Genomic DNA, 72,089 nt, shown 5'->3' with positions numbered 1-72,089 from the left:
GATGTGATTATTTAAATCAGTTTGAATGACAAACCCGTTATACACTTATAATTAAATCATTAGAGGTATATAATTAGTTATTTATAATAATATTCACCAACCCAGTATATAATAAAACAATTTTGTGAAATAAATATATGATAGAAAATAAATAAATAAATTGTATGATGCAATTTTCCATATTAGAACTATCTTTACCAACCACCAACCTATAATTGTATAGTAGGCCCAAAATTATTTTATAAAATATTTTTGAAGAGTTTAGGTTAGGCACCCTTTCTAACACGCTGTGACATTTTCAAAAGAAACTCAGCTTGTTTGATTTCTTATTTTATTTTTAAATTCTATTATTATATCACTCTATTATAATCATTAAATCAATTAATTCTTTAATTAAAATATAAAATGTTTTACTTTATTTTTATTAAATTTATATTTTAAATAAAAAAATTATTTAATAATTTATTTTACAAAATTCTCAAATAATTTTTTTAAGTTAAAATAAAATAAAACAAAAATATATAATCTTACAAAAACCAAGATCAAAGAACTCAATGATTTCTTCACAATTTAATTGATTTATATTATATGATTTGTTTTTGAACACTTTATAATGTTTTTGTTAATTTTATTAAACACATCATTGTTATATTTATATGTATATTTTATTAGAATATATATTTAATAAACACCCTCACCTTAATTAATATCGAGGGGTTACACTAAGTAAAAAGGGAAATAATGTCGTTATTAATTACTTTATCGTTGCTAAAGGATAATATAACATTATTCTACATTATAGCTAATATTGAAGAATCTTGATTATAGCTTACTACCATATTCTAATTATGAATTATCAAATTAGTATGCAACCTCATACAAAATGTATATAATGTTCATATTTTTTGATAGCTTTGGTGGATACTTATAAATTATAATAATATAAGTGAAACGTAATATAAGTTTATGAGCTTCAAATTATTGTATCAATTAGATTTACATGTTTGTTAAGTGTAATAGAATATATGATATGATTTGATTGGCTTTGATTTATACATTAAGAAGGAATCATACAAATTACCATTTTTATTTTTGTAGGCTCATTTTTTGTCATATCTTGATATACTATGTGATATATTATCAAACTAAATTTGATACATTTTTAATGATAATAATTATATGTTAAGGTGTTTGTGAAGTATAATTGTTTAAGTTTATTTCAGTAATTTTTAAAATATTCAGTCATATGTCTCGCAATTCAAAATTTCAAAAATAAACTTTGAAGTAATACTAATATTGTAACATTTTAAATATAGAGAAATGAACAGTTCTCATTGTTTTTATTTTCATTTTTTATGTATATATACTCAACTTTGTTTAAAGATAACATTAATTTGAATTAAAATTTTGAAAGATCATTTGTTATTGTTACGCGAAATTTGTCGCAAGACGTGATAAATTATGCACTAGCAAAAAAAGGACTTTTACCGACGGTTTTTCCCGAAGGTTTTATAAAACTCTCCTAAATACTCCCAAGAGGAACAAATCCTTCGGTATTAAAAATAGATTCCGAGGGGGGTGTATAACCTTCGGGTTTAATAATTATTACCGAAAGTTCTTTGTAGAACTTTCGGTTTTAACCTTCCCAAAAAAATAAAAAAAAAATCTAAGTGTTGGATGTGGGTTAATTGCGAAGGTTTTTACAAAAACCTTCGGTTTTGAAATCCCGTGGATTTTTAATTGCGAAGGTTATGCAAAGAACCTTCGGTTTTACCTTTTTTGAAATTCTCATTTCCGAAAGTTTTACAAAGAACCTTCGGTTTTTGCTCAATTAAAAAAAATTCTAAATTTGGTAATGGTTATTTCCGAAGGTTTTTTAATAAACCTTCGGTTTTGACTAATATCAAAACCGAAAGTTATATTAAAACCTTCGGCATCTACCTCTATAAATACAAACTCTAACCCTTCTCTTTTTCATTCCGCCATCTCTCTTTTCTCTCTCTCCCGCGCCGCAGCCGCCTAGCCTCCTCCACGCCGGTTCCTCTCTTCTCTCGTTCAGGTTTGTTTCATTTGTTTTTTTTTATTATGAGATTTAGAATTCTTAAGTTTATATATATATTATCTAGATTTATGCCAGTTTATGTTATTTTGTTTGATTAATATATATATATACATATATCTGAAATGCATTTAGGATATGGGTGATTCATCATGAAAGAGACTTCGGCGTACACCGGAGAAACTGCATCCGTGTTACCAGAATCTGATAGCACAATCAGAAATTGCGGCACGTGAGGAGGAGGTAAGACAGATGACGCTGGAAATGGAATAAATCCGATTAAGGGATGCAGAAAGAGACCGTTTGCTCAGTGAAATTAAAGCGGACAGGGCCGAAATGGCCCAGAGATTAGAGAATCTCGAACAGGAACTTGTAGTGTTGAGGAGTCGACTGAATCAACCACCCCCTCCTCCCACCCCATCTAATAATTTCTAGATTTATTATGTGTTTATTAGTTTTTCCGTACGAACTATGACAATATATTTATGTGTTTTGTTTAATATTCATGAATTATTATTATGTTTGGTTTGGTTTTAATAGGTTGTTAATGAATTATTTTACTATTGTTTACTTTTCATCGTATTTTAAAAAAAAAACAGCATGGCCAAAACCGAAGGTTCATTTGAAAACCTTGGGTTTTGACCCTCGTTTAAAAAAATCTAAAAATTTCTAATTGTAAAAACCGAAGGTTTTCAAATGAACCTTCGGTTTTGGCCCTACTTTAATAAAATCTGAAAATTTTCTAAGTATGCGGAAGGTAATAAGCCGAAAGTTTATTTGAAAACCTTCGGTTTTGACCCCTGTTTAAAAAAATTTTAAAAATTTCTAAGTATGGGGAAGGGTAAAAACCGAAGGTTTATTTGAAAACCTTCGGTTTTGACCCCAGTTTTAAAAAATCTGAAAGGGTAAAAACCGAAGGTTTATTTCAAAACCTTCGGTTTTGACCCCAGTTTAAAAAAATCTGAAATTTTTCTAAATATGGGGCAGGGTAAAACCGAAAGTTTTCAAATAAACCTTCGGTTTTGACCCCAATTTAAAAAAAACTGAAATTTTCCTAAGTATGGGGAAGGGTAAAAACCGAAGGTTTATTTGAAAACCTTCGGTTTTGACCCTAGTTTAAAAAAATCTGAATTTTTTCTCAATATGGGGAAGGGTAAAAACCGAAGGTTTATTTGAAAACCTTCGGTTTTGACCCTTCCTGTTTAAGGTCAGGACCGAGAGGTTTCCTTAAAACTTTCGGTGAAACCCATAAAAACCGAAAGTTTTCATATTAACTTTCGGTGTTACCAAATCATAATTTGGAAAATTAATTGGTTTGATACACTCCAATCTAGAATCTTAATTAATCTAATCAAGTGTGTGTTGTTTTTAAAAAATTAAGATTGTGTTTAATGTTAAAATGTTTATGATTGTGTTTGATTATATAAAGAAGTGTATTTATATGTTTGTGTTTATGATGATATGAATGTGTATAAAGTTTGATCATATGGCTTATGTAATGTGTTAAGGTTATTAAATGTGTTAAATTAATAATGTTCAAAGTCATTAGAAGATTAAAAACCAATTAATTTAACAATTTGTGAAATGGTAATTCCGAGAGTTTAGAGTAAAACTTTCGGAAATACCCATAAAAACCGAGAGTTTTATGATTAACTCTCGGAATTACTATGTGACAAATTGTTAAAATAATTGGTTTCTTTTGTTATAATCTAGACTCCTAACTAATATTATCAAGTGTGTGTTTTATTTAAAAATTTTAGATTGTGTTTAATGTTAAAGTGTTCAAGAATGTGTTTGATCATATAGAGAAGTGTATATGAATGTTTATGTAGGATTATCCTATGTATTTGTGTAATGTTTGATCATATGGATTGGGAAATGTTTTAAGGATATCAAATGTGTTAAATTAATGATGTTCAAGGTTATTAGAAAGTGAGAAACCAATAAATTTAACAATTTGTGAAGTTGTAAAACTGAAAGTTAATTACATTACTTTCGGAAATAATGATCAAAACCGAGAGTTTTATAATTAACCCTCGGAATTAATCAATTGATCAAAACCGAAAGTTAATCATAAAACTTTCGGTAATGAAACATCAAAACCGAGAGTTTTGTGATTAACTCTCGGAAATAATTAATTGATCAAAACCGAAAGTTATTCATAAAACTTTCGGTAATGACCAATTAAAAAAAAAAACCCCGCGACTTTCTTTCTTTTTCTTTTTTTCTTTCTTTCTTTCTTTCTTCTCTCCCCGATTCATCTTCCGCGCTGCCCGATTCCCCCTTTGCGCCGCCCCGCTTCACTCTCCCCGACGCTCGATTGAAGACGACGCCGGATTGAAGACGACGCCGCCAACAGCCTGCCGCTTGAAGACCTCGACGACGATTGAAGAACTGATGAGCCGCCGCGCCGCTTGAAGAATCGCACTGCCGCCGCGCCCGATTGGATTCTTGCCGCTGCCGCCGATTGGAGAATCGCCCAGCCGCCGCCCCACCGCCCACCACCTGCATCAAAGGTCAGTTTGAGTTATATGTTTAGATTAAAATTATTTGTTGGTTAAATTTAGGATTTGATTTAGGTTAGTTGATATAATTTTAGGTTAGTTGATTTATATAGTTTGATTTATCTAATTTGTTAGATATGATGATTTTTTGGTTTGATTTGAGTTTGATTTAGGTTAGTTTTAGGTTTGATTTAGGTTAGTTTTAGGTTTGATTTAGGTTAGATTTTGGTTTGATGAATTTGATTTTAGGTTTGATTTGAGTTTAGTTTGATTTAGATTTGATTTCAGTTTTTATTTAGGTTTGATTTGAGTTTTATTTAGGTTTGATTTGAGTTTGGTATGAATGAATTTAATTTTAGGTTTGATTTGAGTTTGGTATGAATGGAATTGATTTTAGGTTTGATTTGAGTTTGGTATGAATGAATTTAATTTTAGGTTTGATTTGAGTTTGGTATGAATGGAATTGATTTTAGGTTTGATTTGAGATTGGATTGGTTTGAGTTTGATTTATGTTTGATTTGAGTTTGGTATGAATGAAATTGATTTTAGGTTTGATTTGAGATTGGATTGGTTTGAGTTTGATTTATGTTTGATTTGAGTTTGGTATGAATGAAATTGATTTTAGGTTTGATTTGAGATTGGATTGGTTTGAGTTTGATTTATGTTTGATTTGAGTTTGGTATGAATGAAATTGATTTTAGGTTTGATTTGAGATTGGATTGGTTTGAGTTTGATTTATGTTTGATTTGATATTGGTTTAATTTGAGTTTGATTTAGGTTTTATTTGGATTTTAGGTTAATTTTGATTAGTTAAAGTTCTTGTCATTAGGTTTGGATTAGGACCTTCATCCGCCCGCTGCCCGCCCGTCGATCTACATCCGCCGCTCTTCCTCGTCGCTCTTTTCTTTCAAGGTTAGTTTAATTTTTTATTTATGTTAAATTTAGGTTTATGTATGTTAGATTTAGGTTAGATTTTGTCAGAATTATGTTGGATTTTCATGTTAGATTTAGGTTAGATTTAATTTTGATTTATGTTAGGTTTGATTTATGTTATATTTGGTTAGATTTAGGTTTGTGAATTGATTTAGGTTTGAGTCATTTCTTGAATGAATTGATTATTATTGTTTGTTTAGGTGGAATTTTAGTTAGAAAATGTTAGATTTAGTTTAGATTTATGTTAGGTTTGTGAATCAATTGATTACTGTTGATTTAGGTTAGAGTCATTATTTGAATGATTTGATTATTATTGTTTGTTTAGGTGAAATTTTAGTTAGAAAATGTTAGATTTATGTTGAATTCTTTTGGAATAATGATAGATTAGGTAGCGATTATGTTACAATTATTTAAGCCTAATTAATTTAGACAAATTTAAGTAAATAATAATGCGGGTTGTTTTCCATTTTATTAGAAATATGGAAGTACCCGATAAAAACTGGATGACCTTACGTCGAGATCATCCAGATTACGAGGAAGGCGTTGACAAATTCCTCGAGTATGCTCTTAGGAATACATCCCGACAAACTGTGAAATGTCCCTGCGTGAAATGCTTGAACACGCCGTTTATGGAAATAGACGAAGTGAAGACGCACATCATCATTTATGGAATAAATGTTCATTATGAGTATTGGTATTTTCATGAAGAAAAGAGACGTACTACTCAAGTGGTTAATGACGATGTCGATGAAGATGTCGATGACTTCGATGATGATGATGATGACGATGATCAGTCGGAGGATGCCGTGCCGGAATTCAACGATGCGAGACCGGAGATGAATAATACAGTTAATGAAGAGGTCAACGAAGAACGTTATATGCACGAATTTATAAACGATATGTTCCCCAACGTTAATGACGTCCCAAGCAACGATGAACCAGTCGAAGATGCGCATAGATTTTATAAATTGCTTGATGATTGCAAGCGGCCATTGTATGAAGGTGCTCGAATAACGAAATCATCGGCACTACAGAAACTACTTCACATAAAAAATGTATGTCAATGGACGAATTCTTCGTTCGATATGTTGCTGCATCTGCTTAAAGACTACATATTACCGATTGACGCTCAATTGCCAAACTCATACTACGAAAGTAAAAAATTCATTACTGATATCGGGCTTAAATATGACAAGATAGACGCATGTAAGAACAACTGTATGCTATTTTGGAAGGACGACATAAATGAAGATTCTTGCAGAGTTTGCGGTCTTTCAAGATGGAAAGTCGACCAAACAAGTGGGACAGTTCGGGAGAAGCAAAACGGGAAATTCATTCCAAAAAAGGTGTTGAGATATTTTCCTTTAATACCAAGACTGCAAAGACTATACATGTCCTCAAAACGGCTCCAATGATGAGATGGCATAAAGAAGGAAGAGTTGATAGTGATACGTTGAGACATCCCGCTGATTCCTTAACTTGGAAGACGTTTGATGAAAATTATACAGATTTTGCTTCAGAATCTTGAAACGTAAGACTGGGTTTATCAAGCGATGGGTTTCAGCCATTTGCAAATGGGAAAAAATCATACAGTGTTTGGCCGGTTATTCTCGTTCCTTATAATGTGTCACCCACGACTTGCATGGATTCTAGCAATTTCATCTTATCTATGTTAATTCCGGGTCCAAAGAGTCCGGGAAATGCAATTGACATATTTCTCCAGCCATTGATCGAAGAGTTGCATGAACTGTGGCAAACAGGTGTGAAAACGTTTGATGCACACACCTCGCAATACTTTAACATGCGAGCGGCGTTGTTGTGGACCATTAACGACTTTCCCACATACGCGAATTTATCAGGCTGGAGTACGAAAGGTAAATTCGCTTGTCCTTGTTGTAACAACGACACGGTATCCCTTCGATTGGTTCATGGTTCCAAACAATGTTACTTGGGTCATAGACGTTTCCTTCCACCGAAGCACAAATACAGAAGGGATAAAGAGTCATTTGATGGTCGAACTGATTATAGAGATCCCCCTAGATTGTTAACGGGGCAAGAATGTTACGAGCAAGCACGAGACCTAGAAGACATGATTCTTAGTGCGGATCTGAGCAAGAGAACCAAGATATATCATGAAATGCGGGGAGACATAATTTGGATGTGATGCATATTGAGAAAAATATCTGTGATAGCGTGTTGGGAACAATAATGAATGTGAAAGAGAAGACTAAGGATGGTCCTAAAGCCCGTAAAGACTTAGAACTCTTAGGCATAAAATCATGGTTACATCCTATAAATGATGAAGGAGTTGTTCATTATCCAGAAACGCCTTTTACTTTGACATCCGAAAATAAAAAACGTCTTTGTAACTTCTTGAAAGATCTCAAGTTGCCCGATGGCTTTTGCTCAAATATCGGCGGTTGTGTAAATTTGGAAGAGAAAAAGATTTCGGGATTAAAGAGTCATGATTGTCACATTTTATTGGAATATCTTATTCCTTTAGCAACTCGTGGATTACTTCCAGATAATGTGTATGATGCGTTAGTAAATTTGTCTCGTTTCTTTCGGTTGTTGTGCTTCAAAGAGTTGATTCAAGAGGACCTCGAACAATTGTATATGGATATTACATTGACACTTTGCAAATTTGAAATGATTTTTCCGCCGTCAATCTTCGACATCATGATGCATCTCCCGGTTTACTTGTCATTTGAGGCTTTGCTTGGAGGACCTGTTCAGTATCGATGGATGTATCCGTTCGAACATTACATGGGTACAATGAAAAGATATTTGAGGAATAATAACCACCCCGAAGCCTCTATAAGCGAGAGCTATCTTGTTAATGAGAGTATTAGTTTATGTGTCAGGTATATGGAGGAACAAGAGCAAGAAAATGCACAACCTGAAATCTCGGGAATTTCAATATTTGCATCGTTGGAAGACCTACGGAAAAGTATACAACTTGGATTATATCGATCGAGTGACAGCTCATTCTTACATTTTGAAAAATTGTCCCGGAGTAGAACCTTTTTACATGTAAGATTCGATGTTGCTGTTACTAATTAACATTAAAGAGTATGCTATTTAATATTCGATCTATTTGCAGAGATTATAACAACGAGTCCAGTGGAGAAACGTTTGCCGCATATTTCAAGCATCGAGTGAGTAATTTATAAACCATATATCCTAACTCTTTTTATTCATTTTAACAACTTCATTTCGGATACATATATAGGTCGCCCATTTAGTAGAAATTAACGACATATCAAGAGACCTGAAGATCTTAGGAGAAGGTCCAAGTATGTACTCGTCTATGTATGTTTGGTGTAAGGTAAACGGATTCAAATTCTGTACAGAAAAACACGACGAAGGTTTGACAACTCAAAATAGTGGGGTGGTTGTTGAGGGGTACAACGGATCTGAAACTATGTCATACTACGGAGTTTTGACGGATATAATCGAAGTACAATATTATTCTCACAAACGAGTTGTTTTATTCAAGTGTAAGTGGTTTGATACACACTCGGGGGAACTAGGAGTGAAAGTGGATAAATATGGCTTCGTAAGTGTAAATGTAAACCGAATTTTGAAAACCCAGAGTCAAGACCCGTATATATTGGCAAGTCAAGCAAAACAAGTATTCTACGCCCCTGATATGTCAGCCCGACCCGGTTGGAAGATTGTGACAAAAATAAAACTGCGGTTTACAAACATATAGTTCAGATTAATTAATTAGGTAGATTTATGTTTTTAACTTTATATTCATTCTTATTACTACTTTATTTCAATTATTCACTCAATTTTATTAATTGTGTGAATTAAGAATGTCTGAAGGTCCTAAAACAACTTGGAAGAGTATGAGGAAGACATCCAAGAAATTGGATAAAAGCTACCAAAACCTACTTGCCCAATCCGAGTCCTTAAAGCTCCGAGGATCGTCTTCTAGAGACCAACCACCTATTGTTGTGGTCCTGATAGCTACTACGCCTCCCCGAACAGACGAGGCTGAAGACGATGATGAGCTCCAAGAGTTTATAGAGAGCACATTTGTTGATATGGTGGATAGCGATGAGGCAGTAGACGAGGGTCTCGAGGAGCATATCGAGGAGCAGGATGGCGAGGAGGAGCACGTGCAAGAGAAAATTGTAAGTGAATTGAATATGCCTAGTTTTTTATTAGAGAAATTATATTTTATTTGAATTGTGCAGGTTGAGATGGAGGAGGTTGTTAGTAACGAACCGGGAATATCAGATTTTGAATTGACGGAGAGGGTGTTCGGACAACAAAAACACGGGGTAGTGTTCGGAATGGGATCAGGCGTCCAGTCCACACACTTTCGTGAGGATCGTCGAAGTGGAAACAATTCACAGCGAAACAATGAGCGATTGTTAGAAGAGAATCAAATAATGAAGCTCAAGCTGGAGGAACTGGAGAAGAGGGATGAAGAAAGAAGGCGCAAAATGGAAGAAATGGAAGCGGAAAAGGAAGAAATGGTGACAAGAATGGAGAGGGAGAAGTTAGAGATGAACGCGAGAATGGAGAGGGAGAAGTTAGAGATGAACGCAAGAATGGAGAGAATCGAATTGTTTATGAGGCAACAACCACCTCCTCTCCCCACAAGCTAAGGTTGTTTCGATTATGAACATGTTTTCATTAGTAGTTGAATTTATAACAGATTGTTCGGAATATTAGTTTGGTTTTGCATTTTGTAATGTTAATGATCAATTAATGTGTTCGTTTAATGTATGTTGCATTTCTTTTATCATTGATATATTGATTTGGCTGAACAGGTTTTGGTTGCGAGCAAAATAATCCGCACGTTTTTAAAATTTACGGGAAAAAACCGAAAGTAATATTGAAATCTCTCGGTTTTTCTTCAAATGGAAAAACCGAGAGCTATTAGAAAACTCTCGGTTTTTACCCAAAGAGAATACCGAGAGTTATATGACAAACCCTCGGTTTTTACCCAAAAGAGGAAAACCGAGAGTTTTCATATAACTCTCGGTTTTCTTCACCATAGGAGAAAACCGAAAGTTATCTGTAAAACCCTCGGTTTTTCCACAAAGAGAAAAACCGAAAGTTATTTGTAAAACCCTCGGTTTTTCCACAAAGAGAAAAACCGAAAGTTATCTATAAAACCCTCGGTTTTTCCACAAAGAGAAAAACCGAAAGTTATCTGTAAAACCCTCGGTTTTTCCACAAAGAGAAAAACCGAAAGTTTTTTGTAAAACCCTCGGTTTTTCCACAAAGAGAAAAACCGAAAGTTATTGTAAAACCCTCGGTTTTTCCACAAAGAGAAAAACCGAAAGTTTTCATATAACTCTCGGTTTTACTCTAGGGTTTCTAAACCGAAAACTATACGATATCTCTCGGTAAATGCCCAATTGTTTTTAACGAGAGAGTCAATACCGAGGGATGGCGAGAGTTACTAAAACCTTCGGTAAAATGTCTATACTGAAAGTTATAGGGTCAAAACCGAGAGTTTTTACTCTCGGTTTTGACCCCTTTTTTACCAGTGATGATTGAATCAAATAAAGTTTGTCAAATTGATTGTTGATTTTTATCTTTGGTTAATGAAGTTTTTTTTGTATTTTTGTGTTACCAAATATGAAAACAATAAAAAATCTTATTCATTGACTTATTTAATCTTAAAATAGTAAAAACATATTTAATTTGTGTTGATATTTTTTCAATTGTGTTTGGATGTATTTTGTCTTAATTTGTTTATTTATTATTATTATTGTAAATTTTAATATTACTTTCTTTCTTAAAGGATGAAGAATTTTTTTCTAATTAGTTATTATTGTTTTGATAATTTTTAATTAAGATTTTATTAATTATTAATGATGTCATGATTTTTTAAATAATTACTGAGTACTTCTAGATAAAGTAAAAGAACAACATTCATATATCTACATTGAATGTTGTTGTAGCTCATATTAAGGTGAAGATGATAATTATGATTTCAATCTTAGGTCATTAGACCATCTCTAACCCTAAACTCATTCTCAAACCCAAAATGTAGTAAACGGTCAAACATTAATTTATCTTCAATCCAAAAACTCATTTTCAAACCCAAAAGAATATTATTAGAATATTCCTTTCTTACACTAACTTTTTAACCTTATTAATATTATTTATATATTTATCAACTTTACATATTTAACTTCAATCTTTTCTTATTCATTTAATAATATTAAAATAAAATTAAGTATATATTATCAATAATTCATAAACAACAAAATAATTCAATAATACATTTAAATAAACAAACATATTATATTAAAACAAACATTATTAATAAAAAAAACACTTGGTACACGTAAACATATAATAAATTTAATAATTTAATTATACTTTTAAAAAATATTATAATTTCATATCTTAAAATTAAAAAAATATAAGTTAAAGGATTAATTTATATTTATAAAAATTAAAAGTTATTAAAAAAAAAAGTTTAAGGGCCATTTTTGAAAAATGGCCAAAAATGGTGTAAATGAACCGTAATACTACATATATTGGGTTTTTTTTTTGGAGAGAGTGTCTATTCACATTTTGCGTTTGGGTTTGCCGGCCGGTTGGAACAAAATTTGGGTTTGCGTTTGGGTTTGCCGGCGGTTGGAGATGGTCTTAATAAAATAAACACAATATTAAAAGTGAGTTCTCAAACTAAATATGGTATTAAAAGTGAGTTCTCAAACTAAATATGGATGGTGCTTAATAATTTTTATATAATTGATTAATGGTTGTACAGTAAAAATTTGGTATTAAGATCTCAAGTTTAATTATTATTTTATTGTAGTTCACGTGTTCAATTGTAAAATCGAATGTGTTTGGATGAGTGTAATTGGAATTTGAATTGATATTGGTAGGGTAATTCTAATTTTAATTGTACAAAAATTTGTATTAAATTATAATTTAATTATTTTGTTTTAAATTATTTTAAAATTGTAATTCAATTCTAGTTCTTATGTTTGAAAAAAAAATATGTATTATCCATATTATTAAAATATTTGTTTGACACAACTTATTAGGATAGTTCAAATATTAAGAGTTTTTGTTCAAAAATCGATTCTCATTAAGATAAAAAATATATCGGTTCGACATTTTAACTTCCTCAATTTAAAAAAATAGAAGATCTGTTCGACATTTAACTTCTAAATTCGAAAAAAAATGTTAGTTCAAAATGTTAACTTACTAAATTTAATAAAAATATATTGGTTAGACATTTAACTTTCTAAATTCAAAAATAAAGTCGTTATAAATAATAATACTTATAGAGAAAAAATAATTGAAATCACACTACTAGTTTGAATTACATAAGAATTTTAATTCAAATTCCAATTCATAATCTTAAATACTCTGCCAAATTTAGGATCCAATTCCAATTTCATGGCTACTCAATACATACTGTAACTTATGTATGTCATTTTTAGGTATAACAAATTTTAATCTATTTCAGATTTTACCTTTATTGCAACAATCTAAAATCCATCGTCTAATTGTTATATCAATTAGATACAAGATGTCAATTTATGTTCATAGTATTAGATTAAGTTTTTAGAAAACTAAATTATTTGGCTTATATAATATTAGTTTGTGTGTCCCTCCATCATGAAAATCCTAATAGTTTTATTAACAAGGTGTATTAACATTGAAATATATCTTGAACATTACATCATGAGCATTTTAATTTTATATACTCATGTATTTGTGACAATATGATTTATCATTTTGATATAATTAATATTTATAGTTTCAACTTGTCTATTTTAACATACCTTTAATTTGTATGGAGAATGTAAATCAAAGGAGATTGTTTATCTTGAAATTCGACCATTGTTTTCAAGGAGTTAGATACATACAAATGATATAAATACTATTGTTATTTTAATGCGGATCTATGAAAAAAAAAATAGGTTATTTAGATATTAATCCACCTCATCAACATATTAGGAAATTCTCGAAGAGTTAAATACATACAAATGATATAAATACTATTGTTATTTTAATGTGGCTAAGCAAAACAATAATAATTATGTTATTTAGATATTAATTCACCTCATCAACATATTAGGAAATTCAAATAAGACATTGAACCAATTACTCCAAGGAAGCAAATTTTGTTTAGATCATTCAACATTAATTGCAATTTTACTTTTATTGAAAGAGTATTATTTGTTTCATTCAATCACACGAAAGATGAAGATCATGAAGTAGTACTCTCTTATCACTAGTTGGTTTCGATGCGATGATTAGATAGTGCGACGACATATAGTAATCCCATCGCTCACCGGAAGTTGACAAATTTCTATCCTCTTATCAGCAGCCAATGCCTTGTTGAACTCAACCATAAAATCACGATAAGGACGAATAAGATCATCCATTGGGAATGGAGCTTCGGGTGGCATAGCCACAGAAGCATGCCATAGAGTGTTATCATAACCGATCACCCCTCCAACTCTCACAAGCTCGATGAGTCTCTCATGGTAGTTAATGTAGTTATCCTTGTCGGCATCCACAAAAATGAAGTCAAACGTTGCATGATTCTTCTCCTACACATTATGTCCCAAATGAAGTCAAACGTTGCATGAAAATTTTGAAACAAATTGATTTTATATGTTAATCCAACAAAACTCACATACAATTTAATTTTGAATCATTTTATCTATGTCACATCTCGCTATAAATTGGGTATGCAAATGGATTCACCAAAAAATTTTTTTTATATTTTTAAAAGAAAAAACATACATCCGAGAACAATTGGTCAAGAATAGGAAGAGCTGGTCCTTCTTTGAACTCGATCTTGTGGGCAACACCCGCCTTTACAATTATGGGTAGACCTATTTCATAATTCTCCCGATTGATGTCCAATGCCAATATCTGTACAAGTAGTTGATTATTGTAATAAACAAAATATTTCTATATAATAAGAGAATTCAGGCGAAACAAAAACCTTTCCATCCTCGGGCAAGGCAAGGGCGGTGGCAAGTAGAGAATATCCGGTGAAAACACCGATTTCCATTGTGTTCTTAGCATTCATGAGCTTCAAAAGTATGCTCAAGAACTGTCCTTCATCAGCCGATACTGCCATATAGTTCCTACCATATTTTTTTTTATCAATATTATTATAAGTACCATTCAATGGTTAAAGTATTCTAAAACATTTAAAAAGCACGAGATAGAAAGCTCACATTGGATGATTTTCAGTCAAATGACGAAGTTGTTTTAAAGACTCGGGTTCCCTCGGATAAACACTTGTATCGAGAATGTACTGTGCATATTATAAATATTTATAAATCACTGGAATATAATATATATTGGTGACAATAATTGGTTATTTAATATTAAAACAAAGAACATAATATATATATAAATATATATATGAACCTGGTAAAGGGTATCATTGCACAAGAGACTCTTATGACCGAATACTTCAGCCATTTGAAAAATCTGGACAATGAATTAGAAGGTGTGTTTGAGAAGTGTGATGATGATCTGTATTTATAAGGACACTTTATTATTATTATTGATTTTGGGTTATAGGAAAGACTTTTCTATCCACTTGATTATTTTCGTATTTAATGCCAATAATAATGCAGCAAAATAGAAATAACTCTTCTTTCCACTTGATCATTTGATCGGTATTATTATAATGTTAATAATAATAATGCAGAAAAAAATAATAATAATAGTTATACAGATAAGTTTGATTATTCAAGAAATGAAATAAATAAAAATAATTAGGTAGGTTTCTCTAGTTTGATAGTTGACTAGTATATTGTGGATGCATAAATTTAAATTAATCTTATATATTACATCATTTGTGTATTTTACTCTTATCATCATAATAGGAATAAGAATATTAAATTTTATAAAATCTTATATATCTTTCTAATAGGTAAGAGTGAGTATTATATAATGAGTAATGACAGGGTAGTGAAAGATTTGCAGCGAAGACATGATGACTCAACATTTCAAATTTTATTTATTTCTCTCTCTTTCTTTTTATTGATCATTTATTTTTATATCTTTAATCTTCATTAATAATTTATTTATATTATTAATTTGTAAATATATATTTATATATTTTATTATTTAATTTATTTATAAAATTTAAAATAATAATAAAAACAATAATAAATTAAATAAAAAATAATAAAATATATATATTTTCAAATATATATTATATTTGATAAACATATATTTAAGAGAATAAGGGGTCGCTTGGTTCAAATAATGGAATCTTCAAATAATGGAATCGGAATAGGAATGGAATTAATAGATGTGTGGAATGAGAATGTGTATGATTGATAGAAGTGTAGTGTTTAGTTATGAGTATTAATCATTCTCAATACCATTCATAGTGTTTGGATATTTTCATTCATATATTTCTATTTGATTGATAATGTTTAGATTTATTAGAGAGAAATTATTAATATTATTTTGTAATTGAATTAGATTAATATTTTTATTTTTTTAATTATATTTTATTTAATTAAAAATACAAAATATTATTATTTTTATATTATAATTGTTTAAAATATATAAAATATTGAAGTGTGTTCTAATTTAATAAAATATAAACATCTAATATTTTATTATATTAATTATATATATATATATATATATTAAATACATATAAAAAAATAATTGAACGATTCAATTTTTTTTATTTATAAATAAAAATTATCTATTAATAAAGATAATTTTTTTAAAATATTATATATTAATAATTAATTAAATAAAATATAATATTTTATTTAATAATATATACTATAATATTGCATAATATTTTTAATAAATTTTTTTATTAAAATATTTTATATCTAACTTTTCTAATATTTTTTCAATATTTATTTTATATAAAATTGTTATTTTATTTTTAAGTTTTTATATTTTAATTAATTTATTATAATTTTATTATTAATATATAATATATAAATTGATTATAAAAAAATAGTTTTTTTATTATTAGTTATTATAATTATTTTATTTTATTAATTTTATATTATTTAAAATAATTTCTCAATATTACATAAATAATTGAAATAATTTATTTCAATAAATAAATTAAAATAAATTATTATTTTAATTATAAAAAAACGTCTAATATAATTATAAAAGAAAAAATATATATAATATTATAATTATAATTATGAGAGAGAACTTAGAAGAGTGGACATCATGGGAGAGAAAATACATTAAATGAGATTCATTCCTCCCAATTTATAGAGGAATGGATGATTACTGAGTATCCGGTAATCAAATCAATGTTCTGGAATGAAACCCATCAACCAAACACTTCATTTTATTATTTTTCTCATTCCTGAATACAAAAACCACTTACCAAACATAAAAAATTAAATATAAAAATTCTTAATTTTTCAATTAATTATTTCTCTCCTCTATTAATATATATATATATTAATAATTTACTCTTATATAATACCCTTTCCAAGGTATAAACTATACTTAAATAACATTTTTTATATAAATATTAAACCACCAAACAACTCTTATAATTTATTATAGGTATAATTATATTATATCTACAGTTATATATCACATAACGCCTTATATTAAAAATTGGGTGGACATATGCAACCATATATGCACAGATATAGATTTGTCTAACTCCATGTTAATGTAATTAAAATATTTTTAGTTTAAAATTGAGTATCTAACAAATTGAATATAAAATAAATTGTCATATACCAATTGAAATAAATAATCATATTATGTATATATCTTATTCGTCTTCATTGCCTTTAGAATTTTTTTGTTCGTGAATGTCTAATATTGTCTTAACTTGAAATATTTTTCTTTCCTTCTATCCTTCTTCGTCAGGGCTGCTCATGGGTGTTAGAGTAAACCCATCCCCATGCCAACAATTATTATAAAAAACTTTTATACTTGCATCTCATTTTCCTTATCCTCTCTAGCTATGATGTTATTCATATTTTCAACAATTCCTTTTCTAATTCTTATACGGATTACTACGATTTATTTATTTTTTATTATTTTTCCTATTTAATATATTTATTTATAAATTTTAAATTATATAATCTTCTTATATTTACTTATAAATTCTATAAAGCCTATTTTAATTTTATTAATTTTGTTTCTAATTTTTTAATTAGTTCTCAAATTTACTGTAGTATTTTTTATTTATTTTAAATATATTTTAATCTTTTATTATAGATGTATAATTTTGATTTTTTAAATTAAATATTTAGATTAAATATTAATATGTTACTATGTTAGTAAACTATAGTTATAATATGTTATTGTTAATACTTAATATTAATGTTAGTATAATGTTAGATTTTATTACGAATAATTTAGTATAATTCAATGATTATTCATGAAGTATCAGGTCACAAAATAGGCTAAATGGTTTTACTTTACAAAATGCAAAAAAAAAGAAGAATAATATGTTTTTCTTGAATTGAATTATATAATTGAATGTTAAATTAGAATACAATATTTTTTTATTTTTTTTATTATAATTTACTAATAAATATTTATGGTTTAAATAATAATAATTATTTATATCAGTTATAAATAAGAGTAATGATAGGGAAGCGAAAAATTTGTAGCGAAAGTGCAGCTAACTGATGTGGAAGGCTGACTATGCAAGATGACTACATTTCAAATTTTTTATTTCTCTCCGTTTATTAATAATTTCTCTCTCTTTTCTTTATTAATCATTTATTTTTTATCTTTTCTTCCATCTTTATTAATAATTTATTTTTATAGTTAATTTATAAATATATGTTTATATATTTTATTATTTAAATTATTTATAAAATTTAAAATAATAATAGAGACAATAATAAAGTAAATAAAAAATAACAAAATATATATATTCAAATATATATATTATATTTGATGAATATATATTTAAGAGAATATAAAATTAAATATAAAAATTCTTAATTTTTTAAAAAATAACAAAATATATATATTCAAATATATATTATATTTGATAAATATATATTTAAGAAAATAAAAAATTCTTAATTTTTTAATTAATTATTTCTCTGTTAATATATATATATATATATATTAATAATTTATTTATTATTAATATATATATATATATATTTATTTATTATTAATTTATATATTTATTTATATATAACTCAAACTAACTAACTATGATAATCGTAAATAAAAATGTTTTTGATAAGAGTTAACTCAATAGGATAAATATAAGAAGAGAATATATAACATTTTGAGTTAATTATTTAAGTTTATAATACAATTCACAAGAAAATGAAATATAAAAAAATAATTAAAGAGAGAAAAAAAGGAAAAATTAAATCTATAATTTTAAAAATTATATATTTAATTTATTTATTTTTCCTATTATAACTCATTTTAAAATCAAATAAATATATAAATTATATATAGGGAGAGGAGAAATAATTAATTTTAAAAAATTAAGAATTTTTATATTTAATTTTTTATTATCTTATTTATCAAATATAATATATGTTTTTTATAAATAAATTATAAATAAGTTAAATAATAAAATATATAAATATATATTTACAAATTAACTATAAAAATAAATTATTAATAGAGATAGAAGAAAGAATAAAAAATAAATAATTAATAAAGAGAAGAGAGAGAAATTATTAATAAACAGAGAGAGAAATAAAAAATTTGAAATGTTGAGTCATCATGCCCCTGTCATTACTCTATATATATATATATTAAAACAAATTATATCTCTGGTCATAATGATGAGAAAAAATAAAAAAGTATATTCTTTTTACATTTGTTGAGAATATAATATATTTATTTATATATACTAACAGAATCTTAAACACCTTAGTAAGCCAATAAAAACTTTTTCAAAATCTTAACAGTAAATAAAAAAATTATAATTTTGTATTTGTATTCTTTTTGAGTAATTTCCCAAACATCGCACTTAATTTTTTTTTAAGAATTTTGAAATTCATACATTATGGACAAAAAAATATAATAACCATTAAAGATGTTAATCAATTTTGTATTTGGGATTTGATGGAGTTTGTTGAATCACTGGATTATAAAAATCGTTCTTTCTTTACTATTTAAGAGTTGTCTAGAGGTTACTAGTTATCTTGATTCTAATGATGGTTTAAACCAAATTATGTATGTTTTGAACTGAATATCCTTACAAGTTCAATATTTACAAGATGATGGTGAAGAAACAACAGGTAAAGAAGAGACTGCAATTTAAAATGAAGAAAAAACTGATTTTGAAGATGAAGAAAAGCCTCTTAAAGCTAAAATAGTGGAAGAAATTAAAATGTCTCAAGATTTTGAAGAAGATTTTAAACTTAATGTCGAAGAAGGGGTTGAAGTTGAGACAAAGAGAAACATTTCGTTACTGAAGAAAATTTTGAGGGTATTGATTAAAATCAACACATTATCGATGAAGATGTTATATTTGAAGAAATTCGTCTAGAGGAATATTTTGTTGTTGAAGAAGAGAGTGTTGATGAGAATCAACATAATAATATTATTTAAGAGGTTGGATTTGAAGAAGAAGATATTCGTGAAGATGATGGAGAAAATGGAAATGATAATGAAGCGACTAAAGATGAGTTGTCAATATATATTGGTGAGAGTGATCCTTGTAGTTACATATGGTATGATGATGATAGTGACTATGAATTGATGATGATGTGATATCTTATCAAACAAATCGACGACCTAGTATGAGTATACCATATAATGCATCATCAGTTAATGGTTCTGCAAAATTTATGGTTGGGATATATTTTGAAAGTAAAAAAGCCATTGAAGTTACAATTAAAGGTTATGATTGTGATTGTCGCGTTAGTCTACAATGGTTGAAACAATACTCTTATCGAATTAGGGTGAAGTTTGTGACCGATGGTTGTTTGTGGCATTTTTCCAAAGAAAAATAGTCTAATTTACACTTAAAAAAAATACTGGAAATAGTGTTTATCAATCTGATTATGCTAAAATAATTGGAAGTCTCATGTATCTGATGAATTGTTCGAGACCAGATATTGCATATGTAGTTAATAGATTGAGTAGATACACTCAGAATACTAATAAAGATCATTGGATTGCACTGAATAGAATTTTAAGATATTTACGTGGAACTATAGATTTTGGTATATACTATTGTAATTTTCCAACCGTACTTGAGGGTTATTGTGATGCTAACTGGTTTTCTGATTCAGATGAGATCAAGTCTACAAGTGGATTCATATTTATTATAGGAAAAGATGTTGTCTCATGGAAATCAGCAAAGCAGACCTGTATAGCACGTTCTACAATGGAGTCAGAGTTTATTGCTCTCGATTTGGCATGTATTGAGGCTGAGTGGCTTAGAAATCTCTTAGCAAATATCCCTTTATGGAAAAAGCCCATGCATTCTATATCAATACATTGTGATTGCAAAGCAGTCATTAGTAGAGCCAATAATGATAATTATAATGGAAAAAGTCAACACATGCGGGTGCGGCATTGTTCAATGAAACAACTGATTAAACATGAAGTGATATCACTAAATTTTGTAAGGTCATAGATGAATTTGACGGATCCTCTAACCAAACCACTAAGCTCGAGGCTAGTGAGAAATACATCGAGGGGGATGGGATTAATGTCTACAAACGAAACTGAGAATGATAGTAACCCAACCTAGTATGTGAATTATTTCACGTATTGTAGGTTCATATGGGTAAGAACAAGTCATTTGTCAGTTTGTGAGACACTATCACAAATATTTATGAGCAACCCATCCCTATGGTGTAGGATAATGAGTACTGTAGTGGAAAAGGATGAGTCTAAACTCTTAATGAATCTATAGCTCATTCGTAAGCAGTGTGTTTAACTGCAGTACATACTTGATAGATTTCACCTATGTGAGAATAGAGTTGGGGCCGCTTCTATAAAAGTTTAACAGCCTTTCTAAAGCTCTCACGAGATGCAGGATCGACGCAAGGCCAAAAATGTGTCACACCGCGACGAATAACTTTGGAAGAAAATTAATGTGACAAATAAGTTCAATGATTCACGTCTGAAATGAGGTTCATAGAGGTTCTAATCTCACCGACATTTCTATGAGTCTTTACTTATTTTTTCTAAGTACTAGTTCATAGTCCAAAAGACACTAGTACTGATGCATTAATTTTTTGCGCTCTCAAGAAAATGTTTTTTAAATAATTTTGAAATATGTGGGGATTGTTGGATAAATATTAATAATTGTTATTTCTAAATTATTATTTTAATTTAATCATCCTTTAATTTACGTATATTAACAGCCAAAATCAAATCTTCAATTACCGTTACCAATCTCTTAATTTGTGGGATTGATTTTGAATTAATTATGATCAATTAAGATATTTAATTACCGTTACTAATCTCTTAATTTGTGTGATTGATTTGCAATAATTGTGATAAATTAAGAAAACGTTTTGTCAGTATATTTATATATATATATATATATATATATACTAGAGGTAGAAAAGATTACGGATATACTTTTTCAAAAAAAGAACAATCAACATTCTCGAGAGCATCCAAAGCTATTATCCTCTGAGCCTCGTTAAGCAGATTGCGACATTAACGGGAAGAGTTGTTGAATCTTGAGAGGGAGCGTCACTCACATCCTACCGCAACGAGTAATCTACTCGAGGAGGCGAGATCTCTCTAAGGACAGTGCCCAGCACGACTCAACTTTATCTCGATAAGTTTTTATACATGTTCATTTAGTTACAATCGTCTGTGGAATTTTAATTTAGAAAAAAGTAGATCTGTATGGATACGACATGAAAAATAAAGTTCCACAAACGATTGTAACTAAATGAACATGTATGAAAACTTATCGAGATAAAGTTGAGGCGTGCTGGGCACTGTCCTTAGAGAGATTTCGCCTCCTCGAGTAGATCACTCGTTGCGGTAGGATGTTAGTGACGCTCCCTCTCAGGATTCAACAACTCTTCTTGTTAATGCTGCATTCTGCTTAACGAGGCTCAAAAGATAATAGCTTTGGATGTTCTCGAGAATGTGGATTGTTCTTTTCTTAAAATATATCTGTAATCTTTTCTACCTCTAGTATATATATATATAAATATACTGACAAAATGTTTTCTTAATTGATCACAATTATTGCAAATCAATCATACAAATTAAGAGATTAGTAACGGTAATTAAATATCTTAATTAATCATAATTAATTCAAAATCAATCCCACAAATTAAGAGATTGTTAACGGTAATTGGAGATTTGATTTTGGCTGTAAATATTTAATTTGAACGTTGTAAATTAATTACATAATTTAAAGAATGATTAAATTAAAATAATAATTTAGAAATAACTATTATTAATATTTATCCAACAAAGTTTGTGACCGATGGTTGTTTGTGGCATTTTTTTGCTAGTAAAGATAAAAACACTTAAAAGTTGGATCATAAAAACATACCATCTAGAGCATATATGTTATTCATACAATCTCGAATCACTTAAAAGTTGGATCGTAACCGGTTGATTATTCTTCAAATTTGATCACAAATAGACATCTCTACGAGGACAATGCAACAATTATGTAAAGAGAAATTGAATTGTGATATCACTTTGTCCCTTAAGGGTTTCGTATTGGAAGAAATTCAAGATAACAATGATAAGGAGTTTGCAAGGAGTTTGCTGATTTTTAGATGTATATGGTGGAGTTAAAAAAAATAATGACACAGGTACATTTATCCTCCAAATCACCAAAGACGAATCAAGTGGAGTGAATAAATCCAAACGATTCTACGTATATTTTGAAAGTTTGAAACATTGATGGTTGGCCGAATGTAGACCCATCATCAGTTTTGATGGGTGTTTCTTGAAAAGTAAGAGTAAGGAGGAATTACTAACGGCAATTGGTAGAGATGTCATTGAGCACATGTTTCCAATTGCATGGTGTACGTCATGTTTCGCTCTTTTCTGTCTAAAAAGTTTTTATCGATCTTAACACATTTTTATCCCATCTTTAAAGGCGGTTTGTGCGATCCAAAATTGGTCGGCCACATGCCTTACCTCCTCTCGAATCCTGAGTGGGATGAGGATTCGAAATGTTAGGCTCGACCCGTGCATTTTTAGAAAAATGTTTTTTAGCTGATATATTTGTCAAGTCTCATGACTTACCTTGCTCTCGAATCTCATAAAATGAGTTGAGGAAACAACTCATTCAGGAGCTACCTCACCAAAATTGAGATGACAACCGAAATAGAACTTAACAATAGTTAGACATACTTTTGGCTCTTTTTTTAGAGTCGCCACTTAGTTTGCTCCAAAAGAAACTTAAAAAGAAAAGTTTTAAAAATTCTTTTTAGTTTGGTGCTTTGTTACGTGTGGGAAATGATCAGTGATGCTATATCTCACACGTACGTCCAGATAGACCGTCTCTACTACGAAACAATTGGCCTTTCTTAATATGAAGAATTATTACACTTTTTTTTCATTTAAAACTTAAGTTATTCAGCTAAGAATATAATCTACGTCTAAAGGGGTTATGCTTATTCAGCTAAGGATATAATCTACGTCTAAGAGGATGTCTATATGATGTTTGTACCTTTAGAAAAGTCAAACAATATAAAGCGTTTGGCAAAACATTAATAACAAGAGGGTTGGAAAGGAAGCATAAATCCAAATAGTTCCAAAAAAATGAAAAATTATTTTTATTTTGTCATGAATAATATTCTTGACCATTTTATATTTTTTTGGATTTTTCTGAATAAATTTAAAAGTGTGAATTAATTAGAAAAGTTGTTTAGTAGAAAAAATGTACCAAAGGAATTCAAAATAATTGAAAACGGAAGTTGGATGCAAAAATTGGGCAGAAGAAGAGTTTAGGGATCCATTTGGATGGTGGTGAAAAGTTGGAAGACGTGCCTGGATGTTTGGAAATCCAAGCTCGTGTGTTGAGGGAATTAACATGTTTGAACGTTCCCTTTTTTTTCTTTTTCGGTGGTTCAATGTAGGAACTAGTTAGTCAGGTCATCAAATTCTAGTCGTAGCACCGTTTATTGAGTTTAGTAAAATTTTGAAAATCCACTTAGGCATTTTATCAAACACGTGGTATACATAAATTCTTACATTTTTAGCTTTTGTTCAATGTTTAGCCTATGTTTTGAAACATCAAATGGTTGAATTAGGATTCGAATTTTATATCAATGGAATGGATAGGTCTTCATCTCCTCTTCATCCTGACATCTTCTCATCACCGTTTTGATTTGATCACCGAAAAACCACATAAAAGTTTAACGAAGATCAGGTCCTAAAGTTTGGATTTTAGAATGAATTTACGAAATCAATTTTCTGCTCCTCTTTTGGCCTTACTCGCGCCAATCAAACAGATGAATTGAAATTTGAATCTGTAATTGTTGGATAGACTTGAATCTCTTCTTACATTAGAAACAATCTCCCAACATCAAGCTCCAATGATCGCGATGTCTTGACAATAACTGTAACATTTCATCATGTTAGGACTTGGTCGACTTTTGCATCAGCTTTGACAGAATGAAATGAGTGACACCTTTTAATCAATGCTCACGATGCTCAACCAATTTCCAATGGACCTCCAATTGGTTTGGTTCGACAGAGGAACATGCCAGCTTCAAGTGGTGACTTCCATTAGCTCAATGAACTAACGATAATGGCGGAGGAAGGCGATGATGTTAGGACTTTTGCTGTTTTTAGGTAAGTTCTAAAACGAACCAGAAACAGTTCGTTTTAGACTTAGCTTTCAAGAGATGAAATGTTTTGTGTACCATGAGGTACCAAATGAAGAACACATTAAGAAGATTCCGATTCCCGGAGACATCATGATCGACCGTGAGAGAGAATAAACGGTTGGAAATTCTTTAATTCATTTTGATTTTGGTTTTCAACCGATCAATCATAACATAACTACTCATATATGATTATCATAACTCAATTAGGTTATTAGAGATGTTGTTCTTTAGAACAACACCTAAGAAAATTATATTTCAAGTTTTAATTTCGATTTTAGATTAGGATAGAACGCTAACCATTAACAATCAATTCCTAGCTAATATAGGATCACTACCTAGGAATCTAACAGCTAATCACCAAGCAATTCACATAATAACAAAAGATCAAATGAAATTCTAGAATTAAACTTGGAATTCAAAAGTTAGGTTTACATAGATTATGGTTGCTTACAAAAACCTTAGGATTCTTTATTTATTACCTGGTTTCAGAAGATTTGAAGAACCTTGGCAAGCTCTTACAATGACGGATTTCTCTTGAGAGTGTTTTAGATCTCTAATTTTCTCTCACTTCTTACTTAATCTCTAACCGGCTCTAATTTTGAATCCCCAATTTATTTACCCTTTAAAAAACTGCAGTAGTTAATTGACTGACTTGTATATCAAGATTAGAAATGGGCAGCGTGGTTGAACTTCTTGCTTAATCTCATACCAAATGGTATCAGCAGTTATTTTGTTTGATTTTCGGGGGACAAGAGTCTACCTAATTGATATACATGCAACTTAGTTATGTGTTTAAATTTTTCACTAATTTTTTTTTTTTTTTTTTTTTAATACTTGTGACCTTATGGTCTCTTAAGTGACTCTTAGTATAAATCCAGAAATTTGACGAAATGATCCTAAAATTAGCCTTAAATACTTTAATTACCGGTGCATAAATTAAATTGCGCTGATAACTATTTTAAAATATTTTGACGAAATTACCCCTGTCTCACGCGAAGAGTAGAATCGTCACACGAAGTGGCAGGATCGTCACACGAATGGCAGGATCGTCACACGAAGGGCACGATCATTCTGGACTTTCACAGACTTTTCTTTAACGAGACGACTCCACCTTTGTGTTACGCGACAGGGGTAATTTCATCAGAATATTTTGAAGTGGTCATTTGCGCAATTAAATGACCAGCGCATTTAATGGCCTTTTTAGGGTCATTTCGTCAAATTTCCCTTACAAATCCACGTTTTTCTCTTACCATTATTACAATAGGATTGATTAATAATATATAGTCAAATGGAAAGAAATTTCTTTTTATTCATTATTTTTTTTAAACGTCTTAATGTTATTTTATTAAAAAAAACTTTAAAAAAAGAAATAAATTTTAAGAAAAAAAAGTTACATACCTTAATTTTGTTAAAAAATCAACTAATCAGTTTCAAACAACTAATTTACAGAATAAATATAACAACTAACAATTGAATTACAAATAAGTTATCAAATAAGAATTATTTAAACATTCATTTTTTAAATAATTTTATAGGGAATATTCCACTTTTGACTGAACTTTCATTTTATTAATCGAAATTCTCCTTTGTATTGCTTTTTTTTTTTTTTTTACATTGTTATTCATGTGACTTTAAGACTTACATTTAAATATATCCTCTAGAATGAGAAACACAATTTGAAATTGAATATTAATTTCTTTATTATCATTGGTTCATGTTTATTGTAAAATTGTTAAGATGAATAGTGCATAATACCACTCATTTAATGAATTTTCACAAGTATATCATTTTAGTTCCATAAAAGAAATAGTGGAAATTTAAGAAAACACTCACATTACCGGAGATACCACCAACTCAAAAGTTGAAAATTATATTTATTTATAAACACAAAACTATTAGGACATAAGAGGAAGATCTGCATTTTTTATTTTAAAATTTCAAAACAATTATTCAAATGCAACTACATGTTTTCTTACTCATGTGAATGTTTTAACATTCACACTATTGATGAGAAAAGTGTGTTGTAGTAAGAAAGATACCAATAGAACTGAACTTAGGTTTTTTTCCAAATTTTTAATTATTTTGTCTAGTCATAATATATAATTTTTTTCAATTATTATATATTACAAATTGAGTTTTCAAATTGAGAAAATATTTTGGAAAACCAAAATAAATAAAATTTATTTTTTTCCAAAATTTTAATTATTTTGTCTAGTCATAATTATTACTTGAGTCATAATAAAAAAATCAATTGTATTTTATTTTTTAATTAATATATATATATATATTTCTCCTATTTATATTTTGGTAATTAAATATTGTACGGTGATTTAGTGAAGAATATTCTCTATATGTATTTATGTACGAGATATTTGAAAGATTAAGATCCCGCTTACTTGGTGCGAGATTTAATCATATATGTATTTATATGTTTGGAAAAGTTATCAAAGAGAATTAGTTACACATACAAACTGGGTGATTGTGAGAGGGCTAATTCATATATAATTACAAAAGTATTCGAAGGTAGAATCTATTTACAAGTAAATGTTCAATTACTTGTACATTTATCACCCAATTTACATGCATGGATTCAAGTTTTTATTCAAATTGTATGCAGTGAGTTCGAGCGAGAATATGATAATCATTTCATACCAATTGATGAGCGTGATAGACGCTACATAACCTATTTCAAGACAAGAATGAGTTACAATTGTTGTATAATTTTATTGCACTACATTATTGAGGCTAATCTTACTCATCTCTTATTAGGTTTCTCAACTTGGAGAAAATATTTATGAGGATCTAGGAATATTATGAAGTGGTCCTACTTGATATGCGAAGAGATTTATGTCGTGTTGAATTAATGGATACAAATTCAACATTGAGAAACACAATGAAGTCTTAACGACTCAAAACATTGGTGTTGTTCTATTGAGTAACAATGATACTGAAACATTGTCCTACTACGGAATGTTGACGAACATTATAAAAGTTGAATACTTTAGTGAAAGACGAGTGATTTTTTTAAATGCAAATGGTTTGATGTTCATTCGGGAGATCGGGGAATAAAAATAGATAGACATGATTTTATAAGTGTTAATGTGAACCGCATTTTAAAAAATCAGAATCATGAACCATTTATCTTAGCAAGTCAAGCGAAACAAGTGTTTTTTTACGTTCCAGATATGGCATCAAGGCCGGGTTGGAAAATTATGACGACAATAAACCCACGTTATTCGAACATCTAATTAAGGTTTTATTATATTATATTTTAATTTAATTAGTTAAAATTATGTGATATTTTTTTAACAGGCAAGATGGCACCTAAGTATAAGTAATCAACTTATAGAGGAGACATGTATGGGCAGCTCGAGGATCTCTTAAGGAGAACCGATCTTCTTGAGGTGGGTGACTCTAATGAACTAGATGACACACCTAACCATGTAGATCCGTCGTTACCGGAGGTTGAGATGACGACGACATCATCCTCATAGCCTGTAGGTAGATATTAATTCTTTGAATACATAAAAATTTAATTAATAATGTTGTTTAATATTTTTGTAGGATCTACATCAAAGAGAAAGAATTGGGGCAAAAATAAGAGCACTGCCCTCTCGAAGTTGATCTCGGTTCATAAAATAACAATAGAATTCTCGCCAAATGGGAAGGTGTATTGCGAAAATTGTACGACATGGTCCAGACATATTGGGATCGTGGTTTGGGACCCCACTGTGATATCACATCGTCTGTTGTATTGGTCAGACTTGAGCTCCACCGACATAGATCATCTTTGGAAGTCGGTAACGGTAAGTGTTGATATCTTATTTTATTAACTTTCATTTTCTAGTACATAATAATAATTAATGAATAACTTAATCCCATGTCTTTGCATAATCGTTTTGATGTAGTGTCGGAACCTATCGAGTATTATCGGAAATAGATAAGGGAACATGTTAAGGTGGATTGTGATAGGTTCCGATGTGATATCAACCAGAATTATGTTAAAGCTCATGATGGGGATGTAGCAACTATTAGAGCACACATCCTAGATGAATATACGAGAGATGATTGGAATTACATTTTGGATCGTCACTTTCTTCGAGACGATTTCCGGGTGAATATTTAAATTTTAAACTTTATACATCCTTGTTTATATGTAAGAAGTGAGCGGAATTCAAAAATTAGGGAAAATCTTTGAATGACAAATCATGCGAGGAGTGTATCATTATCTCAAGTGTCAGAAAAAAATGGTAAGTATATTTATTCGAGAGTCAATAATATGTTAACTATATTTTGATAATTAACATTTAATCTTCACATGAGAGGAGTACGGGTAAGGCTTCATCACACATTGACATTTTTTACGAGACACACAATAGAAAAAGAACATGTGATGACTCTACTCATTTGGTGGATCCTCATATACATGAGAAAATTGTAAGTGTACTTCATATTTCACTTACTTATTGATGTTAAAATTAACTAATCAACTTTTGTTTCATTTTGTATGATGCGATGCGTCAGACGCTCGAAAGAAATTCCAGTATGTTCGATTATAAGCTGACCGAGAATGTTTTTGGACGACAAGGGCACGGGAGGGTCATTGGAATGGGATATGGGATGAGGCCACCCATTTTAGAGGAGATTTGCGGGGTGGAAGTCAATTACAACGGAGAGAGCAAGAGTATGAGCAGTTGTGTACTGAATTACAAGAGGAGGCTTCGAAAAGAGAACAACTGGAGTCTCTAATACATGAGCAAGCAAATGTGATACAGGAGGAAAAACTTGAGTCATAAAGACGAGCACTTGAGAAACAAAGACGAGCACTTGAGACACGAAGACAAATGGAAAGAAAAGAAGAAGAATTCCATAATCAAGTGGCGACATTTATGGCGAGATATCCTCCACCTCCACCTCCGGATCAGTTTGGTATATGATATATTATTTAGACTTGTTATCTTTTAATACTTTTACTGGTATATTGGATGGTTGTATTTTTTGATGAATTGAGATTTAGGTTTATTGGATATTGTATTTTTGGATTATTGGGATTTTGGTTTATTGGTATATAAAATTTGGTATTTTTAATTTGTGTATAATTTATGGCTGAAATTATTTGGTTTAAATAGGTAATATTCGATTTACAATAATTTAATTAAAAAAACTCATAATCGCCGAGAACAATAGGCTTATACTCTTAGTAAATATTTAACATTTTAGTCGAGAGCCTCCCTAAAGCTCTTGGTAATTATTTAACACTTTCTCTAAGAGCAGAGTGAATCTCATGGTAAGAGAATTACATTTTCGTCGAGGACACTCATTGCTCTCGGTGATAATTTATCTCCGAGAGTTACAAATGCTCTTAAAGATACTATTTTTTCTTTCATTGTCAGTGGTATCACTAAAACACTGCGAGAGCATTTATTGCCCTCGGTGAATACTGAATACTATCTCCGAAAGTATTTTGTCTTTCTCGAGATTTTTCTGTCCTTAAAAATGAATTTTTTACTAGGGAATGTAAATGTTATTAGTATTAGTAGTTTGTTTGATTCTCGATGTCGATCAGGGTGTCTACCTAATTGTATCACTTTTTCCTTGATAATCCTTCACAATTTCATTATATATTTAATCTTCTTGGCTAATTTTTATATACACATCTATATTTTTAGCAACTATGGTTATGGTAGTGTTTGGTACGATATACTAGTTATATAGGTATAAGTTGTAAGGGGTATAAATTATAAGGAGATAATAAGAGGTATAAATTATATAGGTTATTAGTGTTTGGTTCGGAGTTAAAAATATGTATAAATTATATATGTTTTATTATTTGTATTTGGTTGGTGGTATAAAAAAATAATAAGAAATGTAAAAGACTATTTTAACCTTATATATTTTTTTAAAATTATTATTTTAATATTTATTAGAAATAGTTTGCATTATTAATTAGATGAAATTTTATAAAAATATAATATATAATTATTTTATAAATATATTTTTAAAATAAATAATATTATTATATGATTTACATTATTTTATATATAATTCTTTATAATTTAACTTATATAATTATATAAATAAAAATTATTTATATATTAATTAATATTTAATTTTGAAAATTATGTATTATTATAAATATTTGTATATTGAAATAATTTTAATTATTTGTTTAAAATAAAATATTAATAATAATAATAATTTTAAAAAAATAACATTTGAAATTAGAATGTTATAATTATAAATTAGTTTTAGAAATAAATTATATAGATATAAGTTTTATTGATTAATAATAATAATTTATATAATTAATTATAAATATTATTTATTAATAATGAAATACAATTTTATTTTATAAATTAATTTTATATATGACTATTATTTTAATTAATATTATTATTATTTTTAAATAATAATTATATTTAACTATGTATAAAAATTATCACATTAAAAATTTTTATATTTAAAATAATATAAATTTTTTATAGAGATAAAAAAAATATATAAATTAAAAAATCAAATAAAAATGTTAAATTTAAATTAATATTTAGATATAATTTATTATTATTATTACTCTGTTTTAAAATATAATAAAAAAAATTAAAATTTTAATAATTTATAAAATTAAGGGTAAAATAAGAATACTAATTTTTATAATTGCTTTTACATTCTTGTAACTAGTGTAGGTAGTTATAATATTATACATGCCTTCGTTTGGTTGTAGATACAACACTGTATATATAATATAATAATAACTACAGTAAATTTAAGTTATTGTTTGGTTAAAAAATATTATATATACAGTGATGTTAAAGGTACAATTTATCCTTTTAATGGGGTATAAAATTGTAACAAGTATAGTTAGGTATAAAATTGTCTTTTTTTTTTTTCTTTTTTAACCTTATTAATTTCTATTTTTTTTCTCTCATCCTATATTTAAATCATTCTTTTTATTTTAAACTAAGTTCTTCACTGCATTTTTTTTTTATTTATAGGTCAGATTACATAAAATATTTCAGATTAATTAGAAGTCCATCTTTAGTTAATTTTATTTTCAGCTTGAATAAATTCTTATTTTCATATGTATAGAAGGTACCTAAATTCTTCTCAGGTACATTTTGTTATTATATATTTAATAATATTAATTATTGATAAATATGTCTTTAATTATAAGAATTAAAATATAATATATATATATATATATATAAGAAATTATATAATCATATAGAAATATTATTTATGTTTAAAAATATTTATATGATATTTAATTATTTTTTATTAGTTTAAATAGAATTAATAAGAAATATTAAAATAATTTATATAAATACAAGGATAAAATAGTCTTTTACTATTTTTAATACTTTATTATATCACAAACCAAACACAAAATTATAAAATCTATATAATTTATACCTCATTTATTATTTCAACCAAACACTAATCATCTATATAATTTATACTTCTTAATACCCCTATATAAGTTATATCCCCTTACATCTTATACCTATATAACTAATACCATGTAACAAACGACACCATAATGTATAAATTATACCTAATTGTTATTGTATATATAAATATTCATCAACCAAACATTTCTTCTAATTTACTGTAAATATAATTATACTATATCTACATGACAGTACACCTTACCAAATGTAGTCTATGAATACAATAGTACCAAAGGACAAAGAAATGACATAATTAACACTCATCAAGATCATTCTGAGCCTGAAAATCGAATAAAAAGAAGTTTCTTCTTATTCATCGTTATTAATATGGTTTCAATTCAAGGTTTATATTAAAATATATCCGTCACAATTTGAAATTGAAATATTTATTTCTTTACTATCCTCTGTTCATATATATATATATATTATTTGGTAATTAAAATGTACTATATTCTGTGAAGAACTTCAATGTTATTGGTATTAGTATTTTTGTTTGATTACCAATGTTGATAGGGTTTTATTTGAGTAATATCTAAATTCACTCACTAATATTTTTAACTTTTTTTTCTTATAAATTTAACTATAGTTAAAAATTTAAAAGAGAAAATAATATATTAAATTATTTTATATATTTTTTTTAAGTGAGAATAAAATAATGATTTTAAATAATTATTAATTAAATATATATGTATTAAATTATTATTATATATAGAGGACAAACATAATAATTTAAAAAATTATTATTAATTAAATATATATCACATGAATATTAATATTATTTGTTATTCACATAAAAATAAAAATGTTATATATGTTTTGTACAGATATTATTAACACAATAAAAAATTATGCATTAAATTATTATATATATTATTGTTTTTAAAAGAAGATGATCACTCTCAAATCTCTCTCTAGCTTTATACTCTCAAGTTCGGTTTGTTTGTATGTTTTCATTAGCTAATATTCCGTCGTCTCACAACATGGGCTCAGAATATTAAGATGCATCTTACATCCATGGGGTTGGAAGATATTATCTCCTCCGATAAAAAACCCGAGCCAAGAAAAGGCAAAAGCCATGATCTTTCTATGCCATCATATTGATGAAGCGTTATATATTGTAATTTTAACGCTTCATCAATATGATGACATAGAAAGATCATGGATTTTGCCTTTTCTTGACTCGATGGCTTTTTATCGGGGGAGATAGTATCTTCCAACCCCATGGATGTAAGATACATCTTAACATCCCGAGCCCATGACATATAATTGTCCCCCGAAACAAATAGCGGGACAAATTCTTGTTTCGTAAGATTAGACATAATAAAAATTATACCTACTTACCTTCGTGCTTAGAGCTTCGTGTTGATAACGTGTTGTGAAACGACGGACTATTAGCTAATGAAAATATACAAACAAACAGAACTTGAGAGTATAAAACTAGAGAGAGAGAGATTTGAGAGTGATCATCTTCTTTTATTAATTGATAACAAGTACATATTTATAGGTACATATATCTCATGCATGAGGGACATGTGTCCTTCCACTTGTCCATTTAGGTTACATGCATAATGTCACATATATGTCCATGTGTTGATATGTTGTTTCATAACAACATGCATAATGACACATTAGTAGATACACTTGTAAATATTATTAACATCCACATGTTTACAACACATCTTTATTTTTTTTACATTTTTTCACAGTTTTGTTATGTGTTTAAGCTTCTTGTCTAACTTTCTTTTTATACATATTCATATTTTTCTGTTTCCATGAATATAATAATGACTAATATCCACATTGTGATGGAATGAAGTTTTATTTATTTATAGTTATTTATGAGACTTTTTTTAGGAATTAAAAGAGAACTAGCATGACACTTCACAATTATGGTTAATGTTTAAACCCGGTCCATGTTTAAACTCAAAACGCTTCTAGATAAAATTGAACTCGTGATTTTTTATCTCTTAAGCCGACTTTTATCATTGAGCTACCTTGGTGGAGTTATAATTATTTATGTGACTTTAAGACTAAAATTAAAATATATCCTCCATAATGAGAAACACAATTGGAATATGAATGTTTCTTTCTTTACTATCATTCGTACGTACATGCATATTGTAAATCTGCTACAATGAATAGTGCACAATACATCTCGGAATCTCATAAATTTGTCATTTTGGTTCCATAGAAGATATAATGGAAATCTAAGGAAACACTCACATTGCCGGTAATATGACGAATTCAAAAGTTGAAGACTTTTTTTTATATATAAACTCAAAATTAGTACGGATAAAAAGGAAGATCTACATTTTTTATCTTAAAATTTCAATCAATTTATTTAAACAAAACACAGGTTTCCTTGCTTATGTTAATATTTTAACATTCACAATGTTGTTGTAGAATGATAACAATAAAATTGATTAGAGTTTTTCTAATTTTTGTACTATATCATTTGCCAAATCATATAAAAATAATTCAAAAAATCTGTCCAATTTGTATTTTCTTTTTAAATTATTTTATACAGTAAACTAACGTTGGGCTAACTAAAAAATATTATATTATCAAAATATTATTTAATCGATAAAGTAATAATATATTATTTTACATGTATAATAATAAAATATAATTTTATTGAATTTTGTTGAATTTTAAAATTTAAATTATATAAAGTACTGGGTTCAGTTCATTTATTGTATAAGTTGTTAAAGTATAATCAATTGTAAAAAAAAAATTATTCTCAAAGTCATTTAATATGCATGGTAAATAGTGTAATTTCTTACGTTCTAATATGATTTTCATCTTAAAATATTCATCTTCAAGTACATACATACAGTTGAATTGTCCTGTCCATCTAAAAGTAATTCAAGAGTTACAAAATGTTAAATTGTTCTTCTTACCACCCAATACAACTTAAAAAATTCAGCCATGTGATGTAGGAATTATAAGAGCATTTAAGATGCATTATCGTCATATATTTTGTCGTTCTATTTTAGAGGGTTTTGAGGCTGGAAAAACAAATTCAAAAAATATCAATGTTCTAGATGCAATCAACATTGCTATCTCAGCTTGAATGAACGATGTTAAGAATACCCTAGTTGTAAATTGCTTTCAACATTGCAAACTTCGTTCGGTAGAAAATGGTTTTACAGCCTTTAGAAGAAGAAGGTATTATGGAATTACGGTCAACAATAAAGGAGTTACACTATCATAACGCAATGAACGTGGATTAACTCTTGGATTATTTGAGTGAAAACGACACGACCGAGATGTTAACTGATAAAGAAATCATTGAGGGTCTTAGAGAAAATAATTAAGATGAAGACAATGAGGATGATAATCGTGTTTTGGAGCCTGTTTCTCGCAAAGAAGCAATTAAAGCAGCAATGAAACTTAGTGATTTTCTCTTACAATATTATAGAAGCACTCCACAATTTCATAAAGTTTTGCAAAAAGTGAGGAATGAGATTCAAATGGATATAAATTTTCATACAAAACAGATAAGGGTCGACTCATATTTCACTAATGCACTATAAATTATTAGAAAATAGTATATTATTATTTTATATATCGGTTGAGACCTATATGCGCCAAAACTTACATTACTTAATAAATTAGAACATATACGACATTTAATTAATTTATCGAATTACAACATTTAATTTGAAATTGGAACATTTCTTTCTTTACTATCATTGATTAATGTATATTATCAAATTGTTATGATGAATTGTGCATAATACCTCTTGAATTTTCATAAATATATTATTGTCTTTCCATAGAAGATATAGTGGAAATCCAACAAAAACACTCATTGTAGGTGACACAACTCTTAATTGGAAAAAAATATTTAAAATTCAATTATTCAAACACAAGTTTTCTTATTAATGTGAATGCTTTAACATTCACGCTGTCAATAATAATATTGTGTTGTCTGATGATACCAATAAAATTAGTCTAAGTTTTTTTTTCCCAAAATTTTGACTATTTTGATCATTAATTTGTTAGGTCATATATAGTAAAAAATCAATTGCACGGATATGTTGACATTTGGTTGAATTGGATATTGGAGGTGAGTTTATGTGCTGCGAAACCTTGTGCTCTCATGTTCCCTCTCACAGAGAGGAACAGTAAGGTAATTTTAACCTTACTATCCCATCAAATCTGTCAAAATCGAAAGTTTATGTAAAATCGTTAATTAGTTATAAACTTGTAAAATTTAGAGTTTACTTGAAATGGTAAGAGTTTAATTTAAAAAAATAATAGATATATATTATTATTTATATATAATTAAGTATTTTATACTTAACTAATTTTAAAATTTTATATATTTAAATCTAAAATTAATTATAAAATAATAATAAATAAATAATACTACTAAAAAATTAATTATATTTATTATTATTTTTGAATAAAAATATTTTAAATTTTAAATATAAAATTGTTTTTTTAAACGTAAAATCATATAAAATCGTAAAATCAAAATTATTTATAAACTCGTAAAATCTTATTATCGTAAATTTAAAATCGTAAGAGTTTACTTAAAATCAAACTCGATAACCTAATATAAAATTTTAAAATTTTAAAACTAAACTCGAGATTTTAATAATTTTATTGCCCCTCCTTGTAAGACCCTCTTGTAAGAGGGAACATGGGAGCAGACAAGATTTGATAGCAGAGGTCCATTAGAATTATCTAAAAAGGTTTGTCTTAGTTAAGACTAAAATGTATTTGCATGATTTACAAACAAATTATCTATAGTGTTTATTAATAAATTCATTATTTATCAAATATAATAAATTTAATACACAATACACAACACACAACTACAAAATTGAGAAATAAAAAGATAAAGAAAAAATGCTAAATAAAGCGTTCCAAAACTAATTTGACTTAAAATATAAATAATAAATTTAAAATGTATTTTTTATATAATATGATATAAAAGAGAATCGTTTAATTTTTTAAAATTTATCGTTAGTTCTCTAACCAGCAACAACTAACCAGCAACTTCGTAGTACTAATTACTTCCTGACGAGCTTGAATATGATTTATATGTAAGCATTTTTTTAACACCAAATCTTAGTAGAACTCAAACCTCAATTTCTCTCTCTTACTTGGCCCTTACTCTAAGGGTGGTTGCGTAACAATTTCATTTCTCTCCTTGGAGTTGTTGTGTAACAAGTGCATAATGTAACAATAATTTAAATTTATAATATATATTAAAATATAAATAATTAAATTTATAATAATAATAATAATATAAATATTTAAATTTATAATTTATTTTTTGAATTTAAGAGAACTAATATAACACCCGACGATCATAGCTAAAGTGGATCAATACAATATACTTTACTTTTTAATACATACATTATACCTTACCGAAAAATTTCGGTATAAAAAAATGAATACATTTATCTTACCTTGATTTCGATATACCTTAATTTTGGTACAGTATCAGTATTATAATTTTCATACCTGAAAAATATATTAAATTAAAAAAAAAATCAAATTGATATAATTAATATATAAACTTTACACAAAACTAAAAATTAAAAATATTTATCATAAAATAAAATTTTATTTTTATAAATTAATAATATAATTCAGGTTATATTATAATTATAATAAATATTAATTAATAAAAAAACTTTCACTCTTTTTAATTGGTTCATTTTTCTCGAACAATTCAAGTTCATCATTACAAATGATCTTTTCATAAGTTGAATTTTTTTTTCTTTTAGTTAATCAATTGTGCATAATAGTCTCTTCATCATTTTATGACTCAAATTGCTCATAAAAAAATCTATTATCATTTTTCCTAAGCTAAAAACAGACTCGTAAATATAAAAATATCTTTAAAAATAATTGAAAGGATTGAGTACCTAATTTCACTCTCTTTCCATAATTCCAAGAGATTGAAAGTTTGGTTAAATCTTTTCTCAATCTTATCGATAAGTTAGAGATAACATATATTGAATAATATTATATTATAATTACATTTCGATTTGAGTTTTAAAAAGTATGTTTCTATAATTAAATTAATATTAAATTTATTTATTTTCTTATAAATATTATATATATTTTAATTTATAAATAATATTTCGATATTTTAGTATATTTCGATATACCAAAATTTTGAAAATCTCATACATTTACCGTACAAATAATTTCGGTATCGGTATCATACCTTACATTTTTTCGATATACCTTAAAAATCAATATTTTCAATATATTGCGGTATAGTATTTTCGATATATTTATAATATCAGTAATTTTCTCACATATAACCATGACTCCATCCGCTTAAACTCAAAGCGCTTTCCGATGAAATCAAACCCGTAACATTTTGGTCTTTTAAGTCGCCTTTTACCACTTTGTTACCTTTATAGGTTTATTTAAATTTTATTTAAACTCAGGTTTATTTTTATATTTAACCATTATAACTTATTGTTAAATATATTATAAATAATAAATTATATTAATTTGAAAAATGATAAATTAAATATGTTAATTAAAAAAAATAATTTAAAAAAAAGCTCATTTTAACATTATCCAACAAAATTAGACTTATCTACTTATGCCAATCTCAAATGTTAAGAATTAGGCCAATCTCATGTTACCCCAAAGGCCCAAGACAAAAACAATATTAATAGACTATAATGTTCATGTCTTGATGTTGATGAAGAAGGAGATAGGCAACACGAAGCAGTTGTGCTGTAGAGAGAGAAAGAAAATGAAATAACCAATTTTGCCATTTGTTTACATCTCCAGGCATAAGGTTTTCTTCTCAAGGCTGATACTCGAAAGAAATCCAAAATCGGCGACCTTTTCACTTCCAGATTCCTCTTTTTCTCTCGTCTTCTTGCCCTAATTTCAACCGAATCTGAGAATGTCGAGATAAAATCTATCTGGGTTGTTCGGCGAACTGGTAATTTTCGAACGGTGGTGTTTTGTTTCATGTTTTTGGGTCATCCTTTTTCTGTTTCGTGAAATTGATTGTTTTTGTTAGATCAGAGTTGTCTCAATTTTGTTTTTCAGTCTTCTCCTTATCTCACACTCGTTCACACTCACACGCAGGTACACCGATGATGTTTGGTTTCCTTTGGGTTTCGACTTTGGTTAAGCAAACAGGTATTGTGTTTTCTTTTTCGTTTTAGTGTTATTTTCAGGATGTGGTAATAACAGTGCTTATGTAAGACAACAAAATGCAGAAGACAATTAATATGTATTTGAGCTTAATTTGATAGATTTGATTTCTGTTGTTGTTTGTAGGTGGTATTCAGATTTCAACCTAGTATATACCTGCAGTTTGGTACCGTTGTTTATTGATCATCCTGAGCCAAAATAGACAAGATGCTACTTGGCAGAGAGATTGAGAATCTGCATGATGATGGTTTCGATGGTTCAATAAATGAGCATCATATTTTCTCACAAATATTTCTTGGAAGTAACTCTCAAAAAGCTAGTAAGAGGTGTCTTGTCACTGGAGTTATTAACTTTGAAAGTGATCAGGGAAAACCAAGGGCAAATTCAGCTGTTATAAGTCATGGTCACTCATTTAATCCGAAGGATTATTCAAATGAAAACTTAGGTGCCGGCTCTTTTCCCAAAGGATATGCGTTGACAATGCAGAATGGGGTAGGTGTAAATGGAAAAAGAATGAAAATTTCAGGTAAGAAGTCTTCTTCAAATACTGAAAATTCTGCAAAAGGTTGTCAAACTGTGACATGTCGTCTAGTTGAATCATCTAGTCAAGGAGTTAGCTCTAGTTCCTTTTTGCTAAAACGACATTCTGGTTATGACTCTGAAGATGATAATATTAATAGTGATCCTGTAAAACGTGGGTCATCAAGCTTAGACACAAGTAACAGGAAAGAGATTAATGCTAGTTCATCTGTTACTGTTCCAAGCAAGTCCGGATCTCATCAATGTACCAAAAATATAAAGAAGAAAAGTTCTGCAGCTAAGCGGTACTTGGGAGCAGTTATGACATCCTTATCTAAAGATTCAACAAATGATCCACGATCTGTCCTACGTCACCATGTACAGGAATTCTTAAGAGCAGTAGGATGGGAGATTGGGAGGCGCGATAGACAAGATAAGGTTCTTGGTGAGTATCTTTACTTCTCACCCGATGGTAGAAGGCCCATTCGTGAATTTTCAAGGGTCTGGAACTTGTGTGGTGAAAAATTATTGGCTGATGGAGGGGTTGTAGCTCATAAAAGTGATATCAGACAGTGGAATGATATTGACCAGTTTCGGATTGATTTGGCAGATACCTTGAAGAGAGTGAAGGAAGAATTTGCTTCTGCTGAAACCAGTGCTGCATTAGCTCGCTGTTGGCTTCTTTTAGACCCATTTGCGAATTTGGTTTTCATTGATAAGAAACTCGGCAATATAAAGTCTGGAAAACTAGTTAAAGAGAAGAGAAGTCCGTTATTTAACAAATATGCTAAGAAGATTTCGGAAGGTGTCAATAATAATGCATTGCCAGTCTTTGGAGAAAATTATTTGATGGATGATGAACAATGTAGTGATGGAGTTTCACTGAAAACCTGCCATGATATTTCAATTAGTGTTTCCAGAGAAAACAATTTGTGTTTGCTGGATAGCCCCATATTCAAAGACACTTCGTGTAAAAGGAGAATTAGTCCGAATCAGAGGCTATTCTCAGCTGTTACATTTGGGAGCCCTCTGGATCACTCTGAAATTTCTCTATACGATGTACCCATTACTGAAACTGATAGATTTAGCCACGGAAGTTCACTCACATGTGAAAGACTCAAATCTGACATCACTGAGGAAACCATTCTACAAATGGAAAACAATCATTCTAGGGACTGTTTGGGAAAGTCTGACAACCACACATTTCTTAAACCCTTTTCTACCAATGTTACTAAAATCACACCAAATGCTGAGTGTTCTAAGATTTACAAATTCAATAATGTTACAAATGGAGTTCCTAAGAACCTTTGTGTGCAGAAGAGGTCAGCTAAATGCCAATCTGAGGATGATGATCTCTTGATCTCAGCTATCATAAAAAACAAGAGTTTCAGATCCATCCCTATTCATTCTACACCACAAAAGCCTTCCACTAAATCAAAATCTCTCAAGAAGAGGAAGGGCAACAAGGGAAGTTGTAGGCTGCTTCTGAGAAGTATAGGAAAGAATGGGAAATATACAGAGGAAAAGTGGTACATGTTCAGCACAAGAACAATATTATCATGGTTGATTGGTTCTCGGATTGTTTCACTCAATGATGTTGTACAGTACCGTGACCCAAAAGATGGTGGTGTGCTCAAAGTCGGGTTAATTACTCATGATGGTATCTTTTGTTATTGTTGTAGTAAAGTACTTTCTCTCTCCAAGTTCAAGATGCATGCAGGTTTGAGATCAAATTACCCGTCCTTAAATCTTTTCATGGAGTATGGAAAACCATTCACCTTATGCCAACTTGAGGCTTGGTCAGCTGAATACAAGGCAAGGAAACCTGTCATTCGAACTGTTCACGATGAAGTAATGGATCAGAATGATGACAGTTGTGGCATGTGTGGAGATGTCGGTGAATTAATATGCTGTGATAACTGCCCATCTACTTTTCATCATCCTTGTTTGAACATACAGGTTGGACTTTGTGACGTTACTCTGCTGTTAATATGATTTTCCTCTTATTATTTGATTCATTTTCCCCCCTATTTCCAAAATAGTTTATGTCTGCTTTATTTGAATTACCTTTAGTTTATGCTCACCAGGATGTGTCAATGTTTGATTCCCTCAGAATAATTGAAGATCGAAAGTCATAATAAATTGATGGACCATGTAATATAGAACTCACAAAAAGCTAATGGTTATTAATGCAAGGACCTTCATTGGTATATTCTTTATGTCATAATCATTTTGTTGAAGCCTTAGACAGTACTCCTCGAAGAATATGCACAAATCTCATTTACTTAGTGATTGAAATAAGAAATGAAGTCTAAAATATTTCAACTTTTCTTATATTTTTCATTGCTTGTCAATGGTGTTAAACATGATAAATATCACTATTCTGTGATTTCATTTTCCTTCAAAACAAGAATGGTCTAACCTGTCAATTGTAGATTTCATGAAGGTATTTAATGCAACATTAAATGCCTTTCTAAATGGGACACTTGATCTTTGATTTCTTGTTTAGAATTCTGTGTTAGCATTAATGGTATATATTCTACCATTCTGGTGAAATAAATAAACTGAAACAAGCATGATATGCAGTTACTTACACATAGTCTCAGAGGGAGACAATTTGAAAGGATCGGAATCATATCTTTCCAACTTACTTTTCCTCCCACAAAGGACTCTGCTGGCAAACATTTTATGATCAAATTACCGATATATGTTAATTTTCACTCGTTTATCTTTTCTTGCACGGGCAGAAGGAGACTCCTCTGCTAGATAGTTGACATTTCTCTTGGTCTTGATCAGTACAGTAACAATAGCAGATCTACTAATGTTAATGGCTGATAAATTTTCACCAATGTGAACCTTGTACGTGTAATAACTTAATTACAAAGAAGTGGAGCATATATATTTAGTTTTCTTGTAAATATTGCATATGGATTTATTTTCTATGTGCAACTTCTCATTGTGGCCAAACAAGGTATATCTTGTGGTTAGAACGTGAAAATATTTTACGTGATTTTTTTTGTCTCAGTGTAATCAATAATTCATTAGTCCATGTGTGCTTTGGTACCATCACTAACCAAGTAGGTAATTTGTGATTGTTTGTCATGACCCAGCTGATGTGGCTTATGGGTATCCAAGTGGACAAATGCCATTGGCTTAACATAATTTAGAAAATTTTAGAATTAGGAAAGATGTAAAGGGTTCAGCTGTATATAATCAAACATCGAGAAATAGTATTAACTTGTTATTGTTGCGTAAACCTTTCTGTTTTAAAGAGAAGAGAAGCGTAAATGTTTATACCACAATAGTCTGCTGATACTATTTCTCAATGGCTGATTTTATACAACTCAACCCTTTATATCTTTCTTATTCTAGATTCTTCTAAATCTTGTTAAGCCACTAGGATAACCATACTCTACCTCAACTGAGTCATGACTAATGATATTGCTTCGATCATTATTTGAAATAATTTATTGATATAAATCAGTGCAATGTTATTTTCTAGGATAAGCAATTCATGACTTGGCTGATATGTATCTATTATGTCGTCATGCTCAACCTCATGTTGGGCGGATGGACATATAAGTTTGCAATGTGCTTCTACGTCATGTATATATTAAGTATAATCAATTTGATAAATCACTTATAGAGAATCATATTTTCATTATAATATTTCTTAGTAATTACACGCTTAATCTCGTAATAATATTATGTCTTAAATGATTATCCAACATTAAAATTTAACTTGGTTCTATATGATAGACATAATTCAAATGGTAAGCATTTGAGTATTTATATGTCGGAATAAAGGTAAGAGATGGGAAAATGTGGATGGTGGTAAGGGTGCCAGGATATTGTGTAAGGATAGGAAACTATATATATATTTCTTCGTATGTATGTATATATGTGTATGCACACACACGTTTATGTTTTAAGAGAATTCCCATCTGCCTAAGAAAGGAAACATATTAGTCATATGTAGAAAACTTATTTGCTTCTAGTATTTCCTAGCAGATTTTCTCCTCTTGTTACACTTTCTTAGGTTTGGGTATGGTTTGTAATAGAGATCAAATTGATATCTAACAAGAACGAAAGCATGTGCACTCTATTCATATTCATCATTTGATGCGCATGTGCACTATATTCATATTCTCAATTGATATCCTCCAGCTGCCTCATCATATTTATAATCACTGGGGGCACCTATTCTAACCAACTAATAACCTAAGAACTTGGGGGTAATATTAACTAATATAATAAACTTTTAGGGCCTCTATACTTTTTAGTGCCTTAACTGATAGCCCCTAACCCTACTAATACCTAACACCCTTCTCCAAAAGATTGAGAAGTAACTTGACACACAACAAACATTAATATCATCAAGGTTTTTGAAGGACCAATTAAAGGAAGACGCATGGTCGGAAGATTAAAAGATTATAATAGGATAGTTTATGTGTATATTTAGTATAATTAATTAACTATTTTAGTATAATCAATTAAATATAGTAATTATCTGATTAGAATTAGTATAATTAAATTTGCATTATAGTTTTATTAGAAGTGTGCTACTATTACTACTTAAACATGGATTATCAATATGTAAACAAATAATAATTGAATACAAAGAAATTTCTCAAGTCAAAGTCTATTTCTTATCTCTTTCTCATCCCTTTCTCTTGGATCTCTAACCCTATATTAGGGTTCTAAAAATAGACAAAATCTATTCAAATCTCCCCGTCACGCGCCGTCTTTTGATTGGCCCTTTAAAGCTAATGTGTGTTCTTTATCATAGTATTTCAAGCTAAGATGTGTTTGTCCATTTAGCCTGGTCAGTACTAAACATGGGAGCTTTTGCTTGATCAACCTTCTATTTTTTATATTTTTTGGGGCTGATTAATTTCTCAAAATATCCAATCAATCTTATGTGTATTCTTACCAGCCTCATTTATGTCTTATTTACACTGGTATGCATGTATGTATGAAGCATAAAAAATAATTGTTGCTCCAATTAATTTACTCAATGTAGGTTGGTATTGACTTTGCCATTTTGGGAGCTATTGTTTTCTGTTTGTTTGTCTTCTAAATAAGGCATTTTGTTCTTGTTTGTTTTTGTATAGGAGCTCCCTGAAGGCAGCTGGTACTGCTCGCGCTGCACATGTAGGACTTGTGGTGATCTTGTAGACATGACTCTAGAATCACCTGGTGAATTGAAATGTTCACAGTGTGAGCACAAATGTAATTATCCATGCTCATCTTAAGCTATTTAGATAAGACAATATCATTATATGTAGATTCCTTTACCACTCTGAAAGAAAATTCAAAATCTTTCATGCAAGCTTCCTTTGTCAACCTATTTTGTTTTCTTTTTGACGTCTTTGACATCATTACATATTTTACACAGTTAAAGCTAAATGCATTATTCTGTATAAACTTAACTAAGAAATGTCTGGTGATCATTGTAAACCTCCATAGAATGTTCAAAATATGTGCACGTCCAATAGGATTTGAACCTATACCTTCGGTTTAGAAGACCGATGACTATCTTATTATTATTTTTTGACAGACCACAGGACATGCTTTAAGGGGGAGTCTGTTTATAAAGAAATGGCTTATGACACCTGGTTCTGTGGGCAAAGCTGCCAGGAGGTAAATCCATAGATTTCTTTTAAGGTTTTACTATATCTGCAGGCATGTGCCCTACTGTATGCTTTTTTGAATTCTTATTGTCTACCTGGTTCTTTCCTTGAAATGTTTTGGTGCCTTCTTCTAAATAAAATGTAAATGATAAATTGTTCATCACCTTAGCCAATCTGATAATATCCACAGCTTGTTGGATGGTATTGAGTCTATTTTAAAACTAGTATTGTGTCACAATCATGATTTCATTGCCACAGTTAAAATTGGAAGGTAGTTTTTATTCTGATCAGATCAGTTCTTAGACCATGATTCAAATTATAGTGTAGCTTTTTGCTTCATCTAGTATAAAAATTATTTTCTTTATTGTGTTCCAAATTATAGTGCATCTTTTTTGCTTCATTTTCATAGAAAATTTTCTCTCAATCATGATTAGGTTATAGATTTTCATGACACGATCAACATTAGGAAAAGTTAAATCACAAAACAGTCTATTAATATTGTTCCTCTCAAGAAGTTTTATGTGGAGTTGTGCATATAATAACACTCGGCAAATTGTGATGATGCGTCACAAATTAGGCACAATATGCCTTCTAAAGGGGTGTTATGGGTTGTCAAAGGACTTTCCTTTATCATATTTATTTCAGTACTCTCATAATATCACAACACTTCTGTTCTCTTTTCAGGTTTACTCAGGTCTTCATACCCTTATTGGATGTGCTAAATTCCTCTCTGATGGCTTCTCTTGGACTCTGCTAAGGTGCATCCACGAAGAACAAAAAGTTCATTCCGATCAACGCATTATTGCTTTAAAGGCAGAATGTAACTCAAAGTTGGCTGTTGCTTTAACAATCATGGAAGAATGCTTTCTTCCCATGGTAGACCCCCTGACTGGAATAGACATGATACCCCATTTAGTATACAGCTGGGGGTGAGTGCTTCATCAATTGAATTATATGGTTTGATGGAATTTAGTTGACATATAATTTATTCTAGATATTCCTTGCCTCTTTTCGGTCCTGACATCCACAGAATGAGAACTTGACTATGAATTTCAGTTCCTGATTATTATTCTCTGCCTAAAATTTAAACACTAAACATGACATATGAACCACACATTCCGGTGATACAAATTACATGGAGTACAGGGTCTTTTCCCTGTGTGCACAAGGATGCACAATGGCGTGAGTTTGTGTAAACCAATTTATTTCAGTAATCATCTAAATTCTCTAGTATAGAAACTCATTTTTCAACCTTAACTTTTTCAAATTGCTCAAATTATTTTCCGTCTTCATTTTTTTGGTTAACTCGGTTAATTTCTTGATACGCATTATAGAAAGAAAACAATATTTTAGTCGAGTATTAAGAATAATGAGCTGGATGTATGGTGATGATTTTAGAACTTAACTGAGTTAACTAATAAATGATGGCGAAAAGTAATTTGAGTCATTTTTAAAAGTATAGGAAGGCTTGATACAAGTTGAGGCAGCAAAAGAGCTTTTGATGCAAGTTTAGGAAGCAAAACACACTTCTATCCAATTTTCTAGTCTTAAGATGGAGAATGTAAAACGTTTTATTTTACATTGGGGTCATTGGTGTTTTATGGGGTTTTGTTGTTTACTGTTGGATGTTTATAGAAGATTTGAAATCTATTCATTAGCTTTCTTAAATAATCTTACCCCCAATACTTTTGGACCACACAATTCTATCTCCTAATCTGATTCTATTTCACTTGCAGATCAGAATTTGCTCGGCTAGACTACCGTGGATTTTACACAGCAACCCTTGAGATGGATGACATTGTGACTGCCGTGGCATCAATCAGGTAGTAGGTGTTACTATGAATTTCGTAACTACTGATTCATTTTTGCATTATTTTAAAAATGTTACCATTAGATTTCCTAAAATGGTAATTCCTGACCTATCATTCATTCACTCAGTCATATATGTTGTTGGAGGATAATCTTTGCATATAATAAATACCTTTTTTAAATCTTTCTGCAGGGTCCATGGAGTTAGAGTTGCAGAAATGCCTCTTATTGCAACATGCAGCAGATACCGTCGACAAGGAATGTGCCGGCGTCTCATGGATTGCATTGAAAAGGTAACTCTTTCCTTTATGTAGCATTTGTAATAATATTATGATGATGATACAGAACAGAGAGACTAGTTACACGACAACACATGGCCAGCAAACTAATAGTATTAGGGTTTTATATTTAATTAAAGTTATTTATTTCAGTTTGATGTTACAGTTTATCAATAGCAATATAGTTATCTATTTGTTATGATTACCCTATTATGTATAGGAAGCTTAGTTATGAAAGGTGAAAGGTTCTATACTTCTTGTATCGATTTTTCTGTAATTTTCATCTTTTTTTGTTGGAATATTTAAACCCCTAGAGGTTGAACTTTATCAAATAATTTGATAAAAAAAATATTCTAGTATCCCTTTAATCTACTGCATATCTCTAAAATCTGAAGAAGCATGAATCCCTAATTTGAGGACCCCTTGAAAATATTATACTATGACCTAGCACTTGTTCTTGAAGAGCAGTGGTTGAATTTACTCTTGGATTGAATTAATGTTGATTTCCTTGTCCCCTAATTTCATAGAAAAGCTGATGCACTTGAATATTTTCAGTACCTCTTTTGGTTATATTTTAATTTTCCTCTGTCGAATATCCAGCTTCCATTATTAAGGATATATGATTTGCAATGTTTAACCTCTCTTGTAGATGCTAAAATCCTTAAAAGTTGAGAAACTGGTGATATCTGCCATTCCCAGTTTACTTGAGACATGGGTGAATGGTTTTGGCTTCCAACTTATGGAAGACAGTGAAAGGAGAAGTTTGAGTGACGTGAATCTGATGGTTTTTCCTGGAACCTTATGGATGAAGAAACACATCCACAATACTGAAACAGACTACCTACAAGCAGGTAAAGCCACCAACATATGATATGTAGTTCAATTGACTTAGTGAGTATAGAAATCAAAATATATACTTCTTTTATGAGTAATTGCAGGATCATGCAGTCTATCGTCTCCAGAAGCGAAAGGTTCTCCTCAGATAATGGTCGATTGCCAAACAAGCTTGGAACCGTCATGTGAAAAACAAGCTTTAAGGGAATGTTGTGGTAATGATAAGGAACTAACGACAATTAGTGTTGTAGAAGGAGAGCTGATGGTTGTTGATGATGAAGAAGATGGTTGTGGTGATAGAGAACTACCTCCTTCTAGTGAAAAGATTGAGGAATCTTGTAATTTTCAAGATAATGCTGAATTTTGTATGGAAACAAATATTTAAAATAAATATGGAAGTGTAGGTATTATGGAGGTGGGCATTTGGGTTGGCACAGCCCAACACGGAAGGAGCCCATATGAACTGTATTGTGCTACGGGCCAAGACGTCCTGAACTGTGGTGTATCGCGATGGGCTTTGTTTTTGTAGTACGGGTCGACACGGTGTCATGGCCTATTCCCCATGCGTGGTAGCCAAACCAGCTCCCTAGGGCCTGTTTGTTTTTTGTGGATTTTGGGGAAACTTGAAATTTAATTTTATGAGGGAAAATTGTTTATAAATAACACTGCAAAATTTATATATATTTACCTTGCAAAATTTTAGTTATTATCTTCTCTAAAATCTCATTTTGTTCATGCAAATTGCAATTTGTGTTAGAAATGGTAGACTTGCCTCCTATTCTTGTATTGTTATATTTAGTTACTAGTTATGTGTTTAATTTGAACATTATATATTTTATTTGTATTATCATAAACTGATGCTGTATTATTTAACTAGGGTTGAGCAAAGCTTACATTGACAAATCTTAATTCTAAATTAATTTGGTTTGGTTGGATTGAGTTGGATTTCTTTGTCGAATTCCATGTATGAGCCTGAACTTTTATGATATTTTTGAGAATTTCTAGGCTCCAAGTGTGTATTTTTTATCTCTATAATGTCTATTATTTTATTTCAGAGAAATATGCAATGTTAGTTAATATATTATATATATATATATATAGTTGATATAGAGAGGTTATAATTTCATTTTAATTAGTGGCTAATAATATATATATAAATATTTTAAATTTAGTGATCTTTTAACTTTAGAAAATGTCAAAATTTATTAGTAATGTCATGTATTTGAACTACCTACTTATTAATATATATATTTTTTTAAATATTGACAAGAAAGTTGATTTAATTAGTTAGTATTTAAAACTACTAATTAGTTCTAATAATTTGTTTAGTTAATTTTATTAATTATATTATTTAAATTTTTATATAGAGGAAATATAATTGTTTCAACAAAAGTTTAAATAATATATTTTTAGTTTATATTTTTCTCTCGAGATTTTAACCTGTATCAAAACACCAAGTTTGAGAAATCTTGAAAAGTTTTGATGCTCGCAATTGATGGAGTGCTTTATTCTTTATTCTATTACATCTGGAAAAAAAAAAAAAATATATATATATATATATATATATATATATATATATATATATATATATATATATATATATATATATATATATATATATATATATATATAATTTGGGTTGCAATTAATCCAATCTATTACATTCTTTGGGAACAAGCCCACCAAACTAATAAATATATTATATAATATATATATTCTATTTAAACATCTAACCAATCTAACTAATATATATTTATTATATTTAAACAATCTAAATATAATTTTTATTAATTTTTAAATAAATAAATAAAAATTCAACTAATCAATATTAATATATTATATAATATAATTATTCATAATTAAAAATAAATTAATTTATTAATTTCTAAATAAATAACCCACTAAATAATATATAATCTATCACTGCCAAATTTAAAAACATCTAACTTATTCATTCCTAATTAAATTTAGTTACTTAACATTAAACTATATATAAACTATTCAGCTTAACTAAAAAATATGTCCCTAACCATAATAGTTACTTTAAAATTTTGAATTCTTTTCTCACTAGTCATTATGTCTCTATAATAATTAATGCTCAAACGGAAGAGCACATTATATCGGCTTAAATTTAACTTTATTCTCTTACCAGATTTGTATAATTTCGATTTTGCATGTTTATGATACCACAACCGTAACACTCAATAAAGAAATATATGTAATTTCCTCCCTAGATATAATCTAGAAACTAATAATATGCGAGGTCAGGGATATGATGATATTTTTAATAGTTTGCAAGCTTTATTTCTTAAAGATTGTCCTTATGCGTATTATGTGCATTGCTTTGCTCATTGACTACAATTAGCATTAGCTGTCGCGACTGAAAAGGAGATCTCTATATGGCTTTTCTTTTCGAATCTAACGACTATTATCAATATTATTACATTTTCTTCAAAACGCAATACCGCGTTAAATTCAGCTCAAACTAATGAAATTGTTCGTTCTATTGTTGATGGAAAATGTGAGATTGGACGAGGAGCTAATATCATGCTTTGTTTCGTTGTGTGCTTAAACGATTCATATTTGTTAATGTATCATGAATTATTTAAAAAAAAATTATATATATATATTAGTTTTTGTGAAAATATTTTTAGCTCGGGGTAGACTTGAAATCCTGGCTCCTCCTTTGTTCTCATTGGAATAGCAATGACTATAGTTGTGTTTAGAACATTGTTGAAGAAGATGATGACATCGATATGATCAAGAACGTGATGAAGATCAAAATGATGAAAGAAGAAAGGTGTTGCAGCCGCTCTCGAAGGATCGGACGAGGAGGAATTGACATGTGGAGCTATTGGGACCTGATCTAAAATTTATTTCTTTTTATAATTATCCTTATATTTAGTTTCTGTTTGACTTTTTTCTGTCGGTCCCTTAACATTTTTTATTTGTATTTTGGCCCTATCCTTTTGGCACCACACCATTTAGTTGTAACAAAATCACATGTTGGATTATGTGAAGACCTATATCCTAAGTTGGATTTATCGCTGTTGAATTATAAAATGACTAAAAGCATAGTTCCACTTTCTTATCTCTTACCTAATTCATAAACCATCTATCCGCATTTTTTGTTTGTTCTAGTGAGTGACTTGGATTCTCTTCTCCCCTCCCCTCTTAAACTTATCATTTAGTATCAAAGTCGTCGTTCCTTACGATGGTCGAAACAAGACATCAATCGGATAACGAATTCATGCTTGTGTCCATGACAACAATCACTCAAACTCTCGAGAAAGTAAAAAGATGGATGGAAGGCAAGGTTGGGTCCATTGAAGAACAATTACACATTTTATCAAGTCGAGAGGCTGCTGCGGATTATCTGAATGATGCAGTGGGTTCCTCAGGAACAGTTCCCCCTAGAAACAGACATTATGTTCCCCCAACGCGACTATCGAAGGTGAATTTCTCAAAGTTTAATGGATTATTTTGGCTAAAGTTTTTTAGGGTGGATCGCACCGCTGATGCTACCAAGGTGGAAATAACTCTCATTCATTTCTCAAGAGATGCTAGAATGTGGTATGGTTCACTTTTGTAGACAAGGAACTAAGTTGTGGCATTGACATGGATGAACTTCAAGAAAACACTACTATAGTAAATCAGTCTTTCGATTTGTGATACACCTATAAGTCAACTAATGAACCTAAAGAAAAACAAGTCAATTCATAATACAACTTGATGTACATGGCACTAAAAGTATACATATGCCAAAAATTTATGTGATAGAATGTTATTTAAGCGGCCTTGGAGAAGAAATCTCTAACTCCGTTAGACTGTTACAACCCAACACTTTAAACACTACTATGGCAGTGGCTAAGGTGTAGGAAACTAGTTACCGGTAGTGTACATTTATACATAGCTCACCCCTTCTCCCTACGCCTAATCAACCTAAATTTACCTGGCTAAATCACCCTTAAGTCTCATCAATCTAGTCACTCATATTCCACCTCTTTTAATCATAACCCGAGACAGAGGTACATGCAGCAAATGGACCCCAAAATCCTAGATGAACGGAGGAAGAAAGACTTATGTTACACCTGCGACGAAAAGTATGATGGTAACCATAGGTGTAAGCCCAAATTGTTCATGATTATGATGAATGATGTAGGAGAATATGAAAATGAAATGCCAAAAATTACTGAAGCCTCTAACTAAACATGTCCCTTAACCAAACCTAATAATAATAATCCCTCCATTTCTATTTATGTCTTATCAACCCCTAAACATTATCAAACTCTCCGAATATCGAGAAAAATTGGACTCATACCCATTATTATCATAATTGATACAGATAATACCCAAAATTTCATTAACAATAAGATTTAAATAAAACATAAATCACCAAATTTTGGAAAAAAAATCTAGATGTATGTATCTGTACAATTAGCTTAATTAGACGTGTGAACTAATAAAAGTTCATTTTGACATATGTACTATTAAAAAATTGTTCATCTAGTCTTTATTAGTAAACTCTTTTAATTTGTTTTTAAAATTTATTAATTAAATATTCATTTTTTCTCTCTTTTTTATTTATTAATTAATTAATTTATTTATCTCTTTTTATTATTTTTTTTTGTTTATTTTTTTTTATTAATTAATTAATCCATTTATCTTCTTTTACTAAAAATTTTTTGTTATTTAAATATTTTATTTTTATTTTTATCATTTTCTATTATTTTACTTCTTTTTATATCATGTATAAAATAATTCAATATTTACTATAATATTTAATTCTATTAAAATTATAAATCATAAACCAAAGATTAAACATAAAGACTATTAATTTCATTTTTGTTTATACTAAGAAAACTAAAAAAATTCACAAACAAATTGTTAAATCTTTTCCACAAAATTAGAAAACTTATTACAGTTAAACAAACATTTTTCAAAACATTACAGTAGAACAAAATTTAAAAAAAAAATTGTTAAATCATTTTCACAAAAGTAGAAGGCTTATTTACAATAGATCAAACCCTTCACAAAACCTCCAAATATAACTTCTCAAATACATCTAAAAGATTTCAAATACAAATAAGTTGTCAAATCTAAATTCTCGTACACTATCAAATAACACTTTTGTGATGTCAAATCTCAATTATCTCATAATATCTACTAACACTCTTGTGTTGGTAAGGATTGCGATGTTTGACCGTCAACTGTAGCAATCATTCGTCTTCTTCGTCTTCCAGGCTATTAAATAGAGTACACATTTGTAAATTACAATAAAAATATAATAATTTAAATTGAATTTACATTTTCAATTGTCATTGGTTTGTTAAACACCCATACCTTAGTTCTCCTCAACTTCTTAACAACATAAAACTTATTTTCAAATAAATATATGTTAAACTTATGTAAACTATGTTAACCAACTAAAAATGTTGAATTTAACTTACAATATTATTTGTCGATGATGTTTGACTTTGTTGTTTGCACCCCTTTTTATTGTGAGTACTTAAACCACAAACACTACACTGCATGATTCTCCCCTTTCTTGACAACTTTCCAAAGTTCTTTGGAGGTTCATCCATATCTTTCCTTTTATTCTTTTTTTGTCGACCTGCCATTCTCTTAAAGATAGGTGGATGGATAATTGGATGATTCGACGGAGACCACATTCTCTTCCAATGAATTGGTTTCATGGTGTTAGAATATGATTTCAAATACATGTTTTTCTTATACCAATAAGATACAAAATCCTCAATTCTCTTCCCAGCGTCATCAATTGCTCTCAAGACATGTTTACATGGAATACCAGAAATGTTCCATTCTTTACAAGAACAATATTTATTTTGAAGATTTATAACATGCTTCTCATCATTATTAGATATCTCATATCCTACATCACCATTTCATTCAATCCCACAATAATATGTATATTTTTTAGTCTCTTCAATTATTTGCATTACATTAAGGGAAACATCATACTTCCAACTAGATAAATGACTTCGATTATCATGTAGTCTATGCATTACCAATATTCTAATGTGATTCAACATACTCACAATAGACATTAACTGAGCATCTAAAATCCATGCATTGAAGCACTCACACATATTGTTGTCCATGACATCACATTGACTCGTTGTTAGCATGTACGCCTTGCTCAATTTCTCCGGTTTATATTTCATTATGCTGAATAGACTTGAATAGTTGGGCCTTCTTAATGGGCTGGCCCAATTCTATATTTGTTAGGGTTTCTTTATTAGGGTTTCAGGGGACCGAGTGTTATATAAACTCGTGTTATAACCCTAGTTTGTTATATCATCTCTGTAAAACAATCTTCTCAATAATAATCTCTCTCTTCTGGGTGGACGTAGCCAAGTTCTATCTTGGTGAACCACGTTAAATCTCTGTTCTTCTTATTGTTTACGTCATTCTCACGCGTTCCGTTATAACAAACTGGTATTAGAGCTTCAGGCTATTCGATTGTTTGTTCTTCAACTGAGATGGCAGTAGTGAACATTAAAATTGACAAGTTCACGGGGAGAAACAGTTTTAACATATGGCAGATCAAGATGCAGACTATGTTGAAACAACAGGGCCTATGGGAGGCACTGAAAGTGTCATAAGGAGTATATATAACCGCTGAGATGGCCATCTTGGAGGAGAAGGCGCATTCAACAATAATTTTGTGTCTTGAAGACGATGTTATCATTGAGGTCTTAGAGGAGGAGAAGGTCACTGGGTTATAGTTGAAGTTGGAGAGTCTCTATATGACGAAGTCACTCACCAACAAGTTGCTTCTGAAGCAACGTTTGTTCACTCTACGAATGCAGGAAGGTATGCAAATCAGAGAACACATAGATCAATTGAATTCTATTATGTTAGAGTTAAGAAATATTGATGTTAAGGTTGATGATGAAGATGCTGCATTAATCTTGTTAGTATCTTTGCCTCCATCATATGAAAATTTTGTTCAGTCTTTCATTGTTGGGAAAGGTACAGTAAGTTTGAAAGATGTCAGGTTTTCCCTTCATTCAAGGGATCTACGTCATATGGCATCTGGTACAATTACAGATAGTCAAGCTTCAAGGTTATTTACCAGCGAAAGTAATGGGCGAGGGAAAGAGAAGAAACGCGACAAGTCGTTTACTTCAAAGGGTCCTAAGCCAACTGATATCTGCAATTACTGCAAAGAGAAAGGACATTAGAAGAATGAATGCCCTTTGAAGAAAAATCCACATAAATTTGATTCTGGTTCTGCAGCTGTTGCAGAAGATAATATATTATCTGACGATGACATTGCTCTAGTGGTAGATGGTCATACCCATTAAATTGATGCATGGGTTATTGATTCAGAGCTTCGTATAATATTTGCTCTCGAAGAGAGTGGTTTGAATCTTACAAACAGGTAGATGGTGGCAGTGTTTCTATGGTAAATAGTTCTGTTTGTAAGGTAGTTGGGATTGGCTCAATCAAGATCAGGACACACGATGGCAGATTCTGTACACTAAATGAGGTTAGACATGTTCCACTTATCACTAAGAACTTGATATCTCTAAGTATGTTAGATAGTAAATGATTTTGGTTCAACGGTGAAAGTGGAGTTCTGAATGTATGCAAGGGTTCTGATGTTATTCTGAAAGGTGTCAAGAATGGTACTTTATATTTTTTGCAAGGTTCTACTGTCTCAAGTTCTGTTTCTGTTGCATCCTCAGAGATTCACAAGGATGATATGACTAAACTTTGGCATATAAGGCTTGGTCATATGAGTGAAAGGGGGATGCAGATTCCAGCAAAGGAGGATCTTCTTGAAGTATTTGTGGGTCATGGAGATGGTGTAAAAGGATACAAAATATGGTCTTCATTTGAAAAAAGAGTTATTCTAAGTAGAAACGTCCTCGTTGATGAGAACTCTATACTTAACTCTATTGAGAAATCTGTAGAAGAAAGAAATAATGCTAACAAATAGGTAGAGTTAGAAACTACTTTACAAAAGGAAAAAGAACCCACGTTGAGGGTCAGCTGCCAAAGTTTGAACAATTAGATTCTCAATCGTCTGAAGTTATTCATGAGAGTGTAGCTGAAGGTCGGTTAAGGAGGATTGGAGTTATACCACCTCAGAGATACAGTTACGAAGATATGGTTGGTTATGCACTACAGGTTGCTGAGGAGGAAGTGAATACATTTGTATCATCCACTTACAAAGAAGTTGTATCCGGGTTTGAAGTTGCGTAGTGGTTCACAACAATGGGAGATGAGATGGAATCACTTCACAAAAATCATACTTTGGAGTTAGTCTCTTTGCCTACAGAGAGAAAGGTTATTACCTGCAAATGGGTTTTCAAGAAAAAGAAAGGTATAACAGTTGTTGAAGGAGTCAAGTTTAAGGCTCGAGTTGTTGCAAGGGGGTTCAATCAGAAGGAGGGAGTAGACTATAACGAAATTTTATCACCAGTAGTCAAACATACTTCTATCATGATGTTACTAGCAATAGTGACACATCAGGATTTGGAGCTCGAACAACTTGATGTGAAAATAGTCTTTCTACATGGAGAGTTAGAGGAAGAAATATACATGACCCATCTAGAAGGTTTCCAAGTTCCAGGAAAGGAAAAATATGTTTGCAAGTTGAAGAAGTCTTTATACGGACTTAAACAGTGTCCAAGGCAGTGGTATAAGAGGTTTGACAACTTTATGATGTCTCTTAACTACAAGAGGAGTGCATATGACTGTTGTGTGTATTACAACAAGTTGAAGGATGACTCATTCATCTACCTAGTCATGTATGTAGATGACATGTTGGTAACAATAAAGAGCAAAACAGATGTTCAGAAGCTAAAGGATCTTCTAAATGCCGAGTTTGAGATGAAAGATCTAGGAGCAGTTCGGAAAATTCTAGGAATGGAGATTCTTAGAGATAGAGGCCAGAAGAAACTTTTCTTATCACAAAAAGGTTACATTGAGAAGGTGATGTCAAGGTTTGGGATGTCATCAGCTAAACCTATAGATACATCTTGTGCTGCTAATATTCATCTTACTACTTTGTTTGCTCCTCAGAAAGATGAAGAAAAAAGGTATATGACTCGAGTTCCTTATTCATGTGCAGTAGGGAGTTTGATGTATGTTATGGTTTGTACAAGACCAGATCTGGCACAAGCAGTGAGTGTTGTGAGCAGATTTATGGTACAACTAGGGAAGTAGCATTGACAAGCTGTGAAGAGGATATTCAGATATCTACGGGGAACTTTTGATGTAGGTCTCATATATGGAGGTGATACACAATGTCTAATTACTGGGTATTCAGATTTTGATTATGCTGGAGACATTGATAGTAGAAGATCTATGACTGGTTATGTATTTACTCTTGGGAGCTCAGTTGTTAATTGGAAAGCGACTCTGCAACCTATTATGACTCTGTCTACAACAAAAGTAGAGTACATGGCATTAATAGAAGTTGCTAAAGAGGGAATATGGCTGAAAGGACTAATTAGTGATCTGGGCCTACATCAGGATCAAGCAACTGTCTTCTATGATAGTTTGAGTGTTATATGCTTAGCCAAAGATCAAGTTCATCATGAACGGACTAAACATATTGACGTGCGATATCATTTCCTAAGGACTGAGAAGAGGATAAAGGTGAAAAAGATAGGAACTGCTGACAATCCTGCTGATATGTTCACCAAGCCAGTTCCTCATAGCAAGTTCCAACATTGTTTGGACTTGCTTAACGTCAGAAACTGTTAGTTGCCCTAGGGGCAACTTTAGAAGAGAGAGATAGAGAAGATTGAACATCTGGACATTGACTAATGCATCTGGGCCATCTAGGCATTGACTAATGTATCTGAGTCATTTGAGCATTAACTAATACATTTGGGCATTGACTAATGCATCTAGGATCTGGTATTGACGAATGTATCTGGGCCATCTAGTATTGACTAATACATCTGGGTCATCTGGCACCGGCGAGTGCATCTAGGCTATCTGGCACCAGCGAGTGCATCTGGGTCATCCGGCACCGACGAGTGCATCTGGGTCATCCGGCACCAGCGAGTGCATCTGGGCCATCCGGCACCGGCGAGTGCATCTGGGCCATCCGGCACCGGCGAGTGCATCTGGGCCATCCGACACCGGTGAGTGCATCTAAGCCATCTGACATTGACGAATGTATTTGGGAGATCTGAGCATTGACTAATGCATCTGGGACATCTGAGAGAATTCAAGTCAATGTGGAGATTTTTTGAATAGACTTGAATAGTTGTGCCTTCTTAATGGGCCGACCCAATTCTCTATTTGTTAGGGTTTCTGTATTAGGGTTTCAGGGAACCGAGTGTTATATAAACTCGTGTTATAACCCTAGTTTGTTATATCATCTCTATAAAACAATCTTCTCAATAATAATCTCTCTCTTCTAGGTGGATGTAGCCAAGTTCTATCTTGGTAAACCACGTTAAATCTTTGTCCTTCTTATTGTTTACGTCATTCTCACGCGTTCCGTTATAACACATTAATTCATACTTTACTTGTAATGAAATTGATTCCATTTCAGCTAAGCTATCCTCAAATTGTTCACGATAAGTACTCTTCGCTAGTTTATAGAACAACATATGTCCTCCCCTGTGATTGTGGAAGAACAGTTTGCACAAAATATAAAATTCCCTGAAAAAAGATTATACAAGTAAATATTTAATAAAGATTTTTTAGCAAAATATGACAATATTATAGTATCAAAACTTACAAGATGCATGTCTGACATTATAGTTAGACCTTCTCCATTTTCAAATTCAATATCTCGCACCAAGTTTTCAAAAAACCATGTCCAACTAACTTTACTTTCGGTTTCAATGACAGCCCAAACTAATGGAAAATATTGATTATTTTCATCTCTAGCAATTGCATATGCTAATAGTCCTTGACATGCATGTTTTATAAAACAAGAATTAATTCTTATAAATGGTCAACATCCATCTATAAATCCCCGTTTACAAGCTTCAAAACATATGTAAATCCTTTTGAAATGAGTTACATCTTTCTCTTCATCTCTTGTAACTTTTATTTTCACTGACGTCCCTAGACTAGTTTTCAATAACTCTGCAGCATAACTCCATAAACTGGCATATTCTTTCTTGAAACCCCATTTCGACATGTCTCTCACAAGTATTTTTTGCTCTTTCAACTTTAGTTTTACTCACACTTGCATTTTGTTGAACTCTACATAACTCAACAAGCTCTTTGATCTTTATGTTAGACTGTGATATCACTCTTGCCTTAAAATGTTGAGCAATATAAGATGCAGTGACTAGTTTGTTTTTATTATCCGTAAAACAAGTGTGTTCTTGGGGAAGAGACTTAACCAAAAATGCACCACTTGTACTATCTTTTCTAGCATATATCATCCATTTACAATTTTTTCTTTGCACACATATTTTACCTTTGCCGACTCATTTGGTCTAGCATATAGACATACCCTTTTTCACATGAATACTTTGTCACGGTAAATTTAAATTCATTGTGATCTTTAAATGACATACCAATAAAGAATACCTGACTTGATTGCTTTGACAAAATGTGAGTACTAATATCTTCACACATATATGGATCATCATCGTCTTTGTCTTCGTCTTTGTCTTCGTCGTCATTGTCATCATGATTGTCACTATCACGCCACCACCGCCATTAGACTTTGTCAAAACCCATGTCTCAAACCATTCGCTAGCCTTATCCCAATCCATTATAGACATTTCCGGTTGAGTAACTTCTGCTTCACATCGTAATTGTAAAGGCGATTCATCATGTTCTATCATTTTTAACCTTAATTTTCTATCATAATTACAACAAAACAATTATTAATATTTCAACATAAACTAATCATAAACATGAGTGAAGTTTTAGGATTATAGTTTTAGTAAACACACAAAGAAAATGGTAGAGTTCGAACATTATTGCATTTGATTCCAGATACTATTAGAATGTCAGATGAGAGTACTACCGAATAAACATCCAGTTTTTCCTCTTTTCTTTTCTACTACTATCCTTTGAATATAAACTAAGATCAGTTATATAATAAAGTTCAAATGGAACAAATCAAAATTTGCCCTAGTTTTCTTAATGAAATTTCGCCATAATTTTTAATATCTCAACATAAATACAAATTAATACTCTAAAAAAAATTATTATAATAGATAACTATTCGTACAAAGTAAAGTAAAGTAAAGCAAATAGATTTCGCCCTAATTCATATAAACGACAAAAAAAAAATTGAAAATTTACCGGAATATTCACTAGTAAAAAAATCATTTTTAAGGAGAGCAAAAACTCTTGAAGAAAGACAAAATGTCTTCGGTGATAGTATTCACCGAGAGTGATAAATGCTCTCGTAGTGTCTCGGTGATACCATTGTCGGTAAAAGAGAAAATAGTATTTCCAAAAGTATTTATAGCTTTCGGAAATAAATTATCACCGAGAGCAATAAGTATCCTCAACGAAGTTGTATTTCTTTTACCGAAAGCATTGACTATGTTGTCGGAGAAAGTATTAATTATATAGCATAGCATGTATCTTCCATAAAGGGGTTTAATCCTTCACTTTCAAAATTACAAGGTCCCACATGAAACACATATTTGAAAACCCTAATTACTAGAGATCTTAGATGACAAAAGCAACTCCTACCCATCAGAAACAACTTAAAAAAAACACATTCAATTGACAAACTCAATCAGGCTAAAGTTCATACGAAATCCATACACGAATCCAAATCATGTCATTTCAGAAGGTAATACCGCTCTTTTCACGAATCTTTTTAAACTGCTAAACAAAGTTCTACCTACTGAAAAGATTCTTAAATTTCAGCAACGACTACAACTAGGAACATCAACATCCACTCATGAAATATCAAACAAGCATCAATCAATTTCAAATCAAATTCATTCCAAATTTCACGTATACAAAGTTGTGAAGGATTCTTAGGCCATCTCCAACCCAAATACCTATTTTTAAACCCAAAATACAGTAAACATCTCATCAAACAATAATTCATCTCCAACCTAAAAACTCAAACTCAAAAGAATATTTTCAAAATATTCCTTTTTATAATAATTTTTTAATTTTTCAATATTATCTATATATTTATCTAAAATTACAAATTAAACCCATAACTTTAAAACAACTTATTAATTACTTTTAAATTCTCATTCAATTAATTTTTTTTGATAAAATTAATTATAAATCAATCATTTATAAAACTACATAAACAAATTAAAATATAAATTAATTAAAAACAAACTAAAAGGACTAAAATGAAAGTTTTGAAAACTTTTGAGTATGTGAACAATATCCCTGCATATTTAGGTTTGGAGGAGAGATATTTTGCAGGAAAACCAAAAATACAGTTGAGTTTATAGGTGGGTTAGAGGGTTAAAACCTATAATGGAGTTGAGTTTACAAGTAGGTTGGAGATGATCTTACAATTAATCTTAAATCCTAGACATATTTCTAGTTATCCTAACCTTTATCTAATTGAAGAATAAAAAACTAGCTAGGGTTTCAAGGAATCTTACATATTAGTAATCATATAGAGCTTTCTTCATAAGTTGAAATTCCTTTTCTCTGGTCGTCTAGAGCTCAAATGAAGATCTCCTCTCCATTCACCGAATGGTCCTTTATATATCTGAGTAGAAAATGTCACAGAACAGAGAAATCCAAGTCGATATAGAGAAATAGTTGGCAATCTCACCTCGTGAGAACTTCAAATAAGTAGTCGAATTTCATATTTCAAATAGAAACAACATACAGTGCAATCCAGGTTAGCTTCGTCTTCTTTTTTCAGATTCCTCAGAAGACTTAGGGAGATGCTAGAGAGCAGCGGTAGTGGAAGCAAGATGAAGAAGAGAAATAAGAAAGGAAGAGACGTTTAAGTATTAGGGCAAAATTATAATGATATCACTTAGGGCGTAACTAACAGCTCTCGACAATAATAGTTATCAACGAGAGTATTCGTTTACTTTCGATGATATTAATAAATATTAGTGATGGTGAAATGTTGCCCTCGGTGAAATTAATATTTCCGAAAGCATTTTTTCGTTCTCGATGACAGTTCTTGGTAATTGTGCTTATTCTGCTAGTGATTTATAAATCAATGAACTCTAAAGTGAGAGAAGAAAAATATAATTGATAAAAAAAGAAAAAGATTAAATGAAAATTTAATTAATAAAAAAGAGAGGGAAAAAATAATTAATTAATTAATTAATGTTTTTTTAAGTTAACAGAGTTTACTAACATAGGCTAGATTAGCCAATTTTTAATAGTATGTACGTCTAAATTAAATTTTATTAGTTCATACGTCTAATTGAGCTAGTTGTATAAGTACATACATCTAGATAAACCTTTTTCCCCAAATTTTACCCACCATTGACTTACTGGTGAAAGTAGCTGATAGTTCTGAGTTGATCGGTGGAAATAATTGTGAAGGTTTAAAATGGATTATGAAGGAAGAAGAGTTTCAAGCTAATACGAGAGTATTGACCATGTCTGGTTATGATGTGATTTTAAACATATAATGATTGATTACGTTGGGCCCGTCTTCTTGTGCTTTTGAGCGACTTACACTCATATATAAGAAGAAATTGAAGAATAAATCCATGCAGGGTATAAATTAGACGAGTATAAATATACTAGAAAGAAAGAAATTGCTTACTTTGCTAGCAAAAGGCAATAAGGCAGCCGTGGTGTAGTTAAAAAATGTAAAAGAAGGTAAATGTCAGTTTTTCGCAATTGCAGCTTTACATGTTCATGAAATATCTAAAAAGTTAACAACATTCTTAGCCTCGTTTGAAGACTTGTTCTAACAACTAAGTGAATTGCCCCTATTCGAGATCTGGATCATCAAATTCCTTTAAAAGTGGGAACATAGTTAGTTTGTCTATGATCATATAGATACCCAACACTATAGAAAACTGAAATTGAGACAGTGGTATATGAGATGTTAGACAAGGGATTCATTCGACTTAGCCATAGCGCTTTTACAGCACATGTACTCTTAGTAAGGAAAAAAGACTTAACATGGAGGTTGTGTATTGATTACCTTCAATTGTATGTTGCAACGATCAAGGATAAATTCTCAATTCCCATTATTGAGGAGCTGCTAGAAGAGTTGCACATGTCTGAGTTCTTTTCTAAATTAGGCATTCGTTCAGGTTATCATCAGATAAGAATGAAACATATAGACTGCATAAAACAGCCTTTTGAACACATGAGGATTTGTATGAATTCTTAGTCATGCCCTTCAAATTGACCAATGTGTCTTCCACGTTTCAGAGTATGATGAATCTGATACTTAAGCCTTTTCTATGACAATTTGGCTAGTCTTCTTTGACGATATGCTCGTTTATAGCTCAACATGGGTAGAAAATTTGAAACATTTGACATTGATATTGAAAATCTAAGAAAACACATTATCTTCTTCAATAGGGGAAAATGTGAATTTGGGTGTACTCAGATTACATATATGGGACACATAATCAATAAAGTAGGAGTTGATGCAGACCTAGAGAAGCTGAAGGCAATGGAGACATGGCATGTACCTGAGTCAATTAAGTAGCCTAGAGGATTTTTGGGCCTCATTAGATATTATTAGCGTTTTATCCGAATGTATGGGGTGATAACTAAACCGTTGATGAACCTACTAAAAAAGGGGAATTTTAAGTAGAATTCAGAAGCAAAGATTGCTTTCAACCAACTAAAACAATGTATGAGTTCTCCCCCAACTTTGATCTTCCTAATTTAGTGATTTTGCAATTCCCTTTGTTGTAGAAACTGATGTTAATGATAGCAAAATTAGTGTTGTTCTTATGCAAGAGAATCATCTCAATGCCTTCATAAGAAGATCATTGTCTAGTGATAAAAATATATCTTCAACTTATGAGAGGGAACTCATTACTCTCACGTTTGCAATCGAAAAATTGAGCATAACTTATGATATAAGCCTTTTATTGTCAAAACAGATCGTGAGTCATTAAAGTATATGTTAGAACAAAAAGTTCAAACATCTGGGCAAGAAAATTGGATCTATAAATTAGTGGGATATGACTTATTTGTTCAATACAAAAAAAGGAAAAGACAAAGTGGTAGTGGATGCCTTATCTAGAAGAGGTGCAAATATACAATGTGCAGGACTGTCAGTGTACATTCTCCTATAATTAAACGCATTTATTTAACTTGGAGTTCAGACTCAAACTTGATCAAGTGAATTGAGGAAATCAAAAAAGATGAAGGTTCACATCCGGAATTTACATTCATAAATGGTACCTTGAGAAAAGAAGGAAGTTGGTAGTTGGCTTTGACACTGAACTACAGTTGAATCTCATTGCCTCAATGCACTCAAGCCACTGGTGGACATTCGGATAATCTGGTTATATACTTAAGAAATTACAGATGACTTATTCGTGGGTAAAAATGGTTGGGGATGTAAGAGAGTTTAAATGAACCTGCAATGTATGCCAAAAAATCAAAGGAGAGAGGACAACTTCAAAGGGACTCCTGCAACCGATAACAATTCCTGAAAGAGTTTGGGAATCAATCTCTATGGATTTTATTGAAAACTTACCTAAAGTAGAGGTAACACTGTAATCTTCGTGGTGGTAGATAGACTGTCAAAGTTGAATCACTTCATGGGGTTACAACATCCGTTCACAGCAAAAATAGTTGCGGAAATCTCTCTTAACAATGCATTCAAGTTTCACAAAATGCTGAAGTCAATTATAAGTGACCGAGTTACAAGGGTGCATCAAGCATTATTGTTGGCTTATCATTCACCGACGGACGGGCAAATGGAAGTCGTCAATCGATGTTTGTGAACTTATCTGCATTGTATGACTGGCTAACGACCGCATCAATGTGACAAATTTCTACCTCTTGCAGAATGGTGTATAACACGAATTTCCATTCTTCTACACAAATTCACTATTTGAAGTCATCTACGGTTACAAACCTCTCATACACACTTCTTACCTTGTATAGGATTCAAAAGTAGAAAAACTTAATCAAAATTTGCTAACGATGAAGGCAACTCTTCAGTTGCTCAAGTTACATCTGCAAAGAGCCCAAAATTGGATGAAACAACTACAAGATAAAAACATAACAGATGCAAGTTTTGCAATTGGAGATTGGTCCCTCGTCAAACTCCAACCCTATCACCAAATTTCAGTTCGAAAAAAATATCATAAACTGTCCCAAAATATTTCGACATTTCCAAGTCACGAATCGAATTGGTGAAGTTTTATTGTTTGGTGCTAGGGAAGGAAGCGAAGATACACAATGTATTTCACATTCGCAGTTAAAAAAGTATTATGGAACCTCTGGAGTGATTGAAGAGATTCTCAAGTTGACCACTTCATACTGATTCCAAAACACTTCTAGGTCGAAAATGAACGAGAGGTGGAGGCCAAAAATCAAAGATAATTGCTAGTTAAATGATATGATCAAAAGAATGAAGAGAATTCATGAGAAGACATGGAAACCTTGAACATCAAGCACTCGGTACAAGTCTTGGAATGGAGACAAAGGGGAAAGAGATTAGACTTTTGTCGGCGAAGACACGATGTGTTAAAGGGGAGTAATATTACAACATGTATATGATGAGAAGAAGGAGAACGTAACACGTGAAGTCATTGAGACCATATGATCTAAAATTTATTTCTTTTTAGATCATCTCCAACCGAAAAACCCATTTTCAAACTCATTTTGGTGTACATATCACATCAAATAGTAATTCTTCTCCAACCGAAAAACTCATTTTCAAACCTAAAAGAATATTCTTATAATATTCTTTCTTACATTAATTTTATAACTTTTTAATATCACCCCATATATTTTACAATGTTATAAATTAAATTAAAATATTTTAATATCACTCCAATATTTTAAATTTGATTGTAAATTATTTAAATTTTTTTATTAAAAATTCAAAAATTAAAGTACATAAACTAAAAAGTATAGTTTTTAACATTATTATAATTTTTTCTAAACATTATTATAATATTTGTTTTTGAACATTATTATAAATTTATGTTATATAAAAATTATTATATAAAAAAATTAAATTATATAAATAAACTAAATAAATTATATAAATAATTTTAATGTATAAAATATACCTAAATTAAGTTTAGGGGTTGAATTAGAAGGAAAAAAAAGTTTTGATTTTATGAACAGTACAAACGCATATATGTATTTGGAAGAGAGAGAAAATAAAAAAAAAACCATTTTGGGTTTGCGTTTAGAGAGAAAATGAAGAAATATCATTTTGGGTTTGCGTTTGGGCATCGGTTGGAGGAAAAAGTTGGTTTGAGTTTGAGTTTGATATTAGAGATACTTTTTATAATTACTGTTTTAAATTTTTCTATTGATTCTTTCTTTCTGTCAGTCCCTAAACTTTCTTTTTATTTGCATCACCAATTAGTTTTAGTTGTAACAAAATCAAGTGTTGGATTACGTGAAGGCCTATATTCTCATTTGGATTCATCACTGTTGAATCATGAAAAAAAATGACTAAGAGCATAGCTCCTCTTTCTTATCTCTCACCTAATTCTTAAACCTCCTATCAACATTTCTTGTCTGTTCCGGTGAGTGAATTTGTCTATTCTTGCGAGTGACTTGATTCTCTTCTCACCTCCCCTCTTAAACTTATCAATTATTGTAGCCGCTCTTGAAGGCTCTTGAAAGATCAGCAAGAAACAAGTAGTTTAGGGATTTTCACCTTCTACTCCAACCCTATCTAGATTTTAGAGTATGGTAAAGAAGTTCTTTAAGTCCTTAGTAAATCCTTTAAGGTTGATGTCGACCTTACTGTGGCCCTCAAAAGGAAGAGGTGATCAGTGATGGTTTTGATGATTTAGAAGCTAGAAGGTTCCTCCAAGGGTGAGTTTGAGGATGAAAAGCCTGCACAAAATTGAGAGGATGATGATGTAAGATCATAGGAAGACAATTTATAATGGAAATGAAGTTGATGGACCATTGCAATCGGCAAAAGTGAGGAATTTGTTGATTCGTCGAAACCAAGAAAAATACTAAATTAATTTCTTTAAAAAATGATTGCGACGTGAGGAAAACTTTGTCGGATTAAAATAATTTTTGATAGCTTTCAAGTCGTGGAGAAAGATTCTATTGCAATCGAAAAAAATGGGTTTGTCGACATGATTCGTCAAAACTAAAAAAAAATTGACTTTTTTGGGAAAAAAATCTAAAACTGCGAAGGTTGAAAGTTGACAACTAAAATGGAGTTTGTTGAATGGACTTGTTGGACTTTCTATATTCGGTAACTAAAAAAATAGAGCTTGCTAAAGACAACATGACTGCATTATTCTAGTTTGATGTTTTATCGACTAATAAGTTGTTAATTAATAAGTTTTATCTTTTGAGTCGTTGTCATATATGTTACAAAGAGGTTGAGACAACTTCTCATATATTTTTATATTGTCACGTTGTTGCAAGTATATGAAGTTTTTTGTGAAATTTGACTGGAATACAATGAGTTATGTCGGAAACTGTTAGTGTTTATTGAGAGACATGAATTGGGGTGACTAAAAATGAGAGACTTAGAAGGTGGATCTATCCCTATAATTTCCTGGTGGATTATCTGGTTGGAAATAAATTAGAGAACTTTTAACAATGAAAATAGGTCGTTAAAGATTATTCACAATGTCATTATCATGAGTCCATGACATTGTCGGAGATTGGATCCGAAAAACTTGTGAATTTGTGTGGATATCTTATTGTTCTTCTAAAATATATTTGAGTCAATTAATTATTTTAATTTATTCAATTGGTACATAATTTTTTCATGTTAGGTTTTTGTGTTGTGCTTAAATATTTTTTAAAAAATTTATATTTTAAAAAAATAATTAGTAACTAACATTATTAATTAATTTTAATATTTTGTTAGATAGTTTTATTATATATATATATGGCACAAGTAATCACATATTTATTATAAAACATTTTAACTTATTTATCATATTATAAAATGAAAACAATTAAAATATTTTAAAATTATGATATTATTTTTAATTTTTGTATTAAAATTAATAATTTTTATTTGTATATATATTCTATTTATAATAAATATTTTAAATAATAATTTTATTTTTTTAATTTTTATAAGAATAAATTTTTAATTTATATAAATTTTATTTATAATACATTTTATTATAAATAACTAGTAAAATGTTCACTAAATAAATATCTAATAAAGTAAATAATAATAATTTAGAATTAAATCTTTTAAATAATAAATTTATTTTGTAATTGTTAATAATATTAATAATTTTAATATATCATTAATTTTAAAATTTATAAATAATATATATATATATTGAAATTATTAGTTTTATTAAAAAAATTTAAAAAAATAAAAATTATTTTATTAAATTTTATTTCATAATAAAATGATTAAGTTGAATATTAAATATATAAAAAATAATAAAAAAAAAGTGTGATAATCTAAGAGTTTTTCAAAAAGTTAATTATATAATTTACACCTTATTTTAGATGATAAATCTATATATATATTTTAAAATACAATATATATATATATATATATATATATATATATATTAAAATTTGTATATACAATTTTAAAATAATAGTGTGTAAATTCTTGAAAAAAATATTATATTTATATATTTTAGTATACATATTTAAAATTATTTAACAATTTAGAAAATAAAAAAAAAATTAATATTAAAAATTTATATATTTATTTATTACATAATGTATAAATTAATCATTACTTTTTTAAAAATTTATATAATTTACCCACAATTTATTTTAAATTATATATTTCAAAAAAAAAATACTTAAATAAATATATTATATTTTTTTGGCATAATATATTATAAATATATATTATAAAAAAATACATCAAAAAATTATTACCTAATATATTATTTAACTAAAATATTAAGATATTTAATAATAAAAAATGAAAAGAATAAATTCTCTTATTTTGTTTTATTAATAATAAAAAAAATTAAAAGATAGAGTAAATATATTTTTCTTCGCTGTATGGATAAGTTTAACCGATGCATAATTTGCTATAAAAAAAATTATATTTTCTTATTATTACTCTTAATATATTTATATATATAAAGAAATATAAGTAATTTTTAACTAATGCTGAATTTTAAAATAAGTAATAAAAAAAAAAAATATTCATATTTTAAAGGACTCATTTCAAAATTTGCTCATCTATTTATTAGTTAATTTGTACTAATTTCATTACATGTTTTGGAATGATATGTATTAGTTTATCTGTGCCATCTTAATTTGTAGGCATAATGGATTTCAATTCATTTGTGACAATTATGGTTTGTCTATATTTCAATTCAACAGAATAACCCATACAAAACATGCTCAATGTGAATCCCATTTTTGTATAATAATAATTATTATAATAATTATTGTTATTATTATTATTGAGGGAACTTTATTTGTCATTTGGATCTTATGATCACATTTTTTACTTTAGATTAGAAAGAGAGAAATTTCATTATCCTGTACAACTGGATTTGTATTAATTTGATTTGGATGTCTTATTTATATAGGATTAATTATAAACTGAAAATTTCAATCATTAGATTGTCTAATCTATATATATAATAATGCTTAATTTTTAAAGTGTTCGGATTGTCGGGTCGAGAGCTGTGGTTAATTTGGATATTTATGTGAGAGTAATGGATATTTGGGTCGGATTGTGGGTTGACCCGCCCATAAACTTAAAACGATTAAAAATAAAATAAAAAATGCTATCTGTATGTTTCGAACTTGTAACCTAACAAAACAAGCGCAACCCTTTAACTATATAGACTAACAATACTTTATATTTAAGATTCAACACCAAATTTGATGTACGCGAGACATTTTAACTATAAAAATTTAAATTTTTAACTAACTAATATATATATATATATATATATATATATATATAATGATGCTTAATTTTTAAAGTATCCGGATTGCCGGGTCAAGAGCTATGGTTAATTTATATATTTATGTGAGAGTAAATGGATACTTGGGTCAGATTGTAAGTTGACCCGCCTATAAACTTAAAACGGTTAAAAATAAAATTAAAAATACTATTTGTATGTTTCGAACTTGCAACCTAACAAAACAAGTACAATCTTTAATCAAGTGTGATTGAGATATGGTTTGCCGAGTGATAATAGACTGGTATTATTTGAAAGTGGTTAAAAAAATATGAATCAAATATTTGATTGACCAAAGTGTGAGGTCACGATGCTAATTATTAAAAAATATGAATCAAATATGTGATTGACAAAGTGAAATTGTAAAGTCACGTGACGAGAGATTCATTCAGAAAAAATATGTGATGAAACATGTGAGAAAATAAGTTGTTTTATCGAAGTGAAAAAATGTGGGATGAGAGCGTTATATTTATATTTTAATAATTTTAAACATTGAAAATATTATTATAATTTTTTAATTTATTTTGTTTTTATTCTTAATTGTCATAATCTTCTTAAGAATCCCTTTTTCTCTGAAGGGAAGTTATATTTGGGAAAAAAATTGATATTATTGAATGATAATATGCTTTGGATTTGGTTGATTGGTTCATATGATATATCCTTCTAAAATCATTGATTGATGATATATCTCTTGATTGCTTTGAATGCATGTTTACAAATTTATGTTAATGATTTGATTTGTTGAATATGACATCTGAATGTCTTGAAGTGTTCATTTGAGCTCAAATGATGATGTTTAAATTGTTTGGAATGATATGAATATGTTATACCAAGTTCTAATCAAAAATAAAATAAAATTATTAAAGATTAATTTTTGTTAAAGAATTAAAGTTGGAAAATAAAATAAAATAAATTAGGCTGATTGATGTGGATTGAAGATTGAGAATGTAACATTCATGTCATTCATCCAAATAGTGATACATCTTAAAAATCAAGGTTTTAAAATACGCGGTCGGACCGCTGGTCCAACCGGTCCGACCGTGAAACGGGTGATTAACCGTACCGGTTGTTGGCTTCAATACGTGAACCTTACGAACCGGTTAAAATCCGGTTGAACCAGACGGTTTGAACGGAAAAATGATCCCGAAATTTCCGGTTGGAAAGGTTTTCTCTCTCCAAACACCAAAATTTCAATATG

The 72,089-nt window shown here is 29.7% G+C and overlaps 2 protein-coding genes across 2 annotated transcripts; one reads left to right on the top strand and one right to left on the bottom strand.

The window, feature by feature from the left end:
* Positions 1-13,598: 13,598 nt before the first annotated feature.
* LOC124921913 (caffeoyl-CoA O-methyltransferase 5-like) lies at positions 13,599-14,970 on the bottom strand. The gene is made up of 5 exons (XM_047462620.1): positions 14,884-14,970; positions 14,688-14,767; positions 14,450-14,594; positions 14,245-14,376; positions 13,599-14,048 (listed from the first exon to the last, which is right to left on the bottom strand). The coding sequence occupies exons 1-5, from the start codon at positions 14,935-14,937 to the stop codon at positions 13,749-13,751; spliced, it is 711 nt and encodes a 236-aa protein (XP_047318576.1). The 5' UTR covers positions 14,938-14,970; the 3' UTR covers positions 13,599-13,748.
* Positions 14,971-39,383: 24,413 nt separating this feature from the next.
* LOC124919121 (increased DNA methylation 1-like) lies at positions 39,384-49,735 on the top strand. Its single transcript, XM_047459281.1, has 10 exons — positions 39,384-39,626; positions 39,776-39,829; positions 39,971-42,322; positions 45,478-45,595; positions 45,924-46,006; positions 46,681-46,925; positions 47,733-47,819; positions 47,999-48,098; positions 48,733-48,934; positions 49,022-49,735. Exons 3-10 carry the CDS (start codon positions 40,052-40,054, stop codon positions 49,300-49,302), a joined length of 3,387 nt encoding a protein of 1,128 aa, XP_047315237.1. The 5' UTR covers positions 39,384-39,626; positions 39,776-39,829; positions 39,971-40,051; the 3' UTR covers positions 49,303-49,735.
* The last annotated feature ends 22,354 nt before the right edge of the window (positions 49,736-72,089 follow it).

Source organism: Impatiens glandulifera, chromosome 1 (genome assembly GCF_907164915.1).
Source record: "Impatiens glandulifera chromosome 1, dImpGla2.1, whole genome shotgun sequence".
Lineage (NCBI taxonomy): Eukaryota > Viridiplantae > Streptophyta > Magnoliopsida > Ericales > Balsaminaceae > Impatiens > Impatiens glandulifera.
The sequence above is the reverse complement of the archived record's forward strand: the minus strand, read 5'-3'. Positions and strand labels throughout refer to the sequence as shown.

Excerpts from the sequence above, each read along its gene's own strand:
- LOC124919121 (XM_047459281.1), top strand. The coding sequence starts at position 40,052 with ATGCTACTTGGCAGAGAGATTGAGAATCTGCATGATGATGGTTTCGAT. Across the intron at positions 47,820-47,998 it reads ACTGCCGTGGCATCAATCAG|GGTCCATGGAGTTAGAGTTG; the intron begins GTAGTAGGTGTT and ends ATCTTTCTGCAG. Across the intron at positions 48,099-48,732 it reads TCATGGATTGCATTGAAAAG|ATGCTAAAATCCTTAAAAGT; the intron begins GTAACTCTTTCC and ends CCTCTCTTGTAG.
- LOC124921913 (XM_047462620.1), bottom strand. The coding sequence starts at position 14,937 with ATGGCTGAAGTATTCGGTCATAAGAGTCTCTTGTGCAATGATACCCTT. Across the intron at positions 14,595-14,687 it reads TTGACTGAAAATCATCCAAT|GAACTATATGGCAGTATCGG; the intron begins GTGAGCTTTCTA and ends AAAATATGGTAG. Across the intron at positions 14,377-14,449 it reads CCTTGCCCGAGGATGGAAAG|ATATTGGCATTGGACATCAA; the intron begins GTTTTTGTTTCG and ends CTACTTGTACAG.